At 34.4% G+C, this 72089-nt stretch overlaps 4 protein-coding genes across 8 annotated transcripts; 3 read left to right on the forward strand and 1 right to left on the reverse strand.

Moving 5' to 3' along the window:
• The first annotated feature begins 22490 nt into the window (after window positions 1-22490).
• LOC122293963 (protein SOSEKI 1) lies at window positions 22491-28217 on the forward strand. Of its 4 annotated transcripts, XM_043102426.1 has the most exons (8): window positions 22491-22663; window positions 23042-23229; window positions 23358-23427; window positions 23522-23634; window positions 23759-24386; window positions 24652-24762; window positions 25720-25904; window positions 28034-28217. In XM_043102426.1, exons 2-7 carry the CDS (start codon window positions 23100-23102, stop codon window positions 25898-25900), a joined length of 1233 nt encoding a protein of 410 aa, XP_042958360.1. In that variant the 5' UTR covers window positions 22491-22663; window positions 23042-23099; the 3' UTR covers window positions 25901-25904; window positions 28034-28217. The 4 variants fall into 4 exon arrangements, with proteins under 4 accessions (XP_042958360.1, XP_042958361.1, XP_042958358.1 ...); XM_043102427.1 differs by lacking the exons at window positions 25720-25904; window positions 28034-28217 and adding an exon at window positions 24859-25673; XM_043102424.1 differs by lacking the exon at window positions 28034-28217 and having other exon boundaries at window positions 22492-22663; window positions 25720-26023.
• Window positions 28218-37773: 9556 nt separating this feature from the next.
• Window positions 37774-39405, reverse strand: LOC122293705. Its single transcript, XM_043102208.1, has one exon. The coding sequence runs from the start codon at window positions 39403-39405 to the stop codon at window positions 37774-37776; it is 1632 nt and encodes a 543-aa protein (XP_042958142.1).
• Window positions 39406-58075: 18670 nt separating this feature from the next.
• LOC122295150 (histone deacetylase 8) lies at window positions 58076-62598 on the forward strand. 2 transcript variants are annotated; one of them, XM_043104217.1, is made up of 4 exons: window positions 58076-58394; window positions 59235-59815; window positions 61957-62269; window positions 62490-62598. In XM_043104217.1, exons 1-3 carry the CDS (start codon window positions 58157-58159, stop codon window positions 62263-62265), a joined length of 1128 nt encoding a protein of 375 aa, XP_042960151.1. In that variant the 5' UTR covers window positions 58076-58156; the 3' UTR covers window positions 62266-62269; window positions 62490-62598. The 2 variants fall into 2 exon arrangements, with proteins under 2 accessions (XP_042960151.1, XP_042960150.1); XM_043104216.1 differs by having other exon boundaries at window positions 61957-62512.
• Window positions 62599-69237: 6639 nt separating this feature from the next.
• Window positions 69238-71099, forward strand: LOC122293298 (pentatricopeptide repeat-containing protein At1g05750, chloroplastic). The gene has a single exon (XM_043101830.1). It carries the CDS (start codon window positions 69359-69361, stop codon window positions 70913-70915), a length of 1557 nt encoding a protein of 518 aa, XP_042957764.1. The 5' UTR covers window positions 69238-69358; the 3' UTR covers window positions 70916-71099.
• The last annotated feature ends 990 nt before the right edge of the window (window positions 71100-72089 follow it).

Below are 72089 nucleotides of genomic sequence, written 5' to 3' on the forward strand. Positions count from 1 at the left end.
TAACATTTAATAGACAACATTTCGTAATATGGCATAAATGTAGTAACAACATTTCATGACATGGCATATGTGTAACAAATGGCATAATGTAACATGACATATTGTAACATATAACAATGCATGACAGAATATATTATGTAATAGATAAATATTTCATGACAGAATAAATTGTGTGTAATAGATGCACATATAATGACGTGGCATGGCATGGCATGGCATATGTGATAACATACATACTGATTGAGCTATAATATTGTGATTATTTTGCACTTAAATTCGAGTCAATCACACATTTCTTACTAGTAATTGAATGGGTTTGGCTTCAATAAATAAATTCTAACTCAATTGATAACAACCTAATTTTATGATCTTAATCTCTAATTTATTAATGAAATTGAGGAAGTTAATCGTTGTGCACATGTGCAGGTGAGCCGTGCAGAAATTTCCACATGGATCAACCAAACTTTACATACCTTATGTAAATTTTGTTCTAAACTCAAAATCTATTCAAAAAAATTTAAAATAAAACAAAACTATGAAAACCTCATAGGGGCCGAAACATGCATAGGCTATTATGCTTGATTTTTGTTACAATTCTTCTAAATTTCAAAACTCATGACTAAACCAAAATTTTCTTCTACTATACTCATAACATATTCCCAAGAATAACCATATCTTGAATCATCAACAAAAGTCATCAAAATCACTAAAACAATACCTGGAGTTTTCGGCTTCCTATTAAGTTCAAAAACATAATTTTGTTTATTAACTAGTTTGGATCAACCACTTGATCCATAACTTAAAAAGATTATATCTTAAAACCAAAACTTCACAAGGTTTACAAAGGTGTCCTAAAACAGATCGAAGCTTTAAACTCAAAATCACATGGTTAGAAATCAACCAAAACATGGATCTAGCCAAAAACATTAATACTTTGGCATAACCAAATATCCTCTTGCATAAAAATTCATATATTTGAAACTAACATAAAATATCTTCAAAATAACATCCTATCATGTACTAAGAGGCTTAGGATTATCAAATAAAAATATAAAATCCATTGGAATAAGATTAAACTGCACAAGATCTAAACTTTCTTAAAACATAAACTATTTTTTCCTCTTCCAGTTTTAAGTTTCTAGATCTAAGAAAATATTTTATCAAAAGCTTTAATCATGCTACAATATTCAACCAATAATCATATATACATGTTAAAAATACTCCATAAAAATTTTCAGACTAAGATCTATCCATTAACTTGGTCAAAAACTCTAAAATATAACACACCTCTAGTTTATTACCTAGAATGAAATTTCTGAAGTTAAAACAACTTTTGGCCGACCAATGACTATCAAATGGAACAAATAAGATATACAAATAAACCATACTAAAAAAAAAAAAAACTTTCATGAAGGAAAATTTGTGAGAAAACGCTTACAAAAGCTTCGAAACAGGTGTATAAAAGAATTCAGAAAAGTTGTCCGAGAGAGTCTTTTGTTTTATTCCTAAGAAAAGTGGGAAAAAGAGATGAAATGAGTGTAAAATGGGTTGGAGGGCTTCTTGCACAAGTGAGGGAAGATGATAAGGTTGAGAGTGAGCTTGAGTGTTGGTCTTGCCAACCAAAACCAATAGATAAAAATAGCCCAAGATATTTCTCTCTAAGTGCCGTGTAAAAGGAGAAGAGTGAGGTGGCTTCTAGCCCTTCACTTCAAGTACACTCTAGGGCCTTCTTGATCAGATCTTGATCAGAATTAATGCCAATGTGGCCAAGTTCGTGAGCCTTAATAGGCCTTAACCGAATGGGCCTCAATTTGGGGTTTTAAAAGGGTTTGGGTTGCTATTAAGACCAAAACTAATTTTTCTTGTTCCAATCAAATATCCAAGGTTAAAAAGATTAGATAATGATTTCATAACATAAATTTAAAGGATTAATAGCATGTGGAAATGATTTAATCAAATGATAACACACAGTACTAGAAATAGATTCATTTAGGATTTGGAGGTCAATTTTAGGGTTTGGAGAAAACGGTTTAGGGTTTCATTTTCAACCATAATTTTGGGCTTTTAGTTGGATTCCAACCAAATAAGATTTCCACCCTGGTTTTACCAGGGTGGAAATCCTATTTGGTTTGGCACAATCTGGTTGGTCGGATGGAATAGGGTTTTCTTTAGGTGGCATAATCTCACATCTCGATTCCTTCCAAATCCATCAAATGGTTCCTCTTGGTGTCAAGTGTCTAATACTATTTACCATTGTGGCTAAGATCTTGCCAAGTGTCCAAATAAAACTTTTTTAACCTAATCTGGATATTCCACACTGTGATTTTGAAAACACTACACTTATTGAGCTTATCAAGGTTACCATTCAGTCCGAAAAGGTGAATAATAAACTTTATAATGTAAAATCTTAAATATTCATACAAATCCAACAGTGAAATTCATTTATCAAAATTTAACCCCAAAGTGGCCCTAAAAATAAAAACACAGTTTCGAACAGGCGTTTGATCCGAAAATATGAAAATGGACTTATTGCATCATAAAGTTATAAATAATCAACTGAGTCTAATGGCGTAAACCATAATGCATTCTGACACTTCTAACTATCTCAAATAATTAAAATCGCACTTCTGACACCATAGTAAGTAATAACATTGACTATGTTGACAACTAAAACCTATGCAATTGGTTAATTCGAAAAAACTTACGGGATTTTCACGAGGTTTTTAAATCCTATAGAAATTCCACCATTGAATTTTTAGTGGGCTATTGCAAATGCAATAAAATGAAAAATCGGAGATAGGGCAGAAAAACGAAGTTAGGACAAAAGAATGAAAAATGATGATAGGATGGAATAATATAATAGGATGGGGGATGAGTACTTACACCAGGATGTTCGCGTGGACTGTGAGCACTTTGTCTCCCATGGTGCTCGCTTGGGATACAAGCATTTTGCTCCCCATGATGCTCACCTAGAGTGCAAACACTTTGTCTTGTGGTGCTTGCCTAGGGTATAAGCTCTTTGCCTCCCATGGTACTCATATGGGATACGATTACTTTTCCTTTCTTGCTCAAGTGGTGAGTTTCATGCTTCTTGACAGTACTTACAATACCTGAAGGATTAATTTATGCAGATAAGCTACTGCCAAGGTTGTCAGACTGCAAGGAATATATCCTGCAACCGAAAAAAATCTTTTCTATCAAGGAACCAAAAAAAAAAAAAAAGGAAGTTGGGCGGTTGAAATACCACCCAACCTATAACAAGTTGACGGAATTATGAAGATAACGTTGGCCAAAATTTATAATTAAAAGCATTAACCAATGAGTTTTTGTCATGAGATTGATACCATATCTGATTATGGACAGTGCAATACATCCAATGGTGGTGTATTTAGTCATTGAGGGGAATGCATACCCCGTGGCAAGATTTTCCACCAAGTTCTATGAAATAGACCCATGTGATGAAGGCTAGGACCAAGCTTGAAATATTATTTAGGAGGGGTTAAGGTACATGCAAACTTTTTTATAAAAAGTTTGGCCTAGCTCCACACATAGATATATATATATATATATAATAAAAATAAATGTTTTCTAAGTATAAGTTTTAGAGGTTCTATTTGGCATGGGTTAATTAAAAGAGCACCGAGAACAATTGAACAAGGTAAAAACATAAATATATTTAAAATAAAATTATATAACTATTCATCGATAAATATAAACTAGAAGCATCAACTAAAAATTACTCACTCATTGTAAAAAGATTATGTAAATATGTAAATACAAACAAAAAATTACGTCAATTACCAAATCTATGAATTTAGGAATTTGTGCTCTTAATCTGCAACGTTATATATTTATATTCTTGCTTATTTTGTTTCTGATTGAATAAAATAGAAGTGAGTTTTACTCGGTAAAGAAGAGTGCGGTTACAAAAGAAGAACTAATATCGGTGCAAAGAAAAAAAAAATAAACCTTAAGGGTTCAGTAGTCCGCACTGCAGCACCAACATTTTTAGTAAGTAAAAGTTGGAGCCAATAGTCGTGAAGTTACAGGATACCATGAATAATGAACAATGATAAATATGAAAATTTAGGATAAGGGAAGATAAAGATAAAATAATGAGCATGTTGATAGTTGCTACAATATTCAAGATTTTTTTCGTGTGATTATGATCCATTATAACTCAATAAAAGAAGAAATTTGATAATTGCTATAGGTGTGGTATCCCTGATATTTGATGAAGGTTTGTTACGTATCAAATTTTTATCTGTTTTGTTGCATGTCCATTATTATCGAATGAATGTTATTTGTGTACTCATGTCTATTAATGATAGTCTGCTAATATATTTACATGATTAATGCTACATATAGTTATGAAGTGTGAAAGTGTCGTGCAATCATTTTTAAAAAAAATAGAGTTTACTATTAAAAAACTATTTATTATTATTATTATTATTATTATTATTATTATTTTATGTAGGATCCATTTTTACTCATTTTTTCTAAACCAATTGTGCGGCATTTAAGCACTTTACGATTACAAATATAATTTCCCTATTTACACTACCAGCATTGAGTTTTACTTAGCTGAGCAATGCATTAAGCATGAACTTGCTCCGAATCTTCAAGGATGACCAAGCGGCGAGAGGAGATTGAGCGGTATGTAAGACCCCTAAATACTTAGACGGGGCCGAGTGGCACGTAAGCCAAAACATGCCTAGATACTTTGAAGGAGGCCGCACAGTAAGAGATCATATGCGCCTCGTCGACCCTTGCACTCGGCAAGAGGGAACCAAGTGGCGCATAAGCTAGAGCTCACCCAGATACTTTAACGGAGGCTACGCGGTGAGATTATGCGTGTCTTATTGACCCTCGCATTTGGCAAGAGGGGAGTGACTGGTGAGTAAGCTAGAGCACGCCCAGATACTTTGAAAGAGGCTATGCAATGAGATCATGCGCGCCTCGTTCACTCTTGTGATTGGTGAGAAGGGGTCGAGTAACGCGTAAGCCAAAACTCACCTAAATAATTCAATGGAGGTCAAGAGGCGTGTAAGCCTAGCTCGCCTCGATGACCATCGCACTCGGCAAGAGGGGGCCGAGTGGCGCATAAGCTAGAGCTCACACTTATACTTTGAAGGAGGTCGCGCAATAAGAGATCATATGCACCTTGTTGACCCTCGCACTTGATGAGAGGAGGCTGAGTGGCGTGTAAGCCAGAACTCGCCCAAATACCTTGACGAAGGCCACACAGTTAGATCATACGGGAAATTTGACCACCCTCCCAACTAGGATCTGTTTGGAGGAAAGGAATGACATGATCTTAAAAATAGAAGTGTTCAAATTTAATCCTCAAACGCATGTATACCACATTAGTAGTGTTAAAACTTCAGAAATTTTAGATGCCTAGAAGCCCCTGTTTTGTGTGAGAATTTGAAAAGGTTGTAATGATAAGATGAGATTAGATGAAACCGTTTATGTATCCAACTAAATGGTTGAGTATTAAAAAAGACAATGGAGTTTTTTTTTTTTTTTTTTTTTTTTTATGGGAATATGCTTTATAGCATTCATTCATAAACGAAGTTACAACTGTAACTTATCAATACAGGAGAACTAGACTATAAGTCAACTAACGCAACTGTTCAGGAGCTTTTCAGTCAACAAATTTCTTTGTGACGGACATTGTCTAAACTTCTACACCTTCTCTCCTGACAGCAGTCAAAAGAGAAAGCGCTCTGTCAAAACAGAGCTAAACGACCTTTCTTCCAAAGAAGAGAGGTACACTCACGCTCCATCCTCCCAAGGAGGAGGAGTACTACCACACTCTCTCCTCCCAAGGAGGAAGAGCACAAACACCTACCTTCCTCCAAAAGAGGAGTAGGACTAACACCCACTTTCTTCCTCCAAAAGAGGAGTGGGACACAGATCTATTTCTTTTTTACTAATAAAAACTAAACTAAACTAACAAATACAAATGCAAAAAAAAAAAAAAAACAAATAAAAACTGGCTATGGGCTGTAAAATCAAATGGCCCAGCCTGAGATAAAAGCCCAGATTGAGTGCTTGTGGGGGCCCAAACCCGTTAGGGTTTCCAAAACATATTCTGCCGCCGCCACCCGTATCTCCTCTTTTCTTCCTCTGCATCTTCCCCCGCCGAGTCCCCTGCACCAGTGTACGAGAAAGGCCTCATCACAAGATCACTGAAGGTTAGCCCAGGCCCTCGCCCTTATGCCGCCGTCTCTTGCCCAGTCTTACCCCAGTCCGACGTACGTGCTTAGCATGCTTTGGAAATCATCCATAAAATAGTCTGGCGCAGCATGCTTCGGTTTGAGTTCTTCACGGTTCGGTCCACTTGCAAGCTACTTCGGATTGACTGGTAGCATGCTTTGGTCATGCTGTCTATCTCAACCATCCCGGACGTGAACAAACCTCTACTTTTCAAGATGAGAACAGAGCTCACGATCGCATGCCGATACCCAGCTTCGGAGGCCAAACAAACACCAAACACAGAAATACCACTGCGTGAGAGATACACCAAAACCGCCTTAAGCCACCAATAAAACAACCACCTCCAGCCTTATTATTAGAACTAAACCGACCTAACCCAAAGACAAGAGTAACCGGAGGGATGGGAGGGAGGGGGAGCCGAGGCTCCCTCCTCCCTCTTGGGAGGACTATCGGCTTTGTTCTCTAGAGAGAGAGAGAGCAACTTTCGAATTCTCCACGTATTCAAAAAAGACAATGGAGTTTGCCTTTCAGTTAGATTGATCCATATTGATATATAAGGTTTTCGATGCCAAGATCACCTCAATTCATTTCAAATCAGTCATTGATATGATCTACTACTTTTCCAAATTTTCATAAAAATTTACACCAATTTCAAATTACAGATATGATAATATGTCGCCCTAAGTGTATCGCTCCAAATGACTGCTCATCAATTTAAATTTTTTTACTTAATGATTAATCAAGTGAATTTTTGTATATTAGTGTATTTTTTATTTTTTAAAAATATTTAAATATGTAAAACAATTATGAAAAAAAATAAACAAGTACATTTGTGCTAGGCAGCACGCCCAGTGGTCAATGTTGGGCGACAGCTTAGCAATACTATTCTAATTATTTCATATACTCAAATACATATTTCAACCTATTTACATTCAAATACATCTTAATAAAATTTTTTAAAAAAATACTACTATTCGCAAATCAACTCAAATTATCTGATATTACCACAACACCCAAACGCAGACATTTGCCCCTTGTACATTCAACTTTAATAAATTTAGACACTTCATTAGCCAATTGTTAATAATTTTCTTAAAACTCAACGTTACAACCAATGTATTAGAGTACTAACATTGAATTATCCGAATGCCAGTAAAATCTCGTAAATGACTAATATCGCCTAGAATTGGCCTATAATGGATTAAACATCATGTGCTCATCAAAGTTTTGATTTACAGTAATTTAAAGTAGTTTATTTAGTGTGTCCTTTAGCAGAACTATCCTAACTTTTTAAGGTTTTTTTATCTAAGCCAAACTACTCCTCTTCTTTGGGTTTTTTTATTTTTATTTTTATTTTTTTTATCTTTCCACACATTTTTTCTTTCCTTTTTCTTCACGCAAGTCAATCTGGTTACTCTCGTTCAAGTAATATTATGTATAATTGTGGAGTACGTAAATGCTATGCAGTCAATTTAAAAAAGAGTGAGATCTACTATTAAATAATTAATTTTTTTATATAGATTCCTTATTTATTCACTTTGTTAAAAGTGATTGCATGACACTGTAAAGCCAAGATTTCAACTATCATTTCTCTTCTCATTTATGTCAAATTAATGAAGGCAAAATTAGTGGAACCATCACATTTTTCATCCGATCATCAATCATTCCTTGTCAAATCTTCTCAACAATCCAATAGACATATTCATCCTCTACTTTAATAATTAAAAAAAAAAAAGCGCGCATATATATAAAAACGACAAAATAATTAAAAAAATGATTTTTTTTTTCTTTTTTGAAAGAAAGACCATTCATTCATTAGATCAAATGTTGAATATAAAGAGGATAATCCTCAATGAAAATGTTTTCATCCAAGCACGATAGAGCATGCTTGGCCAAACAGTGAGCAATAACATTGCCATTCCTAGAAAAATGTCTGATAGACCAGCCGCTGGTCTTTGAGAGAAGTAGTTTGATATCCCTGATTATGAGGCCAACTGAGCTCCAGCTTTCCTCTAAGTGCTTTACTGCCTTGACTACAACTAAGGAGTCACCTTCAAGCATAACTTGGTTTAAGCCTAGCTCAACACAAAAAGATGTTGCTCGCAGGGCAACAACTGCTTCCCCAAGCCTGGGATCCGGGGTCATTAGTTTGCTTGACCATAGAGTAGCTATAATGTAGCCATCAGAGTCTCGAATTACCACTCCATTTGAATTTTCCTTGTCTATAACTGCATCCCAATTAGCTTTGAAAACCCTTGGGGTGGGTAGAGGCCCATTGGTTTCTAGCTTGCTCTCAATTCTGTTTCTTCTGCACTCTGATTTCTTGCCATGATCTAAGGAAAGATATCTCGGCCTTAATCTTGTTAGAGATTTGGGTTGGTGAAGTGAAGGAGTTTTCGAATACATAGGAGTTCCTTCTGTGCCACAAGAACTTAGTAGTGATAGCCACTTCTCAAATTTCCTCTGGAGAAAGGTGGCCCAGCATAAGTTCAAGAAGTTCTCTAAAAGGGCCTTCTATGATACTCAGTTTTTGCAGTCTCCTCAAGCTTAAGTACCACACATCTTGTGTTGCCTTGCATGACCAAAGGGCATGAGAAACTGTTTCAAGAGTATTGAGACAGAGAGGGCACATGGGAGAGTTCACCACTTTCTTTTTGTGCAGATTGAGATTTGTAGGGAGGGACTCCATAGCTGCTCTCCACAGAAAGGATTTTATCCCATTAGGAATCTTGAGACTCCACAGCTTGTCCTAGAATTTTGAGCCAGGGTTCTGCCTAGAGGACTATCCCAGCCTTTCCTCACTCATTGTACCCTGCAAATGGTAGGCACTACAAAAAGAGAAATTGCCATATTTTTCCCTAGGCACAATGGATATGGCACTCTGCTTTACCCAAAAAAATCTCAGTCACTATGTGGAAAGCTTTGCACGATGGTTTGCCGTTGGATGATCAAGTTCGTAGTGTGGGTGTTCCTATAGTGTTAAGATGTAACTGTTGTGATGCAAGTGCATATGAAGATAAAAATCATGTTTTGTCGATAGGTGAATTTGCGGAAAAAATCTAGGATATAAGTGCTCTGACTCTGGGTATGTGGAGGTTGGTGGGTCAATCATGGCAAGAGATAGTTGAATTTGCGGAAAAAATCTAGGATATATATGCTCTGACTCTGGGTATGCTAAGGTTTGAGACTTTGGGGGAGACATTGTAAGGCAAGAATGGAGGTTATTATGGATTCGGTGCAAGTCGTTTGGTGTTCTATTAAGCATTGGGTATCATGGACTGCTTTAAGATTAAAGGATGGAAAGGTATTGAGTAGTCGTGATGAACAGGGGATTCGATGCTTGAATTTGCCTTTAAAATTAGTTCAACAATAGCCGATTAAGATCATGAGGTGGAAGTGTCCAGAAGATGGATGGGTAAAATTAAATGTGGATGAGAGTTCTCTTGGAAATCCTGGTCCTTCAAATGCAGGAGGGGTGATTCAAAATTCCAGAGGGGATTTTTTTTACGCTTTTACAACATTTACAGGTCATGCACAAATAATTTTGCAGAAGTAATGGGTGTGTTCCATGGTCTTAGATATGCATGTATGATGGGCTTTAGTAATGTGGAGATAGAACTAGATTCTATGCTAGTGATAAAATGGTTACAACAGCAAAGATGTGGGCTTTGATATTGGGAGGAGATACAAAGAAGGTTAGTTGGGCTTCGGGTTTCTTTCTCTCATTCTTATAGAGAGACTAATGTAGTGGCAGTTGGTTTAACGCAAATAGGTTCGAATGGTTCAATTTCTAGCGGGCTGTTACAATCAAGAGTGACCTTTTTTCAATTTTATTAAAAAAACTCTCACTTGTGGCGGAGGAAAACCGTGGTAACAATCAAAATACAAAGGATTTACAAATAGGTAATAAAAACATCCCGAGCATCCACACCAATAAAAAACCAGCACCTATACTTAATGATTATTATTTCTTTCAAAGAATAAAGAACTTAGCCCCCATAACAAAAATCATTTACAATTTTTTTGAATATAAGGAAAACCCCACTTATCCAATCGAATAAGGTCTCTAATGAGAGGAGGAGGATCCGAAGCCAAAAACCATATGTCATCTAACCCACATAGTTAGTTTTATCACTCATTATGATGTCAGAAGTGTGTTTTTACTTATTTGAGATAGTTAGAAGTGTCAGAATGCGTTATGATTTGTGCCATTAGACTCGGTGGATTATTTAAGATTTTATGATACAATAACTCATTTTTATATTTTTGGACGAAACACCTGTTCAAAACTGTGAATTTATTTTTAGGGGAACTTTGGGGTTGAATTTTGATAAACGATTTTCATTGTAGGTTCATATGAATATTTAGGATTTTTTAATACCAAGTTTATCATGCACTTTTTCGGAGTGAATAGTAACATCGATAAGCGCACAAAGTATAATAGTTTCAAAATTCACAGTGTGAAATGTCCAAATTAAGTTAGAGAAGTTTTAATTGGACACATGGAAAGATCTTAGCCACACATGATGAATAGTATTAGACACCTGAATCAAGAGAAATTAGATTTAGACTTGATAGCAACCCAAACCCTCTTAAAACTCCAAATTGAGGCCCATTTGGTTTAGGCCCATTAAGGCCCATGAAATTGGGCACTTTAGCATTGATTTTGGCCAAGTAATTTCATCCCCCATATGGCTGATCAGATGTCTTCAAGAGGGCCTAGAAGGTTCTAGAAGGGAAAAGTCAAAGAGCCACCTCACTCTTCCAAGTCTACATTCTACCTTTAGAAAATATATTGAGCTGATTTTTGTGGATTTTATTGGGTAAGAAAGGCCAACACTCAACCCTCACTTTAGCCTCATCCTCTTACATATCTTGTACAAAAATATCTCCAGCCCACTCCCTACTAAATCATCTTCCTTTACACTTTTCATTGAAAGAACACCAAACACTCTCTAAGACAGCTTTTAGGTGTTCTTTTGCACGCCCATTTCGAAGCTTTTGTAAGTATTTTATCATAAATTTTTGTTCATAAAAGTTGTTCCTTTTTTACTATAGTTTATGTGTATGGGTTATTTGTTCCATTTTAAGATCATTTGGTCAGTCAAATATTGTTTAAACTCCAGAAATGTCATTTTGGGCGATAAACTAGAAAATATGTTATATTTTGGAGTTTTTGACCAAGCTAATGGAGAGATCTTGGCCGAAATTTTTATGCAGTATTGTTAACATGTGTATATGATTATTTTTTGATGATTTTTTACATAATTAAAGGTTTTGATGAAAGATTTTCTTAGATCTAGAAACTTAGAAACTAGAAGAGGAAAAACAGTTTCTGTTTTGAGAAAGTTTAAATATTTGGTGGTTTAAACCTATTCCAATGACTTTGATAATTTTATTTGAGGATCATAATCCTCTTATATACATGTTAGAATATTATTTTGAAGATATTTGATGTTAGTTTCAAAGATATAAAATTTTATACAAAGAGATATTCGGATAGGCCAAAGTGTGGATGTTCTTGGATAAATTTATGTTCTAGTTAATTTTTAACCATGTGATCCTGAATTAGAAGCTTATACATATTTTAGGACATCTTTTTAAATTATGTGATGGTTTGGTTTGAAGATGACATCTCTATAAGTCATATATCAAAAGGTTGATCCAAACAAGTTAGAAACAAAAATCAATGGAAATAGCATATGAGAATTTTGGCCCTATGAAGTTTTAATAGTTGTGATTAGTTTTAAATTTTTCTAAATTGATATTTGAGCTTAGGATAAAATTTATATCAGACGAAGTAAATTTTGGTGACTTTTGGAGTTAGCATGCAAAATCCTTAAGTTAGGGGTAAAATGGTCATTTTCCATTTTACTCTTAAGTTAATATTTTTTCATATTTCAAATTATTAGTCATTTACTTTTAATTTTTAGAATCACTAATTACAATTCCTCGTGACCGCGCTTGAGCTTTCATAAGAAACGTGGAGATCGAGGTAAGTTAGCTTTTAACTTATTAGCAGTTTACTGTGTATGTATGCTAAGTAAAGAAACTACAATGTATGTATGTGTGTTATCATATATGCCATGTCATGACAAGTTATCACATATTTTTCTGTTACACAAAATTTATTCTGTCCTGAATTTTCATCTATTACACAAGATATTTTGTCACTTATTACTATACATTGCAAGTACATCATGTTAAATATGTCTTCTATTACAAGTATGTCATGTCATGTTCACTATTACAAATTTGTCATGTTAAGTGTGTTTTCCGTTACATGTGATACCATGTTATGAAATATTGTGTGTTACATATTTATGTCACGTTACGAAATGTTCTATATCAAGTTAGTCATGTCTTTTGAGTTATGTTCACGTCACGTTATATTACGTCAGGGCTTATGTCCTTTTGTATTCCAGTCACGTCTCATCTTGAATATAGAGTTTGTATTTCGAGAACAGTCAAGTCAAGTTATTCATGTCAATCACCACCCTAAGTGCTAGGATCGGGTAATATCCTAGTGAAACTCCTTTGCTCACGCCGGAGTATTTAAATTGGTGTGAAATCCCCTGAGTTGACTAAATACTGTCAACGAGTAGTGGGTGGGGACCTAACTAGCTGGTCACTGAAGTGCACCATACACTAACACCGATGGAGCCACTTTCAGTTTCATGGGGTTCACAGCAACTCATGAAGTATGGGGTCACAGCAATTGTGACGCATACATACACTACATGAGACACAACAATTGTGACACGTTGAATGCATGAGGCCAAAACAACTGTGGAGTATGTATTAACACACTCACAACTGGTTCAGATACCTGTGTTGTGATGCGGTAATGGACAGGGACACATAGCTCTAGGTGATCCATGTAGCACCCAAGAAGTTAAGTTACATTTAGTTTCGTGGGGTCCACAACAACTGTGGTACACAAAGTATGGGGTCACAACAATTGTGACGTATACACTATGTGAGACACAGCCACTGTGACACACAGAATACATGGGCCACAACAACTGTGGAGTATGTATTTAAGCAGTTAAAGAATAAGTTTCAGATCACATTCATGTTAAGTCAAGTTTCAGAGCAAGTTCATGTTAAGTCAAGTTTCAAATTAAGTTCATGTCAATTCAAGTCTAGTTTACGTTTCAATTTAAGTTATGTCAGTTATGCTATGTTGTACGTCAAGTTATGCTATGATTGCTTATGAGTTTGATTATGCATTCATGCTTTTACTGTCATGCATGCATCATTAGCCTGTATGAAGGTTTTTTTGTTAACTTACTGAGATTTGTAATCAAATCTCACTGTAGTAGTCCCAACTACCATTCCCCTCGAATGGTAGATTTTGTTACAGGACCTGAAGGAAAATCGGGAGCTGATCAACTAGACAAAATCAACTGAGCGACAATGCGATGTCAATGTTAATATAGTCGTTAACTTAAATTACTACTTGTACTATGGAGTTGCATCTACAGTACTTTTTTGGATCATAGCCATTTTGGATTAGTGTTGTAATCTTAGTTGTTCAATGGGTCTTTATGTATGAATTATGTTTTAAGCATTTAGGATATTTTAGTTTGGTGCATAGTATTACTAAAGAAAAAATTTATCCGCTACGAATATTGCATAATGTTAGATGCATGTTAAGAATATTGCATCTTATATGTCATGAACGGGGGCAGGTAACCTTGTGTTGCATGTCTCGATGTTTCAAATGTCCATCCGATCCCAAACGGAATCTGGGGGCATCACAGGGTGGTAACAGAGCAATACTTCTCTAGGTTATAAATCTGCATGTCCTTAAGATATGCACCAAATATTAGGTTTGAAATTTTAGTTTTCATTAGGCTTGAATTTCATAAGGTATGAGAGGTAGTTTCTTGTTTTAATACATGTACTCAAATGTTTCAAGAAGGGACATATGACTCTTGGTAGAATACCTCGGAATTCTAAGAGAGATAACAATCAAGAGGATCAGAATCCCCCGATGGATGGAGGATTAGCTAAGGCGGTACGTTTGCTAACCAACGTGCTTAGACATCAACAACTACGGTAAGTGCACATACTCATTAGAGTGTATGTTGTCACTCAAAGAGACGTAGATGCTGGCACCCTAGGAACTGCAGGAGCTGGCATTGTCATTGGTATTTTACTAGGACCTATGTGTGGTTAAGCATAGCTAAGGTTGATTTGACTGCAATTGATGATATTATTGTTATTTTGGAGTATGTCAAGTCATTGGGGTTGGTAAATTGTACACTGTTTGATTCAAATGATTCCTTGTTTTTAAGGATTGTGGTAGCGCATAAGAACTCAATTTGGAATCCGAATTGTTACCCTGGTGGTAAGAGTAACAATTCTCATTAGAAATATTATTGTTCATACCAATGTAGATATGTAATACTTTAAAGTGATTGGAGGAAGGATATTTAGGGTTGATGAATAATATTCCACATATTTGGAGAATTGTTTTGATTCTGAGAATATAATGAAAATTGTGTTTGGAAGAGTAAATTGATTAGGAGAAGCTTTGGCAGCTTTGGCCTGAGTAGGATTCATTTATGATAATAGTTTTACCATGCTGCCAGTAAATGGTTTCTGGCGAAGCACTATCTTTATGGATATGTAGATCGATCTTCTTTTGGAGACTATTATATGGAGAGTAAAAACTTGGTCTTGAGGATTTATGTGAATAGTAGGAACAAATCCTTTTATTTAGAGTTAGAATAAGTGATAGCTCATGATGGATAGAAAAGTTATGACAATCATAAGAGAGAAAGTCTCAAATTTAAGTTATTAACTGGTCAGTTATCGAAGTACCACCTAGGAAGAGGAATGATTGTTGCGATTATGAAGAAGTAAGTTAGTTCTAGACGAATAGAACTCCTTGAGGAAATACCAAAAGTGAATTCAGTTGTGTATGGATTAAAATTTTTTTCAACTAACAAGAACACTTAAAATATATCACTTATATTTTTCTAAGGAAGAGTTTCGGAAGATTATTTACTTGAAATTTTAGGTTTGGAGAGTATGTCGATGCAACTTGGCCAACCTTGTGGAAAGAACTATAGTATAATTGTTGATTAAAGTGAGAGAGTTAAGGAATGACATAATCTCAAATGTAGATATATACTGGATAGACAGCAGGTTGGTAAGTAACACCTCTTCCTTAACTTACTATTTCTTACTTACCTCAATTTCGAAGACGAAATCGTTTTTTTAGGAGGGGAGATTGTAATAGCCAGCTAAAAATTCAATTGTAGAATTTCTATTGGTTTTAGGAACCTCATAAAGACCCTATAAGTTTTCAAGAATCTATTAATCGTATAAGTTTTAATCTAATTACATAGTTTGTGTTATCACTCACTATGGTGTCAAAAGTGTGTTTTTGATTATTTGAAATAGTTAGAAGTGTTAGAATGCGTTATGGTCTGTGCCATTAGACTCGATGGATTATTTAAGATTTTATGGTACAATAACTCATTTTTATATTTTCGGATGAAACGTCTGTTCGAAATTGTGAATTTATTTTTAAGGGCACTTTGGGGTTGAATTTTGATAAACGATTTTCACTGTAGGTTCATATGAATATTTTGGATTTTTTGATACCAAGTTTATCATGCAATTTTTTGGGAGTGAATAGTAACATCAATAAGCGCACTAAGTATAATAGTTTCAAAATTCACAGTGTGGAATGTCCAAATTAAGTTAGAGAAGTTTTAATTGGACATATAAAAAGATTTTAGCCACACATGATGAATAGTATTAGACACTTGGATCAAGAGAAATTAGATTTGGACTTGATAGCAACCCAAACCCTCTTAAAATCCCAAATTGAGACCTATTCGGTTTAGGCCCACAAAATTGGATACCTTAGCATTGATTTTGGCCAAGTAATTTCATCCCCTACATGGCTGATCAGATGTCTTCAAAAGGGCCTAGAAGGTTCTAGAAGGGAAAAGTCAAAGAGTTACCTCACTCTTCCAAGTCTACACTCTACCTTTAGAAAATATCTTGAGCTGATTTTTATGGATTTTATTGGGTAAGAAAGGCCAACACTCAACCCTCACTTTAGCCTCATCCTCTTACATTTCTTATGCAAAAATATCTCTAGTCCACTCCCCATAAAATCATCTTTCTTTATACTTTTCTTTGAAAGAATACCAAACACTCTCTCAGACAGCTTTTAGGTGTTCTTTTGCACACCCATTTCGAAGCTTTTGTAAGTATTTTATCATTAAGTTTTCTTCATAAAATTTGTTCCTTTTTTAGTCGAGTTTATGTGGATAGGTTATGTTTTCCATTTTAAGATTATTTGGTCAGTAAATATTATTTAAATTTTAGAAAGGTCATTCTAGGTGATAAGCTGGAGAATATGTTATATTTTAGAGTTTTTGACCAAGCTAATGGATAGATCTTAGTCCAAAAATTTTATGGAGTATTTTTAACATGTGTATATGATTATTGGTTGAGGACTTGTTGCATGATTAAAGGTTTTGATTAAAGATTTTCTTAGATCTAGAAACTTAGAAATTGGAAGAGGAAAAACAGTTTCTATTTTTAGAAAGTTTAAATATGTGGTGATTTACACCTATTCCAATGACTTTGATAATTTTATTTGAGGATCTTAATCCTCTTATATACATGTTAGAATATTATTTTGAAGATATTTGATGTTAATTTCAAAGATATGAAATTTTATACAAAGAGATATTAGGATAAACCAAAGTGTGGATGTTATTGGCTAAATTTATATTTTGGTTAATTTTTAACCATGTGATCCTGAATTAGAAGCTTATATATGTTTTAGGACATCTTTTTAAATCATGTGATGGTTTGGTTTGAAGATCATATCTTTATAAGTCATAAATTAAAAGGTTGATCAAAACAAGTTAGAAACAAAAATCAATGGAAATAGCATATAGGAATTTCGGCCCTATGGAGTTTTAATAGTTGTGATTAGTTTTAAATTTTTCTAAATTGATATTTGAGTTTAGAATAAAATTTACATGAGACATGTAAATTTTACTGACTTTTGGAGTTAGGATGCAAAATCCTTAAGTTAGGGGTAAAAGATATTTTCTCACATGTAGAGAGTAAAATGAAAATTTTATTCTATGTTAGTATTTTTTCATATTTTAAATTATTAGTGATTTAGTTCTAACTTTTAGAACACTAATTACAATTCCTCGTGATCGTGCCTGAGCTTTCATAAGAAATGCGGAGATCGAGATAAGTTAGTTTTTAACTTACTAGCAGTTTACTGTGTATGTGTGCTAAGTAAAAGAACTACAGTGTATATATGTGTGTTATCATATATGTCATGCCAAGTTATCACATATTTGTCTGTTACACAGAATTTATTTTGTCATGAATTTTCATCTGTTACACAAGATATTCTGTCACTTATTACTATACATTGCAAGTACATCATGTTAAATATGCCTCTTATTATATGTATGTCATGTCATGTTCACTGTTACAAGTATGTCATGTTAAGTGCATTTTCCGTTACATGTGATACCATGTTATGAAATATTGTGTGTTACATGTTTATGTCATGTTACGAAATGTTCTATATCAAGTTAGTCATGTCTTTCGAGTTATGTTCAAGCCATGTTATGTTACGTCATGGCTTATGTCATTTCGTATTCCAGTCATGTCTCGTCCTGAGTACAGTTTTTTTATTTCGAGAATAGTCAAGTCAAGTTATTCATGTCAATCATGACCCTAAGTGCTAGGATGGGGTAATATCCTAGTGAAATTTCTTTGTTCACACTAGAGTGTTTAAATAGGTATGAAATCCTCTGAGTTGATGAAATACTGTCAACGCGTAGCAGGCGGGGACCTAACTAGCTGGTCACCGGAGCGCACCAGGCACTAATGCCAATGGAGCCACTTTCAGTTTCATGGGGTCCACAGCAACTGTGACACACTAAATATAGGGTCACAGCAATTGTGATGCATACATACACTGTGTGAGACACAGCAATTGTGACATGTAGAATATATGAGGCCAAGTTAGGTTCGTTATGCTATGTTGTACGTCAAGTTATGCTTTGATTGTTTATGAATTTAATTATGCATTCATGCTTTTACTGTCATACATGCATCATTAGCCTGTGTGGTGGTTTTTTTGTTAACTTACTGAGATTTGTAATCAAATTTTACTGTGCTAGTCCCAACTACCATTCCCCCTGAATGGTAGATCTTGTTACAGGACCTGAAGGAAAATCGGTAGCTAACCAACTAGACACAGTCGACTGAGCGACGGTGTGACGTCAATGTTAATATAGTAGTTAACTTAGATTACTACTTGTACTATGGAGTTGCATCTCCAGTACTTTTTTGGATCATAGCCATTTTAGACTAGTGTTGTGATCTTAGTTGTTCAATAGATTTTTATGTATCAAGTATGTTTGAAGCATTTAGGATATTTCAGTTTGGTCCATAGTATTGCTAAAGAAAAAAATTTATCCGCTATAAATATTGCATAATGTTAGATGCATGTTAAGAATATTCTATCTTATTTGTTATCAATGGGGGCAAGTAACCTTATGTTGCATGTCTCGACGTTTCAAATATCCATTCGATCCCAAACGAAATGTGGGGGCGTCACATTGAACATTTGACCTCTTTCTCTTAGAAAAAAATATTAAAAGAAATGGCAATATAGTGGCTCATGTTTTAGCTTAATATGCTCTTTTTTATTCAGATGTAATAGTTTTCTTTTCTTTTTTTATTGGCACCAGATATTCAAGAACAGCGTCTCGACTAATCTCAAGGCTATACAGGTTCTCGAAAACGAGTTTTCCGCAAGTGCATTTCAGATAATTCAAGAAAAAAATTTCTCAATCGAATAGTTTCTAAAGATTGTTTGTATCCAAAAGGATCTAAACCTTAGACTTGGAGAGAGTATCCCCCCAAACCCAAGACCTTTATCACTTAAACCAATCCCTAGATTCCAATGTAATGGCTGATATGAAGGCTCCTCCTCTTTGCATTATTCCTTTGCTATAGACCCTGTTATAGACCCTGAGATAATGGATTTATTTCCTGGTAAAAAAGTACACCGAGGGACGTTATATTAGGAGATCTAAATCTAGACCGAACAACTAATTATTATTATGAATTTACAGAATGGGGCGGGTTCGGATATCAAGGCTATTACCCTTTTTCAATAGGAAAATATTTTGTTCACAAAAAATATTTGGTTCACAAAAATATTTCACAAAATTAAATTTGTAATTTAACATGACTATTGGTGAGATATATAATTAAAAAAAATTTAAAATCAAATTTATTATATATAAAAATTTTATATACAGTTAGTTTTATGTATTCTTTATATATTTTATTAATGTAATTAATTACGTCATTTTTTTAATATAAAATAATTATTTTAATTAATTATATTAATAAAATATATAATAAATACATAAAAGCGATTAGATATAATAATATATCTAATTATATCGTTTTAACTTTATTTAAATTTTATTTCCATAAAATCTCTTTTGAATCTAACACTGCATTCCTAACCCATCCCGTCACTTATTGAGTATCTAACTACAGACAGCTAACAGAATAGTCAGCAATGGGAATCCATCCATTTCTTCGTTCAACCAGTAGTAAGCAGGCAAATATTTGAGCTTCATCTGCAAAGTCACGTTTATATACGAGATAAAGAATATTGCCTATAAAATATATGTCACCCATCAAACACTACCTCACGCCCAAGTCATCTCTAACAATAAAACAACACCATTGTCCTCTCTCTCTCTCTCTCTCTCTCTATATATATATATATGATTATAAGAGAAGAAAGTACGTACCAAATTGTCTCTGAAGATCAAAAGTAAGACTTCCCAATTTTGTGGGTAACATTTAATCCTGAGAAAGGTATCTTGTACTTCTTTTCTTCATTATTAATTGTTATTAATAAGATATTCAGATATATAGGAATATATATATATATATGTGTATATATATATATATGCTAATTAGGATATTGTAACTAGCCATTAGGGTTGTATAAGAGCATTACTAGCGAGCTGAAAATCATTTTGTTACTCAAATTTTGGCCAGCTTAAAATAAGAGATTATATTTGCAATTTCAGTTTTATGGTATGTAAGTTCTACCTACTTTTTTTTTAAAAATGAGTAATTTAAAACTCATATTAAAAAATTATTTTTTTAATCCCATATCTCACTTTTATTTTCAAATATAATATGCGGAATTTGCATATCTAAAATTGCATATAATATTACTCTTAAAATAAACATCTCTTATTTCTATGTTTTCATCAAAAAAAAAAACATCTCTTATGGTAAACTCGCCTTCGCTATAAGAATCTTGACCGAGACGACTCTTGCACGTAAAATTAAGTTGACTAACATGAGATCATACGTACAGGCATATTTATTATATACCATTTAAGAAAAAAAAAATAAAGAAATTGATCCCATTTCTTATTCTAAAGCAAGGGAGGACCCCATCATCATGAATAGCTTAGATCGATACAGAACATACGACTTTATTTCTTTATTAAATGAATGAAAAAAAATAGGTGCATGTTTCCATCATCAATGTCTTGTCTGAACCATTATATATATTTGCTCTTTAATTTCCTCGTGACGTTCTTAGATTAAGCGATTTCACCAACCAATTATAGGTATAAATTAAATTAAATTATAGAAACCATCCTACCAAAATAGCATATATATGATAATGCATGGCATAATATATATAAATATATATATATATATATGAACAAATAGGGGCAAAAATTTTGAGGTTGTACCAACCCTTATTTCATTTGTTTGCATGTGAAATTAATAAATGGGTTAGGTAATTAAAGGCGTTCACCTATATCCAAATTTGTCTCCATTTTTTATATAATAATCAATGTCTAGGCAGGTTTAAATCTGCTTACCAATCATACACACTTATCTTGATCATCACCTCTTAATGTTACATAAATATTGCCGTTATAAACATTCAAGTAGATGAAAATTACGACAGGCCTTATAAAATATTTAACAGTAAGTCGTCAATATATACACTGTTAAACACATGTTTCACATAACCAGCAGCACGAATAATCTACAATGAAATGAGAAGACAGCATGGAATGCCCTATAAAATTCCAATGCTTAAGTTAGAAAAAAATGGTCTCAATATAAATACATGAATGAATATAATAAGTATGTTACTTTCAGGTATTATTTATATTAAAAGCGTGATGAGGGTGATAATGACTAATCTCTAAAATTTATTTTGATAGCTCTCCATGTAAATAGGAGTGATCACCTCCTTGATTAGTCGACGGTATTATATATTCTCATTATCTATAACACATATCAATAACATCAATCATTGGGTTTGTAATTCAATCCTGGCGTTTCAAACTTGGACCCTTTAATACATGGGATTACTCATTCAAGTCTTTAAATATCCCTTCCATATATATAAGACATTCTTAAGAATTAATTGTACAGACTAAAATGGCATCCTACGAAAATAAATTGAGACTCGGAATATCTTTATACAAGCTGCCAATGTTGATCGCGGAATATGGTAGATTATTATAGATTAATTAATTAATGTTGCTCACTCAATCCATTTTTTGGGATTTTGGATTACCTTATTGACCAATGATCCCTAGTTATTCTCGAAAGGATTTATACAATGAAAAATTATATTTATAATTTTAAAATATATAAGACTATAAGTCCTGTATATTATTCTCAAAAAAAGCAGATAAATCCGCTATCTATATGAAAAACTCATTTTTTAATGATATGTCCAACTGTTTTTCAAATTGAATATATATATGTGCAAAATTTATATACTTTATGACTGTATTTAACGTTACTCTTATACAAATAATCCTAATAAACGGGGTAAGAGGTTGCACTGATTATAATGCTAAGTCGCGAACTTATGTGGTTAAATGTGATAATAAGTTAGATTTTCTTGCCATAAAAATAAATTTACAATCTAATATACCACTTCACATAGCCGATGGACTCCGTTTGTGAACTTTATTTATTGAATCTATTTCTTTGTAGACCAAACATTTCTTTAAAATTAGGTCATAATTAATTTATTATATTATATATTAATATATTGACATGGTAAAAGATAAAAACCGCCGTGATTATCTTAAAAAAAATCTCTGGAAGTTCCTGCTTTCAATGTTATTAGTTTGTTAAATAGCGGGAAATGAGATAAAGCTTGCGGGTGGCAAAACTGGCAATCTTCTCTCTCCCTATATAGCTGCATGCTGCTCTTAAATCTGGTCAATCTTCCAAATATTGTGGTCCTAAAATCCATCACACTGCCTCTCACATACACACACAAAGACTGCATAGTGAAGACAGGGAGGAAAAGTTAAGTGTGAGTACAAAGGAAAGCAATCAACTGGTAACTATCTCGAGTTTACCGATGATTCATTCATTCTTTTGTTTCTGCGAGAAAGTACTGGTCTTGTTATTGGATTATTTTATACAATCCTTGCACATATAAATATATATAGATATAGTTGTGTAGGTAGGCCTACACTGCACTGCATGAATCAATAATATTGATCATCATATTATTATAATCGAGCATGAGGAATATGTTTTGTTCCCGGCTTTTTGTGCAGTAGGCCGGCAGAGAGACAAAGACTTCTCTTGGATTTCCTGCACTCTCCCTCTCTTACACACATCTTTAATATTATATTTTGAACTTTTGTTGGTTAATTATCTGAGAGACTTTGCCTGAGAATAAAAGGATTTTCCTTCTTGTTGTTGTTCCTAGCTGGTGCTGGCGTGCGGGTCTTTAGTGCAGCAGCAATAGAAGAAGAAGAAGAAGTGGAATGGAAGCCCAAGGAGGAGAAGTGAGGCGCATACACATCGTTTACTTTCTGAGTCACATGGGTCATGTTGAGCATCCCCATCTTATTCGGGTTCAGCATTTCAACCGCAACAATGGCGTCTATCTACGAGGTGAATATATAGTCTGTCTCGAATTTTCTGTGTCAAATATGGTGGTTTTTCATTAATGGGTATTGATCTGTTTCTTTACATCTGTCAAACAATAAAAAAAAAAAAAAAAAAAAAAAAAAAAAACAAAGATGTTAAAAGGTGGCTTGCGGATTTGAGAGGAAAAGGCATGCCCGAAGCCTTCGCTTGGTCCTACAAAAGGTATAGATATGAATGTTTCACACACATATATATTGTTCCTCTTCAGGACTGATTTATGGATATATTTAGTTGCCATTTGAATTTAAAATGGCAGGAGGTACAAGACAGGTTATGTTTGGCAAGATTTGGTGGATGATGACCTTGTTACTCCTATCTCAGACATTGAATATGTTCTCAAAGGTTCCGAGATTGTCTCTACCTCTTTTGGTAAGTCTCAAAGATTCCTTCTGATTTTGTTTGAACTTTAGTCCAATTTGACCACTCCCATCCTTTCGTTTTACAGTTCTTCCGTTTTCGTTCAAATTCAAATTGATTGCTGCATAAATTACAGATCATCATTCACACAGCGAAAACAAAGCTTCCGTATTGAAAAAGAAGCAGCAGCGGCCTGTCGAAGTCCATGCGGAAGACCAACCCCGGCAGCGACATTCATCGAAAGTAGCATCATTTGAAGCGCACCCTGAAAGCAATACCTCAACAGATTTCTCTTCTGAAATCAATCAAGAATCCCCTTTATTTGGCTCAGATAGGTCAACATTAACCAACGAGTCAATAAAGCTCGAAGCAGAGATGCATCAACAAGGTGAAAACCTCGGAAATTCTTCCTTTAGTTCCACACCACCGAGCAAGAAGAATAAAATGAAGAGCAACAAGAACGAAAAAGCGGATAAGGCATCGCCTTCTTCATCGTCATTTACAAAGAGTAATTCGAGTGGAGCTTCGAGCATGCTTCGCAATTTGATTAGTTGTGGTGCTGCGGATACCAATGATGCTGCGTTGATCATGATGAATAGGGCTGACAAAAACAAATCTTCCTTTAAGCCCAATATTGAGGCTGAGATTCGTAAAGGAGAGAGATTGGGAGGGTCTGAAAGGGTTTTTGGGACTACTTGGAATCAACAACAGCAGCAAGAAAACCATCAACAAAAACAACAGCAGCAGCAGCAGCACAACACTCGGTACGTTAAGGTCACAACATCCTTATTCGAGAACTGCTAGTTTTATTACAAAGATGTTACAAAAATAGGTCTCACAAATTGATTTGTTATGTTGAATCTATATTACAATAAAAGAGCTTTGTAACTTGCTGTGAGCTTTACTTTTGTAAGATCTCTTTGTTTATCTATCTGATATCACAAGTTCTGTACATTTGCATGCATTATATCGCCTTCATTTACGAAGAGCAAATACTCTGTTTGATTTTGCAAGAACTTGGTGGTGCAGGAAAAGCTCTTATGATGGAGGAGAGGATTCACAGAAGAAGCAGCAGAGTGAATTTCCTAAACAAAAAGCCATTTCAAGTACTTACAAACCAATGGCTTGGCCAAATTGCTCGTAAGTGACTCTAAATCTCTCTTGCTATTAATAGATTTCATTTAATACCAATGGTATAATGGTGGATTGAATCGAATGTCCATTTGTTATAAATAGGGTTAATGGGTAAGAACAAAACCTTCGGGATTTTCACCATGGTTGACTTCCCAAGCCTGAATTGGGAGCTTGAAAAGAAGCCCAGAAATTCAGGCTGACTCCATCCTTATTGTAGATCAGAATCATCAAATGAGATAAGGGGGGAAGCAGAGTCATTGCAAAGTTAAGACAAATGGCAAGTGTTCAATGAGTGGGAATCAAGTTGATGTCAAAATCAAACAGACTTCAATCAAACTGCAAAGAAAAATGTTTCAAGTTTATAATAGGTGGATTATGACGTCCACTATTACACGGGTCAAATCATGTTGGGTTAACTATATTGTTTCTATCTATATTCATAATCTATCCATTGTGTTGAAATAAACTATCTTTCCTGTTATACTTTGCTGGGTTTTATCTGCTTGGCCATGTTTGGGAACAAGGGATTTTGAAGATTTTCATGCTCTCAGTCCATACAGATTCCCACAAAATCGAATTTGACTAACAAAGCAGAAACACTTTTCAAAGAACTCCATAAGACCCATACTGAAAAGTTTTCTAATATCTTTATATATTCTTACAGAAATCTTACATCTAAACATCCCTTAAAGTACAATCAGGATTAAAACATTCCACTTTGCAATCAGCTACTCGATAGCAAGATGAACCAATGCACATCATCATGAGTTGGTTTTTTAAATCAAAGTAAATAACCATGTAGAATGCATGTTTTGATTACATAGGGGAATATTTAGTTATAAGCTGGGTCCCTTTCATAGGAATTTCAAGGAAGAGGATTGGGCTGAATTTTGTAATTCATGGCTTGTGAATGAATGCATAAACACCACAAACTGAGACAAAATGCTTCTTGCTTAAATGCAGACAATGTGGAAAGTCGTTCAAGCCTGAAAAATTGCATTCGCACATGAAGTCTTGTAAAGGAATGAAGGCTTTGGTAAAACCTGCAACAGTCTCTACTGAGAAGACACCATCCCAAGCAAAAGGATCAATGGTATCTTCCAATAAGGAATCACCTTATGGCTATTTTTTGATGAATGAGTAGTACTGTAAGTGTTTTCAGCTAATTCTGTTTACTTTTGAATATTACGAGGGGGCAAAAAGCCTTCAATCCAAAATCTTAAAGTTATTTCTTGTAAACTAATGCATATTGGAAATCAGCATTTAAGGACTGGTGAAAGTAGAAATAAATTTCAATATTCAAATAAGCCTGCAATTATTTTCTTAGCTGACTCCTTAATAACAAAATTGAAAATCAATAACATGAGGGGGGAAAAAAAACAGAACAGAACATGTAATTGGAAGATATCATACGTGATAAAGTCAAAACGATATCTGTTCCAACATTACAAAGAATTAGGATATATCAACCCAAAGGTAAAACAAGGGGTTGTTATCATTTCATAAAGCAAAAGAGTTTCTATAGTCATTTGTTTATCTTAAATGAACTTTCTAGCATTTGACTCCACACCATTGAATAAAAGTTGCTTTAAGATATATGTTGGCAGGGTGCATATCTGAATATAAAAGCAATAAGATTTCAAGTAACAGGGCTATTGAAAAATTGCCCAAAAAAGTAGGTCTGATTTGATAAAAATATTAGAGAATTCAGAAAAGTGGCATAATGTTGGATTATAAATTTCAATCAAAGGTTCAAAAGATAAGAAACTATGTGATCATTGACTTGAGTTGTGGCTTGGCATCGGTGCCATATATCCTCAAGCAAGAATATTGACATGGAGACAGAAACATTGAAAGTGCCAACAATCTTTATCCTCATAAGCTTTCTAGACTCGCTCCGTTAGCAGCTTTCTTGACTTGATCTCTAGCTATGAGCAAGAATGTTGACATCATGTGGGGAAGTAACTTGGTATTCATCTCCAAGTACCTTTGTATTTTATATCCTTATTAGTATTATCATATCTCTACAAACTTCGACCACATCCAGCTTTATGCTCCCTTCTGTATTTTTCAAAATCACTTTTAGATCAGACAATGATCCTCTCCATTTTAAGTGAAATATATGGGATCTATTTAGTATAAAATATGATATATTTTACTCATTTCACTTGTTAAAATATTGTGGAATGACCAAAATATTCCATATTTTGCACTAAATGGATCCTATTTAATCTTTCCAAAATGAGACATACTTTGAGATCTTTATTTCTTTTCTAAATCTTCATGTTAAAATGCTTGAGCCCCGGGCCCCCAAAAGCTATGAAGCTTCCAAACCAGTTGGTTATATTTCATATGCCTATCGAGTCCTCAAGATAATTTATATATTTTAAATAACTATCTATAGCATTTGACTGCGATCCATTGAAATACAAATGTCATATACTGTTAAGATATAAAATAAATAATAAAATCTACTTCTTTCCATTAGCTCAAGCTTTTGAGACATAGATTTTATTATTTATTTTATATCTTAACACTCCCCCTTACGTGTGAGCTAGACTCCCCCTTAATGGGTGGCCCAAATACATTGAATATTTAATTAAATGTGATAGAGTGTAGAGTCAAGGGTTTGAACTCAAGACCCTGCTCTGACACTATGTAAAATCACCACTTATCTCAAAAGCTTAAACTAATGGGATGAGGTAGATTTTATCATTTATTTTATATCTTAACACTATCTATAACATTTGACTGTGATCCATTGAAATATAAATATCCTCACCAAAAGCTTGTGGCTTAGATGGCATGAGACCCAGCCTCCATAATAAAGATCTTGAGTTCGATCCCTCTTTCCTAATCCCCCAATATCAACATATGGTACGTGTAGGAAACAGCCAATCCTCCATAAGCTGTTTCCTGCACGTACCATAAATGTCCTGCATATACAAGAAAACAAGAAAGAAAAAAAAAAACTGTATTTTTATGTAAAGAAACAACATATGGTACGTGCTGGAAACAGCTTAATTGGTTAAATATTGCAAAGTGACTGCAGACAACTTGATTAAACTCCATCTCCCTATTTTTTTTCAAAATACTGTTTCTGATCTTTTTGGTCAAGTAGCTAGAGACGTAACCAAACACAAGGAAACACATGTTGATTGCAACAGATTTACAAACGCTTCCAAACACAATATGTGTAGAATAGATATACAGTGCATCCAAACACTGAACACATGCAATAGATGTCCAATAAATATACATCGTATTCACAATGCAGGTAGACAACATGTAACTTTCCAACCACCCTCGTCCAAAGGGAATTTGTCTTACGTGGGGATAAGGGGAATCTGCGTGGGCCTAGTGGACGGGTACGATGACAAGTGGCAAGGTAGTGGAATACAATAGCAGAGGGTGTTTTTGGCTAGGAGTCATTTAGTGCATTGGCCTTGGTTTATGTAATAATGTAAGACTTTGGTTTATTTAATATTTTAGTTTGTATTCTATATGTAATACTCTCCACATTGTAATCTTAATTACCTTCCTTTCCTCTATAGCATTAATATATGCGAAAAACTTTAACCACAAAAAAATTATATAAAAGTAATTTCATAAACTGACATTGCATGATATAGTTTATCTGATTGTAAAATTATTTTTATTATAAAGTAGATTAACGGATCGTATTAAATTACGTCAGTTTGTAAAATTTTTTTTATGTAATCTTTTTATACTTGTAGCGTTTTTTTAAAATATTATTTCTTTCTTTACTTCTTTATTTATTCATCTCTTCTTTAGAGAGAGAAAGAAGAGGGCAATCAAAGGAAGAGCGAGGAAAATATTAATCTATTATTTAGTTGTATTACAATGTCCGTTTTATTTGATGGGAACTTCAGCTGAAAGCTGTTTTAGCTAACTTTCACATAAGTCAATGCTAGTAAAGTCTGATCCATATTTTTTAAACTTCAGCTATCTAAATATTTTACAAAAGTCAATGCCAATAAGCTAGGTGCTTTAGTTAGGTGTTTTAGTGCATGTTTGGGGTTGTGGTGACAAATATTATTTTTAACTTAAGGTGTATAACTTAGAGCTTAACGCAATAAGCTCTATTATTAAAAAGTTATTTATTGTTTGGAATCCGTATGTTTAAAGCACTTTTAAACATATTAAATTTGTTTGGAAACAAATTTATAAAGTACTTTTTTGACATAGAAATGACATAAAAGGGCATATACTTGATAAAAATAAAATATTATAAAATAATAAGAAAAATAGTCTAATAGATTTTTCAATAATTATAATGAAAAAGAAAATCTCTTCAACGATGCATAAGTGATAGGAGAATATTAAAAAATATTGATGGGCAAGTCTTGAGTAAATTATACGGAAATAATAAAAAAATATAGATTGGCAAAGTTGTCATTGTGCTAAAATGATAAGGGTCATTTTGTAATGTACATAACACGGTAAAATAAGGACTACTTTTTTTAAAGTGCTTGTGACAAAAAACATCGCTTTGATATTTTGGTTAAAACATAATTTTTTACTTTTTCTTAATTTAAAAGTACTTTAATATAAAACTATTAAATAAATAAATTTTATCATTTAAACACTTTAAACTATTTTATCACACTTTTTAAACCTCCGTAACCTTAAACAGACATTTAGTCAATAAGAATGACTAAGCAATAAGCTATGTACGAAAAGAATCTCGTGCCGTTGTGCGCAAGGACATGACTTAAACGTGGCTCAATGTTATCCAAAGATAAGTGATATGCTTAGGCATTAGTGGTGGGGCAGGACGACAAGTGGCGCGGTTGTGGAATACAAGGATAGAGGGTGTTCTTGGCTAGAGTAGGGGTATAAAAATAAATTAAAATATTGAAAAACAGGTCCAAACCGGTTTTAGGCCTAGAATCAGTTTCTTCATTTTAGAAATAGGTAAAATCTGATCCGAAGTCAGTTTTAAGTTTTCCAACATCGGATCAAACCGGTTTACATATTATATATATTTTATTAATTTTTAATATTATATATAATATATATAATTATGTATAAAATAATAGATTATAATTTATAACATAACATTTTAATCTTAAACATGAATATTTATTTGATCATATTTTTAAATATAAAATATATTATATATATATTAAATACATTTTATTACTTAATAAATTCTCGATATATTTCTTTTGATAAATATATTAGTAATACTAATATACTTAATATATTACAACTGGGAAAATCGGACCAAACCGAATCAAAATCGATCAAACTATACATACCGGTTTAGGGGGTAACCAGTGCGTAATCTGTTTTTGAAAATGTAAAACCATTACATATCAATTCGGTCCTAAATTTTGTCCAAAACCAAACCAAACTGGACCGGTTACACCCTGGCTAGGAGTCTTTGTATTAGCCGCTCTTTACTCGATTAAATAGACTGACGAAGAAGCAACACAAGAGGATTTTGTGCGCAAGGATTATGCTTGTGATGTCATAGGATTCATTGGGATTTGATGAATTTGAAGCGTTAAGACATATAACACAAGTTCACATATCTCGTTCATGACAATTAGAGCTACAATGCACCTGTCATTCATCTAACAGTGTACAATATTCGCAACGCGTAATTTTTTTTGATAATACACAAGTATTATAACAATATATTCCAAAACATGGTCATAACTCCATCATATTCATATAAACCAATAATCACAAAATTCGTTCAGAAGACTAAGCTAGATCATTCGTAAACTATAGTAAGGTCCCTAAAACATGGGCTCACTTGAACTTAAAAGGATAAATACCTAGTACAAGTTATGAGATCCTAATCCTTATCCTATACTTCTCAAAATTTCCGTAATCTTATTCAATAGCTTTGAATTGACTTCCATAAAAGGCTTAGCTAATACAAAGGATTCTCAAAGGTGAGAAACTCTTCACAATCTGGTATCCATTGAGGCTCAGGATTACCCCTCAAAATTCCTTCAATACCACTCACAAAACATATGATAATATCCATATTAAAGTCTGTTAGCTAGAAATCCCCATCCACTGTGAACTATGTGCCACTAAGTTCTGGCCACCCCAATCTTATCCTCATCTAGATTTGTTCCATCAATCATTGTCACATCTTTTACCATTCTAGAGAGAATGTAGTTGGGACTACCAAATGAGATTTATAAAATCTCACCAAATAAAACTCCTAAGCAACTAACAGTATGAATAGGCATGCATGATAGTAAATGACATATTTGCTTCATGACATGAACTCAATCATGCGTGACATGTGCAAATGCTCCACTAATCCCTAAGGGTTGTGTGTTCTTGTCAGTTTCGCATCATATTATAGGCACATATGCCAACTGTGAGTACGTCATGATACTTGAACTGAAAAAATTGTTAAACATTTAGCTAGCACCACTGGCGTTGGTGCCTGACTTCGCTTCAGTAACCAATTACTTAGGTCCCATTCGAAATCTTTTGACTTTACCTTGTCAACCAAGGAATTCCACAAACTAGTTTAAACACTCTAGTGTGGATAAAGGAGATTCACTAAGATAACACTCCATCCTAGCAATTGACGTCATGATAAAAATAAAAGACTCCAAATGACTTGACAATATTTCATGAACATACCCAATGCATGTAACAAATAAATATGTAATAGATGACATTGCATTACATGGCATGTAACCATTTAAACATGTATAGTAATAAGTGATATGGCATGGCATATTATTACATGTGGAGGACTTTATGATTTGGGGTGGATAGGTGATAAGTACATGTGGAGAAATAAGCATGCAGATGAAACTTTCACCAAAGAAAGGCTTGATATGGCAGTTGTGAAATCAAGGTGGAAGAGCTTATTTCAGGAAGGTTGGGTGGAGGTTATGGCAGCTAGATGCTCTGACCATAGGCCATTGTTTTTGTGTATGAGTCAGTTTTTTGAAAGGGAGGGGAGAATGAGAGTTTTCAAATATAAGGCTAGTTGGGCTCTAGAGAAGGAACATGCTGAGGTTCTAAAAATGGTATGGAATAAGGGAGATGTAAGGGTTGGGGGGTCTCCAACTGGAAAAATAGCCTTGAAGATAGCAAGAAGATATTAATCAAATGGTGCAAGCATAATAGAGTAGGGAATTGAAAGGAATTGGAAGAAAAACTAAACTATTGAAGAGCTTACAGAAAGATGAAAGCGGAAACAATGTGGAAGAGATAAAAATTATTCAAATGGAGGTGGGGAGTATCTTAGAAAAGGAAGACTTAAGGTGGAGGCAAAGGGCCAAGCAGAATTGGTACCAGCTGGGGATAAGAACACTAAATTTTTCCAATGTTGTGCCAACCAAAGAAGAGCCAAAAATAAGATACGTGAGGTAAGGGATGAACAAGGCAGATGCTGGTAAAAAAAAAAGAGGATGTGGAAGGAGCTTTTAATGAATATTTTGAAAAGTTATTTACCTCTACCAAGCCTGGCTAGGCAGAAGTTGATCATGTTTGCTGAAAATGGAGCCTCATGTTACAATGGAGATGAATGAAGGGCTTTCCAAGCCTTTCAACAGAGTGGAGATTGAAGATGCCATCAACCAGATGGCTCCATTAAACTCCCATGGGCTAGATGGGTTTGGCGCATGATTTTACCAAAAGCATTGGAATATATTTGGTGATGAAGTATGCAAAGTTGTGCTCTCTTGGTTAAATGGTAATTCCTTTGATCCCTCTATTAATCATACTTTCATTGTTCTCATTCCTAAAGTGAAAAGTCCTTCTAGGGTCAGTGAATATAGGCCCATTAGTTTATGTAATGTGGCCTACAAGATTATGTCTAAAGTGCTGGCCAATAGAACGAAAAAAAAAATATATTAGATGTTATCATATCTCCCAACCAGAGTGCTTTCATTCATGGAAGTTTGATAATTGATAATATTATGGTTCCTTTTGAGTTGTTACACTCAATGAAGGCAAGAACAAGGGGGAGAGTAGGTAGTATGGCTATTAAACTAGATATGTCAAAAGCTTATGATAGGATAGAATGGTTTTTCCTTGAATCTATCATGAAAAAGTTGGGCTTTGTTCTCGATGAGTTGAGTTAATTTTGAGGTGTGTAAGCTCAATAACCTACTCAGTTCTTGTCAATGGTCAACCTGGCCTATCTTTTTTCCTTCAAGAGGTTTAAGACAAGAAGACTCACTGTCTCCTTATCATTTTATTCTTCGTGTAGAAGGTCTCTTTACTCTTCTCAATTTTTCTGACATGCTAGGGGATACAATAGGGGTGAACGTGGCTAGGGGAGGTTGTCAAGTCAATCATTTGTTGTTTGTAGATGATTGTGTGCTATTTGGGAGGGCCAAAGTGGAGGAATGGAAGAAGATTCAATCAATGTTGCAGGTTTATGAGGTTACTTCTGGGCAAGTCCTGAATAAAGAAAAATCTACTATTTTCTATAGTTCAAATACTAGCTTAATTGATAAGAATAAGATAAGGGATGCTAGTGGGGTAGTGATGGTGGGGTCTTATGACAAGTATTTGGGGTTGCCCCCTATGGTGGGAAGATCCAAGTATCAAACAATCAGAGGGTTAAAGGAAAGAGTGTGGAGGATGGTCATCAATTGGAAGAATTCCTTTCTATCAGGAGCAGGGATGGAGGTGTTGATTAAGGCAATGTTGCAAGCAGCTCCAATCTATACAACGAGTGTTTTTATGCCCCCAAAAAAAGTTTGTAAGGATCTGAACTACATACTAGCTAAGTTTTGTTGGGGTAACCAGAGTACCAACAAGGGGTTCACTAGTGCATTTGGGAGATGAATCACTCAAAAATGAGTAGGATAAAGGCTATTCCAAGTGTAGGAGGATGTAGTGTAATAATTAGGAATAAAATTCCTAGATCGTCTCCTCGGTAAAGTTGTTTAAATTTAAACTCGTATAAAATGGTGAAAAGTTTCATAAACAAAAGTGGTGGTATGTACAATGAATGAAAGAGTGCAACGAAAATAAAAAGGGCACTAGTTATAGACTAGATTCATATTTTTGGATTTTTTTTTTAGTGTTGAAATGGAACGTAAAGACTAACAAATTGAAATTAACAATTAAGGATTCAACTATGCTAAACAATTTTAGTTAATCTAAAAATTAAATAATTAACTGAAATTAATCTAAAATGTAATTGTAATGCATATTTAATGGAAGCTTAGAGAAATAAGAAAATTAACTAATATTAAATAAAATAAACAACAGATAAAATACCCATACTTTTAAGTCAAAAATATCAAGAATACATCATAAATTTCAAATTAAAATTAAATAGGAAGTAGGGAATAAAAAGATCAAGTCAAATGAACAGAGATGGAGATTGAAAGCAGTGGAGAAAACTGGACTGTAGCAACAATTGGACCCCTCAAGGAGCTCTTCAACGACGTTGGAGTCTATATTTCTCTACTATGTTAAAGCCCCAAACGAAAGAATGAATTTTTTTATCCCAGGTACCGTGCAGCATTGAAGGAATGCTCAAAAGAAATTATATGCGGCTCCAAGAGAAGAATAATTGTGTGCGGCTTGAATTAATTCTCCATCACATAAAAGTCTTGCCGTGCATGAATAAACTGGATGAAAAAACCTTCAATTCCATTTGTGCAATGTGCTTTTCACTAAAAATGATAATATGTCTACCGTCCTTCGGTCAAAGTTCATCCCAAAATGAATTCCTTTCCCGTACAGCATGCAATTCCATTTTAAAACCAAAAGAGGTCCCGTGTCGTGCAAAGACTTAATATGAAAATGAATTCCCTTTGTGTCCCAGCATACTTTTCATTTCTTAGCCTATATAAAAAAAATAAAAATTAGAAATAAAATAAAATAAAAATAAAGAATAGAATATTGAAAATATATTGTGCATGTAAATAAACATTGTCCAATTAAATCACAAGTTATAATATTAAGCAAAGACCATGCTATTAACCAATTTAAATTATAACTCGGATTTATACATCTTAATCATTTTTTCCACCTAAAACCAATAATAATGTAATGAAAGAATTAAAATATATTGGTTTAAATGTATAAAATATACAATATTTCAGCTCAATTAGGACAGACTGGGGCAACAGAAGCAGAAATGAGATCTTGGTTTTAGGAATGTGGAGTGTTTTAATCTGGCCTTGCTTGCCAAGCAAGGGTGGAGGTTATTGCTTAATCCTGATAGCTTAGTAGCTCGAATATTTAAACAGAAGTATTTTAGAAATTCTTCCTTTTTGCGTGCTAAGCTGGGTGGCAGACCCTTTTTGATTTGGAAGAATGTGTGGAAGGCTTCGGAATTATTAAAAGAAGGGATGAGATTGAAGTATAAAAACATGGGGGGACAAATGGCTTAGAACCCCATCTTCCTTTTGTGTACGGGCTCCTGTTTCAAGACTACATGAGGATGCAAGGGTGGAGGAATTAATTGTGCAAGAAAGCAAGGAGACTTTGATAAAGGAGAAATTTGGGTTGGAGGAGGTGGAACAAATCTTGAGTTTTCCTTTGATTAAACTTAACTCTGGTGATAAAATGGTGTGGGGACCTTCTAAGAATGGTCTATTCTCGGTGAGAAGTGCATACTACCTGTAGATGGAGAGAAAGAAAAGAATAAGAGGGGAAACATTGAAGGACTATGATGATGGTCAAAGGTGAGTTAGGATTTGGGAGTTGCACATGCCAAAGAAAGCAAAATTGCTTTTATGGAAAGTTTGGAACAATTACCTTGCCACTAGTAATTTGATGTCTAAGAAGCTAGTGGATAGTAACTTATGCCCCATTTGCAAACACAAGGTGGAATCTAACATGCATGTATTGTGGCAGTGTTCTACTACCAATGATGTGTGGATAGAGTCTTTGGATAGAATTCAAAAATGGAGTATTACAAAAGATAACTTGTTGGTTTTGATTGAAAAAAATGATGCAGAAGTTGTCTAAAATGGAAATGGACGAGGTGGCTATGAATATGAGGGGATTATGGCTAAAAATAAATCAGCTTGTTTTTTAAAACAACTTCAAAAACCTTGGACAAGTGATTAGTGCAGCAAGGGATGAAATAATGGATTTTCAGTTAGTCTAGAACATGGATCTCAAAAAGCCATCAAGCAACCCTGTAGATAAGCAACGAAGGTGGAAGACACCAAGTGAGGGCTATGTAAAGGCTAACTGGGATGCAGCTATCAGCCTAAAACAAAGAAAAATGGGGATATGAGTAGTTATAAGGGATGAATGTGGAGAAGTTCTAACAGCTTGTTGTGATCAGAAGAAGTATGTGCAGCAACCAACTATAGCAGAATGCATGACCCTCTAGAAAGCTATGGAACTGGGTAGAGATCTTGACTTCAATAGAGTAGTCTTGGAAGGTGATGCATATACCATTGTGAAGGCTGTCGATAAGGATAGTAAGGACTATCCTGCTTATGGAAGCATAGTACAAAATGCAGTACAAAAATTGGATTGTGCAATTTCTCAACAAAAGCTCAAATGAAGTGGCTCACATTTTAGCAAAGATGGCTCTTAGTTTAGAGTCTGAGATAGTTTGGATGGAAGATATACCAAGTTGTATTTCAGAAAGTATAGAAAAGGATAAGGAATGTATGAACAATGTTGATTACAAATAAATACAAATTGATTTTGATTCAAAAAACAAAAAAAAATACACCAATAATAAGTTAGAAGCTAACTTATAGTTATGTCGTATAATGTAAAACAAAGCGTAACTGAGTACAAACTAAATTGAGATATTTTTCTAAGGTTAGAATATCTCACTATATTCTTATAAAACCAACACTTACTAACTTAAAACTAAAATTGCAAAGTTAACCCTCTACTTGTGGAAAATTATAATTTTTCTCATAAAATAAAAATTTTGCATATGAACCAAAGTTTTGAATACCGTACCGAATGTCGTACCGGTCAAGTCACTAGAACGAAATATTTCGGTACCGGTACCGTTTCCGGTACCGTTTCGCGTACCGTTTCGGAATAATATTTCGGTACCGATACGGTACCGGTACCGTTTCGTGTACCGTTTCGGAATAGTTTATACTTGAATAAATTATATATATATATATAAGCATTAACTGTATTTCAAAATAATAACAAAATAAGTCATAAACTCAATACTTCTCAATACAAGTTTTAAGTTTTAAGTTACAAACTAAATAAGTTCTTAATCCAACTATTAAAATAAAATCACTCATCCTCATCAAAAAGACAATAAGGAGCAAGATTCGACATGTTAATCAAAATATTTTCATCAATGTCACCACCATCATCAACATCAACACCAACATTATCAACGTCTTCCTCATTTAGTGAGATTAATGGCTCCTCAATACTTGCCCAATCCAAATCTTCTCCATCAAGAAGCTCAGATTCTTCACTCACCCATTCTTCCATCAAGTCAATATTTTCAAGATTGATTGGATTTAAAGCATCTCTTCCCTTTTTTATGCTCCTGTCAAAATAAAATCAAACATAATTGAAAATATTATATATATTTTCAAAAGTGAAAGACATTAATATTAAAAAAATTTACCTCTCTCGCAGCTTCAAGTTATAACGAACAAATACTAAGTCATTCAAACGTTTATGTACTAATCTATTTCTCTTCTTCGAATGAATAAAATCAAATGTACTCCAGTTTCTCTCACATCCAGTTGCACTACAACATTGACTTAGTACTCGAACAGCAAACCTTTGAAGTGTTGGAACCTCGCAACCAAATTGGGTCCACCATGCAACTATAACAATAATGCAATTATAAATTATTAATTAAATGCAAGTAAAATAAAATAAGATAAAATTTAAAGTACAAAGTCACAGTATTTAACAAATGATATTAATAAATGATAATACCTGGATTAAGCTTATCACGCTGGCGGATTGCTAAAGCATGTCCAAACTCACCTACTGCATTATTATACGAGTCAAGTTCTTCAATGATCTTGTCTTGATCATCAGGATCAAGTGCCATCTTCATAACACAACTGTTGAAGCCTTTTATAACATCATTTTTTTTTTAAAGCTGGGGCTATAGAAAATTCCAGGGTTAAGAAGACAACTCGCCGCATGTAATGGACTGTGAAGCTGCTTATCCCATCTAGAATCAATGATCCTGGTGAATGGACTGAATATACTAACTTTGTTATTACATCTTGCTTTTATATTCTCTTTGGCTCTTTCCATTGCATCATACAAGTATCCCATTGCAGGCTTCTCATCCCCGTCAACAAGTCGTAGAACACGAACCAAAGGCTCACTAATTTTAACAATAAATTGACATTGAGCCCAAAACTCTTTATCTTCTAAAACAATCCCAGCTATCTCTTTCCCTATGATACTTTTAAAATGGCTTGATGCAATCCATTTATCACAAGTAAACATTTGTCTCAGTTCTTTCTTAAACAAGAGCAAGCATTGGATACTTAAAAAATTTGTCGCAAACCTTGTAATTGCAGGACGACACAAATCATGACCTTTGGTGAACTCTTGTCTCATCAATGCCAAAACCCAACCATGGTTATAGATGAACTTTGTTATCTTTTTTGCCTTTTTTATAGTATCATCAATAAGGGGAAAATATCTTGGATCAGAAAAATTCTCCAACATCAAGTCTATGCAATGAGCTGCACAAGGGGACCAGTAGAAAGAGCCATACTTCTGCTGTAACTTTTTTCCTGCAGCTTTATAACTTGCATCATTGTCCGTTATGAACTGCACAAGATTCTCAGCTCCAATTTCTTGAACAACCTCATCAAACATATTAAACAATGTTTCAGCATCTTTTCTAAGGTCAGATGTATCAACAGACTTCAAGAACATTGTACCTTTTGGACAATAAACTAAAAAGTTGATTATTGATTGTTGCTTCTGATTTGTCCAACCATCTGCCATTAGTGTACAACCGGTGTCATTCCAAACCTTCTTAATTTGTTGCAAATAATCTTGAACCTCATTCACTGTCATCTTTAACAAATTTCCTCTCAACTCATATAAAGAAGGGCCCTTAAATCCTGGCCCGATAGCAGTCATGGCATCGATAGCTGGTTGATAAAACTTGGATTGAGCCGCATTGAAAGGCAGATTAGAATCATACCACCAGCGTGCTACAGCCATCTTTGCTTGTACAAGCATCTCATTCGAACACATAGAACTCTTAATTGAAGGTTGGGCCCCAGGAGTTGTTCTTGGAGCAAAAAATCTACTTAATCCCCCCACTGACTTTCCAGTTCCAGATTCTCCTGACTTCCCCTTACCTTTTGAAAGCTGAGATTGTCCTTCCATACTATTACTATCATCAATATCATCAGATGTTAAATCTATATCACCTCCAATCTCTGAGCTTATTTTTCTTTTCTTCTCTTTGCTTCTTTTAATTTCATCAAGCAAGTCCTTCATTTGCCATTTTACATCTTCAGAGACCTTTTTACATGCCTCTACATTGCCTGGAATCCCAGCTAGATGATACTTCAATCGAGTGATCCCGCCACCTTTAATTACTTTATTACAGTATAAACATTCAGTATTATTTCTTGCCCCTGGCACTGCACGTGCATGGGCCCATGCTGGATCTTCTGATCTTACAGGAGCAAGTGTTGTAGATGTAGCACCGGTTGATTGACAACTAGACATTTTTATACTCCTATAAAACAACCTCATAATTCAACACTTATTCAAATTTAAGTGTTCAACACTTAATAGATTGAAACTTAACATAATTTATCAAATGGATTAAAAAATATTGTTGTCATTTGTAAATTAATTAGCCTCAATAAATTCAAGTTTCTATACATGCATGCATGCGTATATATATATATATAGAGAGAGAGAGAGAGAGAGAGAGAGAGAGAGAGAGAGAGATCCAACCTTTTCAAAGTCTAAGCTCCCTTCACAAACTATGTTGACAGAAGAAACGCTAGGATCATGACTGTGATCATGAGAGTGGTGATGATCATGATTTCTGCATATGAATACCAATATAATTGTTATAACTTATAGATTTATATAGTTGTAAAACCTAAAAGAGTAACAATAATTTTTTTTTGTTATTTGATATTTAAATAACAAAATTAAACCTACTCTTTTTGTTTGTCTGCTGTAGTTTAGTCAACTATAATATATGCTTTCTTTTTTTAACACGTACAGAGCTTTTCCTAAACATTCTTTTATATATTGGCATTGCATGCAAATATAAAATAGGCTAGTTTGATCCATCATAGAGATATTAACGATTGATTTTAGAAATAAATTTAATATTTAAATTATATTTTATAAGAATAATGTTAGACTTAGATATAAATTATAATTCTAATACATGTAAATTTTGCACTCTTTTTTTTTTAAAAAAGATTTGTCATTAAAAAATAATTTGTTTTTAAATATCAAATTTATATACTTATTGCTAATTCTTATTGCTAAATCATGAAATATTATAGGCCCATATATCTTCTCAATTACTTTTTATCAATGTGCAATTCCTTCAACTCAAGTTTCTAGCCTCCACATGAACATATAACCCATGTTAGACATTTTAAGAGACATCTTACGACCAATCATTCGCTGCAGTGAACTATATAAAATCATTTTTTTTATAGGTGAAGTATATAAAATCATCTTAGAGGGATGCTACTTATCATCCCACACCACACACTATACAAAATTTTTTTATTTTTTTATTTTTTTAAACTAATTGAGTTGTTCTACTTATCATCCATACACCACATACTTGTTATGGGAAAAAGGAAAAAAAATTAAAAGAAGTGTGGTGTGTGGTGTGTGAGGATGATAAGTAGATTTATTCAATAATCTAAACTGTCATTCCCTAATCCTCATATTCTGCAACCTTTACCTTCACACATTTGCATTTTACTTCCTTTTTTTTATCCTTCCCTGTAATGCCCACAATCCCATCCTACAGCCCAACACCAAAACATGCTATTTCTTGACTGCCCATTTTACTATAGAGCATTTACTAAACTCAAAATTCAATCTGACCCATTTATCCAATTACTCGAGTAAACACTTGAAAACTTTGAATAACAGAGCCAAAACCAAAGCTTTGGTATATGTCCAGTGGACTTGAGCTATGTCTATTTATATCAATAAAATCCTTATTTTACCGATAACAAAAAAAAAAAAAGACAAAACCAAAAGCATGAACTTTTTATCAATTGCAGAAATAAAGATTAGAATAAAAAACCAAGAAGAGAAGGAAAAAAAAAAAAATTACAGTGCCGGCAACAAACAGATCATCAGAGAAGAAAAAATAAATAAATAAGAGAAATAGGCCAAAATATAAAAAACAACTAATTAATTTAATGAGTAGTAATTATTAATTTATTATCTTTTTATCTATGCTATTGCTACCTGTAATGGAGAATTGGAGATGATGCAAATGGACTCCAGGAGACGGGCTGCAGCTGCACGGCGCAAAGAGAAGGCAATTCACGGGAAAGATGAGATGAATCAGTAAAGACAAAGTAAAAGCAACTAAAGTCTAAAAGTAAACCTAAATGCCTAAATGACATAAATAACCTTGGCCTTTCACATAAATTACAAAATTGCCATAATAACAAAACCGGCTGAAAGCCTGAAACTTTCTTCAGGAATTTAAAATTGTGTACCGGCCGAAACATCTATTCCGGCCGAAATCCGGAATACCGGCCGGTACAATCACATACCGGCCGGTACACCCGGTATTTTGACCGGTACGAAATACATATTTTTCTGTACCGGTCTAGATACCGGTACGATATGTACCGGCCGTACCGGCCGGTACGGTACGGTATCAAAAACACTGATATGAACTGCAAAATTTGCCATAATTTACATTTCTCTTGTAAATTTTATCCTAAATCTGAATATCAACTCATAAAAATTTAAAACAAAACACAACTATGAGAAATAAGCATAAGCCAGAACACTCTTAGGCCAAAAACCAAACTTTTGTTGCTACTTAACTTTCCAACATACTAACATTTTTAAACCAATTTTATCAACTCTCAAAAATCACATCCTTGGTTCTAAAATCATGATAATAAATCAATTTACACATTGCATGAAAAAATTAATTCACTATACCATAGAAAATGCCAAAACATCAAAATAAGGTCACACAAAACCAACTAAAACCAACTCTTAATGTTCTTGGTCTAATACTTCCAAATCAACTCCAAGGATTTCAAAGTTCATAAATAATCTCCTAACATTCTAATCATTCAAAAAAAAAAGTGATATCATGCTTGCCTAAATAACCAAAAATCACAAAATACAACTCAACACAAACGATTTGCACGACGACCATGAAACCAAGTATGGTATGCTTTAGACATGAAACAAAGTGACTAGATCCTTGATTTTTGCAATAAAACTTGAGGTAATACAACCATATACTCACATTCAAGTCTTAACTATATCTAACCATTAAATCTAGTATGTCATGGCAAATATTTCATCAAAACAAATCATCATACTTGAGAGCCTCTAGATTGACCTTAAACCAAACTCTCAATCAGTAGATCAAAGACTTAAGAACATCATATATGAAAATCAAAGCCATGGGATTACGTTTTTAGAGCTAAAATTACAAACTACTCCAAAATAGAAACTATTCTGAGCAAAGCATTCTCTATTACTTTGTAATCATGCAAAACTCTTTCATAAATACTAAAATGATTTGAATCCAATCCTAAGTTTCATGTAAGTGTGTTAACACTTCAGCATAGTAAGATCTACCCATCACCCATCATTTCACAAGAAACTTCACAAGACTTTCAAAATTTCACACAAACATCAAAACTGTCAACACCTAGATTTTACATCATCAAACCAAACTTTTACCCATAAAAAAGGAGTTGGAATGCAAGAATCAAACTGCCTAAAAGAAATGCCTCACAACTCTCTCTCAGTTTGCTCTAGAAATAAAAGTGAAAAGTGGCTTAATGTGGAATGATATTGTGAGGGGCATGAGGTGTATAGGAGGGTTGACTTAGCGGTTAAATTATGACACTTTGACAGGAGAGGTTGCTTGTGAAAGTGGAGGAGAAAAGAACTAAAGTGCTGTTGGTTTTTCTGCTATAGATTGGACTAGTGATGGGGGTGGTTTTAGCTTGCCATCACTAGTTGGGGCCAATCATGTGGTGGCAAGATAGCCTAGGCTTGGTCTGGTAAGAGGGAAAAGACATGCTCAAGAAGGTTAAAGGTTTTCGGTTGTGCCAAAGATTGCTTAACTGAATGGGCTCAATTTGGGGATTACTTAGGATTTTAGCTAGGGTTAAACCCAATGCAAAGTTTTTTGGTTAAATGTATTTACCAATATGTAAAAGTGTAGATTTGAGTGGTTGATTGCATGAGGAAGTGATTTAATGAAATGATTAACCACTTAATCAAAATCGAGTGGTTTAGGATTTGGAAAACAAATTTAGGGTGTCAGTTTTCTCTAAGGATTTAAGGTTTTGGTTGGCTTCCAATAATTTGGAGTTTTATTAGAGTTGAGACCCTCTTTTGGTTAATCAAATAGTATTTTGGTTGGATATAATAGTATTTCATGTAAAGGACATGATCACATGGCTTGAAACAATCTCCATTTCATGACATTTGTCCTCCACTTGAACTTTTTATTGCACTATAACATCCTAAATATTCCTACGAGTATAATAGTACAATTCGTTTTGTGGAATTCAACTCTTAAGTGCCTTAATTAAACAGAAAGGCACTCTCATCTACTATTCATCTAGCAAACTTAAAACTTTTTATTACACCGTAAAATTCTAAATATTCATCTAAGTCTAATAGGGTAATTCATTTCGTATACTTATACTCCCGAGTACCTTAATTAAATAGAAAGGCAACTCTATTGCCATAGTTGATCAAGATTTGACTACAATAATAGACTAAAACCTAATCGATTGCTCGATCTTGAAATCCTTTCGGGATCTCACGACATTTCTAAAGTCTAAAGAAATTCACCTCTCCTAAAAAGAAGATTTCAACCTCAATGTTTGAATGCGCATATATAAAAATATAACTAACTACTATAAACAAATAGTGAAGAAACTCACATGGCTAATATCCAAACTAAACACGTTTTAGGCTAACCATCTATGACATTGAATCATTTCCTATGCGAGGTCACTACTTTCCTTACTGCTCAATGAGTCATGCATCACATCTATTTTCACCAATATGAACCTACCATTTCTTAACAAACACACACTCTCTCTCACTTTCTCTCTCTCTCCAATCAATGACTTGCCTTGGAGTCCTTCCATAAGGTAGATTGGGTTATACTAGCATACTCTTTGAATCTAAAACTTCCAGTGGCTAATTTTTCAAAACTCTTCCTTAGGAAAAATACGTGTGATACACATCACTAGTTCTTAGAATTCAATTGAAAAAAATTTTCCATCTATAATTGAATACACTTTCTCTACTACCTCTCAGAATCCTATCTATCTTGAACTAGTTTACTTCTTTATAGGTGGTATCTTGATAGTCATTCAGTTACTAATATAAACTCAAGGCTTTCTCTCATATAGTTGGCATAGTTCTTCTATCCAACGTGAGTTGTTCTTTGTCCTAACCGTAATCAAAATGATATATTCCTACCATTCACGTAGAACCTCAAGATCAAGACTTTACTCTCCCCATATTTGTCTCCAATATAGTAACGACTTATGTTTCCACAAATATAGTGCTTCGGTCACTTAATGTCAATCAGGAAAGTGCTATTATAAGTAATCCTACTAAGGCCAAAAGTTTCTCCCAATTACTCTACATTTTCAGTCAAAACTTAATTGCATCTTCTATGTTGGATAATTCGTTCTGTCTGTACATCCTTAGAATCAAAACAAATTCCATTATGTGGAATACTATTTAATTGACCTTCAATATCTTCCTTCTTATTTCTAAAGGGTATTATATGTCTACACAAGTAATAGTAGTCCTAATGAGAATTGTTACTCTTGCCTCTTGGGTAACAATTCGACTTGTGAACTGAACACTCATGCAATGTCGTAGTCACTAACAATTAGTGATGGACTTGAATCAAACAACATACAAGTTACAAACCTTGATAGGTTGGCATTGCCTAACATTAATCATTAAGCAAATACTACTATTTACTGTAGTCTAACAAACCTTAGCTAAGCTCAAAGATATAGGGGTCTAGAGTGTTTATCTCTCTAGGGTGATAGCATACACACAAGCTTGGGTAGGTAGCCTCTGATTAGACTGATTGTTAGGAGCGTTCCATCCACCTAGTGCATTCTAAGGGCACTCCCTAATCATTTGTCTTGGCTGACGACATCAGAAACATATTCCTAAACCCACTCAACATTCTTCACAGTGATTCTTTCTGCACTTCTGATGTAACGCTCGTCCTTGTGGTTGGTCCTTTTCAAAATGATTTTGATAAAAATCGACGGGAATTACGGTTCCTTTTAAAATTTCTTTTTCTTTCATGTCAAGATACAAAAAACTCCATGTTATAAATAAAATTCATTTCTTAATTAAAAGATTACAGCAAAAAACATTAAATTTTATAATTAAAGTTTCACATACAAAATATCTTGACTAGACCTTAGTGCTCTTTCCCTTGGGCTGTGCTCGTCCTGACCTGTCATGCTCATCTTGTCCCTGGGAGGGCACACATAAAAATTAAAATGAGTTGATGACTCGTAAGCATTACTTCATACAGTTAAAATATAACAACATAGGTTTTCAGTCATGCAGTTATCATTCCATACATACATATCATACATAACATGCATAGACATTCTTTTTGTTTTAAAGCATTGCGATGTGGGGTTTTTCTTTAAAAATATGCTTTCTTCTTTAAAACTGTCCCCCACACATCGCTGCCTTCATTTCTTAAAGAGTCTTTTCATGCATTCGCTCTTTTACATACATTCATGCCTACATACATTCATGCGTTCATCTTTTCTTATGTACATTCATGCATTCAGTTCATTCATACATACATGCATTCATTCTTAACATGCATACGTTCATTTTTATCACTTTCATTGGCCATAGCACACTGTTACGCCCCGTGTACTGGGGTTAGCGGTCTTTTATACCTGATTCCACCCATGGCCATAAGTTGGGAATCCATTCCGTCAGGGTGCAGCATTGGGTGCACTACCAGTATTACTTACCGGCATTGCAATCTACCCAGTCCAGTCCATTCATTGGTACCATTTCCTTTACAGTCCATGTGGTCGTTACGTATTTTCATACATCATGCATTCAATCTGTTCATTCCTTTTCTATCCTTTCCTTTCCTTTACAATCCATTCTTTTATTTCAGTCCTTATAGTTCTTACGGTTCTTCAGTTCATAAAGTCATTTAAAAGAAATAGCTTTCTTTCTTTTTGTACAAGTCGTTTTAAAAGAAGTTTCTTTAAAAGAAAATATTTTTCTTTCTTTTCATAAAAGTTGTTTTAGAAAGAGTCATTTTTTTTATGAGAGAAAGTAATTTAAAAAAAAAAAAAAAGGTTTTCTTTCCTTTCTTAAAAGTTGTTTTAGAAACAGTCCATTACAATTTTAGTCCTTACAATTCTTAATAGTTCTTACGTGTCTTTTAAAGCTTCATTTTGTTTCCTTTCATGAACATACATACAATATGTACTACTTATAGCATCTATTCACATGCATAAACATACATACTTTGGGTGCGTGAAAAGGGGCTGCCAATGAGGGCTGCTACATACTTATACTTAACAACTTATGTTTCGTTTTCTTTTTCTTTCGTAAACCGTGTCTTCGTGGAGAAAAGTTTCGTTTTCCTTTTAGAGAAAAGCTTTCATTTTCTTCATCGTTTTTATAAAGAAAACTATAGAAGAGTATGAACGCAATACTTGCCTGGACTTCATGTCATACTCATTCCATGCAGTCCATTCGTGTACGTGTCAAATGGCAACCTACATGCATATACATAACCTTACGTTATCATCTGTCTAATGCATAAACAACTATACTAAAATAGAACTATGCCTCACTTAGAACACTCTTCATCCATCCCTGGGCTCTTACGTGTCATTTACTATGTTAAAACCTTCGCGTTCTTATTCCTTAAAGTGAATCCTTGTGATTCACCTTAGGGTTAAGACACTAAGACCTCTGTCTCGTTCTTCTATTTCCACAATCTAATGACGTATGATTCCAACCGACATAGTCATGCATCCAACCTTAGAGTACTTACCCATTACTACATTCACGTATCCTAGCCCATACTAAATCCTTATTCACATCCAGACAAGTTACATGAATTCAAGCCAACTTTGGGGCTAAAACACCATGTAACCATGCTCAAGATAGATTACCCATTACATATAGTAAACCTGTCTGGTACACGTGTCTCACCAGAGACACCTGTATCTTATCCCCTTTTATCACCTAAAAGCAACTTATAATTCCAATAAACGTCAGCTTGTATAAACAAACTCCATACTCCAATATCAACTTACTCAGACCCGGTCGATAGGACTTTTCCTACTTCCCGGCCCTGTACAAGTTCATCCCAACACTTGATAGGAGAGCACTGCATCCACAATGCACCTCTATCATGTCACGTAGCTTAAGACTAATCCCGAGTTACATCACGGAACCCATCAATCTTCCGCTACACTCTCTGATACCTTTCCACCACTTCTATGAACTTTCAGCAATAAGTCAACCACAAGGTGACACCCGTCACCTCGAATTGCAGGCCATATCACCACTGCTTCGGGACACTGTTACACAGTTCCTGCCACTTAACAAGAGGACTGCATCCACAAATGTGCCTCTGTCACATTATGCAGCTCAAGACAAATTCTTGAGTTACAACACGATGCCCATCATGCTTCCTTTGCACTCTCTGATACCTTTTCACCACTTCACACATACTCTTAGTCAAAAGTCAACCACAAGGTGACACCTGTCATCTCGGACTACAGGCCACATCACCACTACTTTGGGACACTGTTACACAGTTCCCGACACTATACCATACACTCCACGCTTCTCTGCTATGCCATCCAACCCTTCATGACATGCCTTCCAGTGTATCACGACATAGCACAGAGTACACTCACGTGAACTCTCTTCCATCCACACTACAATACACATCACTACAATGCATGCCTCACGGTGCATCGCTACACAACATGGAGTACGCACCATGCATACTCCCTTTGTTACATCACTTATTATCACGACGCACATCACACGGTGCGTCGCTACATGATGCAGAGCACACGCCACATGTACTCTCATTCTATGCCACACATCACTACAGCACACGTCACACGGTGTGTCGCTGCACTACACAGAGTATGCTCCACCCGTACTCCCTTTGCACTTCACGCTGCATCACAACTACGGTGTCCATCTCATGCCCATACTCACAGCACAGTCTACAGTACTACACAGTCAAGCCCAACACTTCACAACTACGTAGTGAACTCCACAAATACTAACTACACAGTCTATAGTCCAACTAATCAACCACTATAACCATAAATAACTAGAGATAGAGGATTATACCATCAACAGGATAACATGTGCGTTGCTCGCTGCCCGTCATGATCAAGACGTCAGAAGAGTTGTAGGTGGCGGTTCCACAGCGTACAGTGGCTGTCCACCACGTAGAGTGGCAGTTTGGGCTTAAGAATCGCTAGGCGTGGTCTTGGAAAGGTTCAAGGTGGCCTCGTGGTGGTCAAAGGTGGTGAAGCACGGTGGCATCATGCCATGAACAATGAATCCAATAAGGAGAGAGGGTTCTTGAGGTGGAGGAAGGCTATGGAACTTCATGGGAAGCTAGGGAGAGGTAGAGGAAGATGTGGTGGAGCTGTGGTGGCGAGATGGTGGCCGAGCGGTGGCTCACAGCAGCAGATCGGCCAAAAGAAGTGCAATTCGTGCCTTGGAGAGTGAGGGAGAGTGAGAGCTATACAAAGCTCTGTTGGGCATGAAATTTATTGGGGAAAGTCATGGTGATGAGAGAAACAAGATGGTGGTGGTGAAATGTTGTGGGTAGCCGTGTACGGTGGTGCACAATGGTGCAACCGAACCTATGGTTGTGGAGACGCATCGAAGAAAGAGAGAGAGGTAGAGGAAAATGAGGATATGTGGAGGAAGCCCATGATGTGGTGAAGCCATTGGTGGTGCTTGGTGGACTTTTTGGCCGTGTATGGCGGCGCTAGGTGGAGGAAATGGGTGTAAAACCCATTTTAAGGGTGATGCCATGGAGGGGGGAGGAGGGCACGTGGGGCCTCGTCGGTTGGAGGGAGTGTTGGCCAGAGGGTGGTGGTCAGTTGGTGACCAGTGGTGAAGCCAAAGCTGCCGTATACGACAGCGTGGAGGTGGAAGATGGGTTTTTACCCATTTCGGTCAAGGAGGCCGTGAGAGAGAGAGAGAGAGAGAGAGAGAGAGAGAGAGAGAGAGCATGGGAGCTAGCTGACAGGAGGGAGTGGTGGCTAGCATGAGAGCAGTGGTCGGTGGCTGGAGGTGAGGCCAACAGTGGCCGGTGGCGACTGGGCCGTGGAGATGAAGCTCATGCACGGTGATGAAGAGGGAGCATGTCGGGCATGGATAGAGAGAGAGGAGAGAGAAGAAGAAATGAAAAAGTGAAGAGAAAAGGGTAAGGGCTTGGGTATTTAATCCAAATCTTTCATTTTAGGATCCTCAAAATGATTTAACGATGAGTTTAATCACTGATTTGAAAACGTGTAAGTGTTTTATTTAAACTATAGTTTAAAATAAAACACTGAGAGGAATTAAGATAGAAATATAAACAATATTTCTCCATGATTATTTAAAAGGATGAAGTATCGTTAATTACTCAAAGAGAATAAATCATTTAAATTAATTTTAGAGTTTTCAACGTAAAGTTAAATGTCTTAATATTTTAAAATAACTAAAATATTTAATTTAAGTAATTATCCACAATTATAATATTTTTAGAGCTCATTAAAATATTATAATTGTGTTACTATAAGCTTATCTAATAATACTAGAAATATCTCATATATAAATATTTCTAGAATATTTAAAATATTCGTAAAATTTAAAATATCTATCTTACTTTGAGATCTGCTGGGTAACTTTTGGAACACGCCATCAAGGTACAACATGTAGGATAAGGCTCCACACGTAGATCAAAGCTCGGTACGTAGATCGAGGCTCAGTACGTAGACCAAACCTCAGCACGTAGGATGAGGCTCATACTTAAAGAAGAAGAAAGAAGGAGCGGATATCACATCTTACAAGTAGTAAGTGGGGCTGACATAATACTTTTGCCCTTGTTGGTTCCTTGTATAATTCTCCTTTTGGCATTATTCCCTCCTGCAGAGAAAGAAGAAGCTATTTTTTGCTCTAGGTTAATCTGGGCTGCCACACTTCGTTGTTCTGCTTCTATTATTATGGTCATGTTAACTAACTCTGTTCATACGAAACCTAGCTATGTAACTGCAAATTTGGGGTTGCGGTCCTTCTTGGAATTTCTATGCCTACATCTTTTTGGTGGCAATTAGATGGGGAGCAAACCTTCCCAACTACATGAATTTTGCAGCATATTGTTCGATTGTGAGATTGCCTTGTACCAAAGTGGCAAACTCTTGAGCCTTCTTGGTCTTCATTGATTTAGGAAAGAATCAATCGAATTCCTCTTCGAACCTATCCAAAGTCAAAGTAGCAATATTGCCTAATTCCCTTATCAGAAGTTACCTTTTGGTATCGTACCAAATATTGACTTTTCCCTTTAATAAATTCCCTACATACTGTACTTTCTGCTCTTCCATACAGTTGCTGATCTTGAAAGTCATGTTACGATCTAGTAGCCACTTGTTAGCTTTCATGGGTCCTTTGATTCCCATGAAACTGTGGTATCTGTATATTAGAAATTTCTCATACGAGCAACCTCGGCTATCTTGCCTTTCAACCTACAGGAGTGGCTACTATTGGTTTTGCCTTAGGATTATCTTATGTTGCTACTTCATGTTTTCCATCATGGTTTGCAAAATCACGTCCTCCATCCAAATAGTGTTCCTGATCCTGACGAGCATTGGACCCTTTAGGGTTTCTTTCCCTTCTTTCACGTGCCATTATGCTTCAATCTTCAATTCCTACGAGGCACGTGTATCAAATCCAATTCCTGCCACAAGATTCAAGCCTATCCAATTTAAAGGTTAAAACCTATACTCTGGCACATCATTCCTAAGGACATGTGGGTCTACGTAGAAATATAATTGCTCTAATTCCACCCTATGACACCCCTAATCTCTGCTTGAAATGGAACAAAGAGTTAAAGCGCCGGGGCATGTAACACAAGGTGACATACCCCAGTTCATGACAGTTAATATGCAACGCATCCTAAAATGCATCTTTTAGTATGCAATAATCACAATGGAATAAGGGTAACTAAATAAAACTTATGCCAAAATAAACTAAAACATCCAAATGTCATTCATAACCATCATAACTTCAAATCATAGGGTAACATAATCTTAGTATATATATTCTTGGAAATAAGTCTCCATGGCTAAATTAACTACTTCATGCGTTCTAATGCACGAAGGGTTAGGGCTATAAACATCAAGATGAGGTCTAATATTTTGTCAAGATCTGGCTTCCCTTCAATCAATTGGATCCACTAGTCCATTTGGTCCTTCCTCATCGGTTCTTGAAACAACTTCTATCATTCTGAGTGGGTCTAGAAAGGGTGAGATTTACTTAAAATCTTAGTAAGTGAGATAACCAACGTGATGATGAATAATAAATATGAAATGTGTGCGATGCAGAGAAATCAATATGTCTCCCATCCAAATTCCTCAACATTTTCAGAAAAATTCAGACACACATTTTCTTATAAAGAACACTTTTTCACTTTAACTGCAAAAAACATAACATTTCATCATTTATAGCAAGTCACAATTAATCATATCATTAACATCATAACATGGCAACCTTTTCTAACTTAACCAAAAATCATTTCAACACTTAAAAGCAAAACATAACATGAAACCTAAGATCTAGGACAAGAAAACTTACAATTTTCATATCCCTCGAAAGCTCCCAACACAAGAACACTTAATAACTCCCAAGAACACTCAAGAACACACTTTTCAGATTCACTCTACACTTTCTAAATGAAGGAGGCTCTCAATGCTTAATAGGAGGCTTGGAGAAGTAGTGTGAAGCAAATGTGGCGGTGAGGGAGGTATTTCTAGTAGGCTATGGGGGAATGGACGTTGACCTTGATCCATGGTGATTGGGTGAATTGGGCAGTGGAGAATGATGTTTGAATTCAAGCGTGGTTGCGTCACCTTTTGCTGATGAATTGTGAACCAAACAAAATGATTTTCTTCACTTTCAGGTGTTGCCATGCAAGTAGAGGGTGTAGGTGCTGCCATGGCACATCATTAGAAGAAAAAAAATGAAAATAGCTTATGACATCAAACATAGTAGCCATCGGGTTCAAGGCTAAAATTCTAGACAATTTTGATCATTTCTTGACTCACCCTCTTGTCCTCTCTTCATGGCTGACTTATACAGGTCATGATTCACTATTGGAAAGTTTTTCTAGGTGGTGGAAGGTGGGGAATTGGCGATTATGAAATGATAGCTCAAAGGGAAGAGGAATGGAAAGGTGTTGCCGAGTGGTGGTGGTTTGATGCCATCAGTTTTGTGTTATTTTTCATGCAAAGAAAATTTTGGTCAATTTTCCATAGTGAATCTAAGGGTATCTTGGGGATTGGATGGTGATGGAGGTGGCATGAGGGTGTGGGTCATTTGAGAACAGAAAGACAAACCAAGTTGTAAGGCAATCGGTTTCCATCTAACTAGTGTTTAGGTGTAGTTGGTTCTTGGAACCAATTTTGTCCACCACTAAGTCTACATTGAAATGGGTAATTTGAGATGCTAAAATAGAATAATGACCTTGAGAAAAAGGTACAAAAATCTTGGGCTAGGGCCTGTTCAGTCCAATGCACATAAGAGTACACATGTGTGTCAATTAGTGTGGGTTTAGGATTTTGACATGTCATTACCCGTAATGACATGTATAGAGATTATTCTAATGTTCTAATATGATCTAAAAATGATACAAATAAACAAGTAAATTTCATATCAAAATGGCTAAAAATATTAAGAAGAAAATTAAATTCAAAACATGGTTTAAAAATCACTAATCATGAGTAAGTTTATTAATGTCCTTAACTCAAGTTAGAAACTTAATTATGGACAATTGGGAGTCCTAAGGGGCATAGGGTACTATTTGGGCATGAGGAAAATCATTGGTATTGTGTATGTTGGCTTCATATAGAATTGTGAAAATGCAAGACAAGGCTTTGGGCCTTGTTGGGCTTAAAAAGGCCATGAGTGGGAGTTGCATAGCTTTTGGGCTTTGGGTGTGGGCTGATTGGAGGCCTTAGTTTCAGGTTTTAAGAGGTCATTAGAGGTCTCAAAATCCACAAAAATAGGGCTTGAAAGACTTACCTTATCATAAATGGGTTATAAGTCAAAGCTAACACCAAGTTAGGCCCAAAATGCCTCATGCCTTCTTCACATTTGGGCCAAATTTTTCTAAGGCTATCCCACAAAGGCTTAAACTCTTTTAAGACATGGTTCAAGATTTATAAATCTTAGCCCATAACATTCTAAGGGTTTAAGGGCCGTAAATGTAGCATTAATAGGCTTGCTTACTAAACCACACATACATGACCCTTAAACATAACCACTAATGACGCTAAGTACCATAGTTTAATGGGTAAAACAAATCTAACTAACTCCCTTAATAAATAATAATAATAATAATAAATCTTATGCTAAAAAAATATCAAGGCTAAAATTATAATATAGTATTATAAGCTCATTTCAAGGGAGATTAAGGGTTAATCCTAATAGGTGATTGGGCAGGGTGTTACATAAACCAACTCTTAAATTGGATGGACATATTTTCCGAATTCCTTAGCCTTTCTTCTTGATTTTCTGAGTGAGTTTGAGTTCCTTTAAATTTTTCAGCAAATTGTCCTTACTCAATGGTCTCAAGTGAGGTCCTTCTTAGGCTCAAATAAAAGTCCAGAGCGATCTAATTTTTTCTTTTCTCTGTTCTATGGTCTAAGTGGGGTTTTTCATGATCCACTAAAATGATTGCAAAACACCACAAAAAAATGCAAAGTTTCACATGAATCACTAATGCAAGAGATGTATAGAGCCAAAAGTTGGATGTAACAAGTTGAAGATTTGTGACCTTAAGGGTCCTTGTTTGCGACCTTGAAGTTAAGGATTAGTAGTAAATGAAGTTGTAACGCCCTAATCTTCAATTTTCTAATTTAGGAAAGTTAGCTTTACACTATATTTAGGGTTTCTAGTTTTAGAAGGTAAATTTGGACTTAGCCCAACAAATGGACCCAAGCCTATTAAGACCAAGGGAGGGCGAGCTAGCCCAAGCCCATTAAAGCGCCCACAAGAGTAAGCCTTCTAAGTTAGTACTAAAACCTACTTCAATTATAATTCCTAATCTAAGCACAACTCTTAGTTTAACCACAACTACTAATCTAAACGTAACTCCTAGTTTAATTACAACTCCTAATCTAATCAAAACTCCTAAAGAAATCACATCTCCTAGCCCTAGCTGAAAACCCTAGGATTGACCTAGTCTAAGCCAAAACCAGAAATATCCTAGCCCTAGCTAAAAATGCTATGATTGACCTATTCCAAGTAAAAAACCCAAGCACTAGCTAAAAATGCTATGATTGACCTATTCCAAGTAAAAATCCCAAGCACTAGCTAAAAACCCTAGGATCGTCAACCCTAACACACGGGAGTTAACAGAGTTTAACGACCATCATAATAAGGTTAAGGTAACAAATTATTAATGATGTACGAGGCTAAGGAAGTTAAATGCTTATTCTTGAGGATGAAGTAAACGAATGTTTCTTAGTTCTTTATGCTTAATGTTTTATTTATGCTTGAAGTTAAGTTTTCTAAAGAATGATGATTTTAAATAAAAACCTTATGTTCATATTATGTTTATTGCATAATGTGGTTTTTAATGAGTATTCAACTCATTTAAGTTTTTTAAATATTTTCTCACCCTGGGTGAGGAAGAGTTAGAGGAAGCAGTGGTCGAAGGTGCTATTTAGAAGGTTGACATTAAGAATGAGACTTGAGGCTTAGAGAGAGAATTTATATTTTATTATTAGTGTTAAATAATTTACGTTTCTGCAACGCATAGCAGAAGTTAGACTATTATATTTTAAATAAGTGCTAGTTAACAAGATATTTGTTTAGAGAGGTTTCTTTATGAGATCTTTTATACCTAGTGCAAAGAATGTATGTTTTTAAGGTTAGTAGTATCCAATACCTCTAGCTTTACAAGACTTAAAAGGTCAGGGTGTTACATAAGCAAGGAGGCTTGCCGAGGAAAATGGTGATGTTATGGACTATTAGTGTAGGTTAAGTTTCTTGGTTCATCACTGAGATTGATGTGTATATCAAGTGCTATGTTCCAAGGTAAAGGTGTTATAATGGGATGTTTAGGAGCACATATAGAGATGTATATGAAGTCTTGGGTGTCCATTACAATGTAAATGATGGAGGCCATAAGCCATGAAGTTAAGGTTATGATCTTCTAAATGTATTGAGGGTTAATAAGGTATTGAGGAATCAAATGGAAAATTCATAGATGATTATGACTGCTTTGAAGAGAAGGTCTTGGCATGTCAATGGAAGCTTCATTAAGAAAGTTTTTTAAGTTTATAGTAATTATACAATTAAATAGGAATAGATGTCAATATGTGTTACATGTAGGTGCTAACTCACATAAAAGTGAATTGATTGCATGAGGTGAGTAATTGCATGGAATTCCAGGTAAATATCTATGTTCATACCTTTTATTTTTTTATATAAATGAAAATGTTACTTTAGAAGATAAAAGATGAAAATGCCATTTTAGAAAGTTATGATATGCATATGGAATGATATATGCGATAAATGAATATGATGGATTGTATACTTCTTGATTATTATTACATGTTTATATGGTATTGCTGTGTAATTAATGAAATGAATAGTGGGGAACATGAAATGAATGATGAAGAAATCAAAGGCTCAAAGATATGTTTGAGGAAAAGAAGAATAAGAAAGGAATGGACTGAAATGAACAAATGAATATATGATACTTTTAAGGGTATGTTAGGAAAGTGAGATGATCTCATCTCATCTTAAAACTTCTTATAATTTCATTCTTAAATATCACTCAAAACATAAACACTTTTTAATTTCAAATCTTCAAAATTTTAATCTAATTATTACTTAATCATTGCAAATTTTCTAAACTTTTAAACAAAATATAAAAAACAATACAACTTTTTTAAATTTCAAAATAAAAATTATATTAAAAATTATATTTTAACAATATTTTAACTTTCTAATATTTTTATTTAATTTTTTTTCTCAATTCTTAAAACTCAATAAAATTTAAATTATTTTACTATTATTTATAAAATTTTCAATCTTATCTCATTATTCAAAGACATTAACTATCTTATGAGCAGCCATGGCCAAAAAGAACGGTACTAAATGATAGAGGGTAGAAAAACTGAGTTTACTATTTTCTACATTAATGTTATGTACCAACCAATCAGAATCTAACCAGTGGTACACAAATGTCATGGCGGTTTATTAAATAGTAAATAAATATTTTAAAAATCCTATGGTGCATGCAAAAAATTCAGAAAAATATCTCAAGAAAATAAATACTATTAACTGAAATTATTTCAAAACATTCCTTGACTAATACAGGAAGAAATTTAATTAATCTATTTAAAAGAGAAAAGATTAAAATAATTCAAGAACAATTATTAATAATTCAACAAAATCATTTACATTTTTTCTTTTAAAAAGAGTTACAAATATTAATTTAAAAAAACTGAAACTTAAATTTTGCAATCAACCTTTGTTTTTTATAATTTTTAGGATTTTTAAATATTTAATTAGACCTTATTTGGAATTAGTAAACAAAAGAATTAGAAGTTTTTCAGTCTATTAGTAGTTATATTTTAAAATTTAAAATGATTTTTGAGTTTTTAAAAATATTTTTTATTGATTAATTGTAATGCTACTTATTATCTTCAAAGTTCACATTGTTGGAGACGTGTCTCACTTTCAATCTTCCACTATTCTATCGTTCTTTGTTGATGAGACTCGATGGGGGTTCATTCTTTAAACACTCCGATGCCAAAGTCAGTTAAGGAGGTTATCATTTTTAAATCTCAAAGATTACCTATATATATATATGCTCGTTTGTTATACATATTTCTTCCAAAATTTATCGGAACAGATCAAAACTTACCATTTAAAATAATCTTATCACATCTTTTTGTTTTTATCCTTCCATTAAAGGTAACGTCATGTATGTCTCCTTTTGAATTCCTCTCGACTATTCTTTCATGACTTTTGGGCTCATATACTGGGCTTCTTGATTTTTAATATATTATTGGCCTTTTTTACATACTCTAAGGTACTCTAGTTGGAATGGTCCCTCCACACACCATACACTAATATATTAATTTTGTCTTTTTAATTAAAAAATTCTATTTACAATTCTTAATTAGAGATCCCCATTAGTAATTTTGACCGAAACTTGCGTATTGTGATTTGCTTAAATTATTTTCTCGAAATTAATTATATAAATTGTATTTAAAGGAAGTGACTGTTAGAATAAGAAATTTAGACAGCTGTTGCAGTCTGCAAACATCTATTTAAATATGGAAAATAGAAAACCTATTTAACACAGTTTTTTAACGCACCTAACACATCACTGATATTAATGTTTTTTACATCAGTTACTATAAAAAAAATATATATATATATTATTAATATTTTATTTTTTGAAAAAGTTAGAATGGATCACATTATAGGTGATGTGTTAACCCACCTACTTATATATAACAAAACTGTATAAAAAAATCCTACAGATATAATTTTTACATAATTTTATTTTATATAAGCAACAATTTATGAGAATAACGCTTTTTGTAGAAATATTTTTAATTTAAATATAACTATATAGAATATTATAGAAATAAATAAATTACGTGTATCATTAGATATGACCAATAATACCTATATAATATGAGAAATATTATTTTTACCCAAAAATTGTTTCGAATGTATGTCTCGATTATTTCATTTTTTTTTTAAAACAAAAATTAGTGATTAAAGAAAACTTTTTAGATAATGTTGTATTTTTTTTTTAAATATTTATGATGATTACAAAATGTATAAAAAAAGAAAAAATAAATAAAATAAAATAAAGTGCACGGTTCGGAATGTATTTTCGAGAGATGACTCATATAATATTCTCTGATAATTTAGTTCGCTCTTCTGGTACTCTAGTTCAATGGATCGCATAGATGTCTTCTGGCACCAGGGGATGCTCAATCATGACCCCGGCAGTGGCGTATTCGACAGCGGATTGGACCCGGGATTTCTTGACGTTTTGGAGAAGCATCCAGAGAACCCTGACAGGATCAAGAACATGCTCTCCATCCTCAAGCGAGGCCCCATCTGTCCACACATCTCATGGCATACTGGCAGACCTGCTCTCATACCCGAATTGATTACCTTTCACACTCAAGGTATCTGCGTACTCGTTTTGCTTAAGCTCATTTCAGTCAGTTTTGGAGAATGTGATGAGGTGAATTTTTTGTGAATAGTATTAAAATAATTTGTGAATAATAATGAGATAATTTAAATTAAGTATTTTTTAAGATTTAGAAAATGAGAGAACAAAATGTAGAATAAAAAATATTATAAAATTAAAATATTATTAGAATATAGTTTTGTATTATTATTTTTATTTAGAGATTTGAAAATATTAAATTATTTTTTATTTTTGTTTCAAAGTTAGAGAAAATTGTAACGATTAATTTGAAAATTTTGTATTTAGGAGATGGGAAGAGATAAAAATTTTGAGATAAAATCTATTTCCAAACAAACCCTAAGTTGGTAAATTATTTCTTGTTTGATTGGTATTAAGATAGTGTCACTGAAAGTGCAGCTGGGTTGGTTTTAGCAATTGCTTGTGAATTAATGATGCAGCTGAAAGTAAAAGCTAGGTGATGAGTTAAATTATTAATTGATTATTCAAACTTCAAGGGTAGGTTTCGGATTTTGAATCTCTGTTCTGTTTTTGCTTAGGTGGTTTTGAATTCCCAATTGACTAGAAAGAAAAAGTTTGACAATAGTGGCAAAGATTTCCAATAGGTTCTGATTTATTGGAGTTCTTGCAGATGTGTGACAACCTCCAATTCGCCTTGCATTTCCTATTATTTATAGGCAATCCAATAATTTTTGCTAGAAATCTTGGGACGGGGAATATTTTGATTGTAACAATCTGTGTACTTTAATCCATTATAAAGAATATGGGGTCTCAATAATCGGAGTATGACATGATTTGAAATTCGTTCATTTGCCAGAATACATAAATGAACTCATTGAGGCAGATAGAAATGGAGGGAAGATGCTTTGTGCTGGGACTTTCTTGAAGCCCGGATCCTGGGATGCTGCGGTTCTAGCTGCTGGTACTACAATATCGGCCATGAAGCACATACTTGATGGGCATGGCAACATTGCTTATGCATTGGTTAGGCCTCCAGGTCACCATGCTCAGCCTACTCAAGCTGATGGGTACTGCTTCCTTAACAATGCCGGACTTGCTGTTCAATTGGCATTAGGTTCTGGGTGTCAAAAGGTTGTGGTCATTGACATAGATGTTCATTATGGAAATGGAACAGCAGAGGGGTTTTACAAGTCAAACGATGTTCTCACCATCTCTCTCCACATGAATCATGGCTCCTGGGGTCCGTCTCATCCCCAAAGTGGATCTGTAGATGAGCTTGGTGAAGAAGAAGGATTTGGATTTAATATGAATATACCTTTACCTAATGGCGCTGGTGATAGGGGATATGTGCATGCCATGACAGAGCTGGTCGTTCCAGCTGTTCAAAAGTTTGGGGCTGATATGATAGTTTTGGTTATTGGCCAAGATTCAAGTGCTGTAAGTTTTTCTCTCTTTCTCCCTCTTAATTTCTAATCAAAGTATTTATCTAAGCAAATTATGTGAGAAGGATATCAAGAGTTGAGTGTTATTTGTTCTTTCTACTTGAGATTTGGCATAAGACAACAAATGAATGGCTATTTAGGAGAGGAATTGACCTGAACAATCATCTAGATAGACTTTTTTTTTTAATGAACATGTTGGTTGACTGTTGAAAAGGAAGATCTGAAGTTCTAAAGTGACTAGCATACAGGAGACTGAATATGTATGATGCTTTACAAAAAATTATTGAAGGAGAAGTGAAACCTAAATGAAGAAACCTTTTTCCCTTTCTTTTTTTTTCCTTCACAGTTTTTTTGTAAAAGTTGAACGTAATACAGTGTTAAGGATGATATCCTAACTTCAAAGATCAGTAAGTGGATTACCTTAAAAAAAAAGAAAAGAAGAAGATAAGTAAATGGATTAATTTCTTGTTTCTTTGATCTACATGGTACCACAATTTGCTGGGTTTTTGTAGTAGAGTATTTCTAGAGTCAAGGGTCTGTACCTGGTGGCTCCAAAGTGGAATACTATTGAACTGTATTGTAACTTCCATTTTATTAGCACGTTTTTATGGTATTGCAATGGAAAATATTGAAGGAGAACGAGCTCAGTTTAATAATATAACAAGATTTACCAGTCAGGTCATTAACATATAAGCTATGGATACTAAAGTTTGATAGGTACTTCGGATCAAGGATAAGTTCATTCCTGATCTCTGCTCTGTGACTGGGAAAAGAATTTTGAAAAAAAAAAAAATTAAGTTTTGAGTTATTAACAATTTTTTGATACCATAATGAAAACAGAACAATCTTGCTATTCAGTTGCAGCGAACTCGAGGAAAATAGTGAGATGAATAAGAACTTTCCTTGATTCAATGGGGTTTATTTGGTCCTTATTTTCTTGTGAGTACTGCTACCCCGAGAACCCACCGAATAAGGCAAAAAGACTTTTTTTTTTTTATTCATTTTTTTATATTCTTAAATATTTTTTTAAAAAAAAAAAATTCACAACATCACTAAAAAAACACTTAATCACTAAGTAAAAAAAAGTACATTTGGGACACAAATTCGGGACCCAAATTCAGGTCCCAAAGCATTTCTTTTTTTTTGTTTATCTCTGTTCTTTCATTCAATGAACTAGTGAAGCTGTTATGCAAGAATTTCGACAAATATGACAAAGATGTTGGAATTGGTCACAGAATCAACAAATAGTCTCTGTTCATTTTAATAGAAGTTTCTGTGCTGCCTTGATCTTAAATACTGTAAACAAAAACTGGATGCACAATAAGCAACCATAAACTAGAAGGAGAAGAATAGACTATAAATTGAAGTTAAATAGTATTATCTATTCATTTTTTTTTTTTCTATGTATTTTGTTCAACCCCTTAAAAAAATAGAAAATACATATGGTAAGGGCTCATTACTCCTGAAGAAAAACATTTGGTAAGTGGGTTGTAAATGGTGTAGAACCAAACTAGATATCTTGTTTTTACCAAATGCATGTAATGGGTTGTTTTCCTTGTGAGGAGATATGGACATATTAGTCATTCTGGCATGCTTCTTGATCAACTCAAGGTTATCCCTCGTTTCTTTTGGTAATGCCTTGTGACACCCATGTGCTGTTTCCTTACTTTACCTTGCTATTCCGAGGATGTTATGTGAATTAATTTAATCAAACACTTATAATTTCTACTTATAGTCAGAATTGATTGGAGATGTGTTTTTGTAACTAATTTGGAAAATGAACAAGTTGCATTTGGAAAGATATGTTTACATCCTTCACTTAGAAACAAGAACTTTTGCATAGAAGTCATTTATAGTTGCAAGCAGAATAATATGGTTTAGCCCCTTTTGTATTACCAAACACCATCACTATCATCAACTCAAGAAATTATGTCTTTACGAAGCATTTTGTATTATTTTTATTTATTTTTTTTCACAGTGAAAAAAGCTCAGCTTTAATGTTGGCGTCAAGAGGCGATGTACATCAACTGGCTTCTGGAAACAAAATTTGGAAAATAGAAATGTAATTAACTCAATAATTACACTTTCTCCTTTATGTTTAGAGTTTCTCAACCCTTTGCATTGCTTGTGATATAGTTTGATCCAAATGGAAGGCAATGCTTGACAATGGAGGGTTATCGAGAGATCGGACGAATAGTTCATAACTTGGCAGCTAGGCAAAGTGGTGGCCGCGTTCTTATTGTCCAAGAAGGTGGATATCATGTTACATATTCAGCTTATTGCCTTCATGCAACGCTTGAAGGGGTGCTCAATCTACCAGTTCCTCTGCTGTCAGATCCCATAGCTTATTACCCAGAGGATGAGTCCTTTGCTGTAAAAGTAATCGAATCCAATAAACAGCACCATAAAGATAATTTGCCATTCTTGAAAGGGAGCTTAATCTAGAGATATTTGCTTTGAGATTAACTTCAAACAGGTAATGGTGTAAACCCCCTCTTTACACCGTCTAATAAGCAACTGCCACATTGTGGTTCATAAACAAAAAAGATACAAGCCATTTGCTTGTATGTTGGATCGTATATTTGTTTCCATGGAATCATGACATGGGAATTGCTTATGGGATGTAGTAAACACCCTCTTTACACCGTAACCGACCTCTAGCGTCTCTAATTTGCTTTACATTCTATGCTTAGAACTCGTCTTCCTGTTGTAAATCTGTATACAACCCGTGTCCAAAGAACAACTACAAAGATAATTATTCATGTTACTTGTTTTGAATCTTGATTTAACAATAATTATGTATTGATTATGTATTCATGCTGATTTTTTGAGTATACCAAAAAAGAAAATTTAAAACATCTGGGTAGGCCGTAGCAAAAATCCGGCCCAAAATTTGGTAGCTCTACTAGAATATTTCGCTTTTTGGGAAGTGCTACATTGAAACTTTAGATCTTTATTTTGTAATAAAAGTAACTTTATAACTTCACATACCATATCAAATCATGTCAGTTAATAAATTTATTTTTGTGAAATTCTGTGTAAAACACTTCTCCTTTTCAAATTGATACAATATATACGATATATTCTTTTATGATTAGGACGAATATAGACACAACACGAGGATTCTAATATTTTCCGTAATTATCTAACGCATATTTTGTTGGATATAAAATGAATTGGGTTCAGCCATTGGGAGTCTATCACCAAGAGGGGACATGGCGAATTGGCTCACACACCTAAAAATAAAAAACAACAATAAGTAAGTATGATTCGATTATGCCAAATAAGGAAAGAGATCTCCATAAAGGTAGAGAATCTCTTTAGAATGAATTGGGTTCAGCCCATTGGGAGTCTATCACCAAGAGGGGACAGGGCAAATTGACTCACACACATAATAGGAAAAGACAATATAAAGTAAATGTGACTCGATTATGCCAAATAAGAAAAGAGGCCTCTATAAAGGCTGAGAATCTCTTTAGAATTTAGACATAAACTTCACTATGCTTCTTTTTTTCATTGTATTGAGATATAAGTGAAACCATGAAAGGTTGTACAAATCATCAAATATAGTGGATTTCACTCTCAAACAACTCGTAAATGTAGGCCATTATACCGAATAACGTAAATCTTTGTATTTCTCTTTATTTACATTTTATATGCTTTATTTATTGTTTATTTCAACTATGAGCATTAGAACACCATATCGATACCCACACCATCTTGGACTTTTCGACTATATTGTTGGGCTCTGGCCATGCTGAAAAAATGCATCGAACATGTTTTTTAAAACTATGAGAGAAATAGATAAAATGTAGACCCAACACTAATTTCTGAAAATGTTTATGATAGGGATCCTCTTCCCTAATACTATGAGAAGAAAATGAAATTTCTTAAATAGAGTAATGCTACTTGTAACATTACTAGCATATACAAGCGATCCAATCCTAACTATTGATTAGGTTCTTACTTCCCTAACCCAAGAGTGCAAAGGAAGAGGATGTGGAAATTACCAATCAAACTGGAAGAACCATATTGCAGGGCCCTTTTTCTTGGATACAGCTTCAATCTGCATCCAAGTAGACAACTTCATGTGGACTATAATGAGGAGAGCCGAGAGAGATATATACATAACAACATGTGTACTCCAAAACTCTCAATAATTATCTATAAAAAACATTTCCTAAAATTATAAAAATCATGTGAACCCACATTGATTTCAGAGAAGTGTTTGTAATAGATAATTGTTAGGATCTTGTTATCTTATAGCATGAGAAGATCGAGTTCGACTTTTCTTAAAATGAGATTTCTCGAATAGGGTAATATTCCTTGTTTGACAATGTTTTCACTGTCCCAGCATGAAGTATAGAGGAAGTGGATAGATTCCTACCAACCAACCATACTAGAAGAGCAGATTGCGGTGCCCTTTCTCAAATGCAACTTCTAAATGTATATGTATAGAACTATATGGACGAGCCCATAGCCAATTTATTAGATCAATTGCCTTTTTTATTTTTCATGTTTGCATTGCGTATATAATATATTATTATAAGAATAATGCTAGATACAGTTTTAATATATGCAACTCTCACGTACTCTTTTTGAAAAAGAGTAGAGTCTGATGCAGCCAATCACGTTAGTAGAGTGCACAAGAGAGTACACAAAAGTGACCGCATATAAAGTTTTTTATTATTAAAAATATTTTTTTTATGTGGATCCTAGATTTTTTAAAGGGAATTTGCGTACTCTAAAACTACAAATATAATTTCTTATATTAGAAATAGGTTTTTGTTGGAATTTCTCACTCTCTCTTTTTGTATTCTTAATTTTATTTTAATGTAACTTGATTACATTTTGTGAGTCCATAATTATAAAAAATTAAAAATCTTGCATAACATATGGACTATTAAGAAAATAGCAGGTAGACACTACACTAATTTTAGAAAACTTCTTGAGATAGATAATCCTAGGGATCCTAAACTTTGAAAAGATCATGAGAAAGACTTTTAAGTTTTCTTAAAACGAAACTTAAATTAATGCTACTTGTTACACTAGCAACATAACATTCTTATCCACACTGGCATGTAGTGGGAGTTATGGTTTAATCTTTGAATTTCATTCTTTTTTTACAAATACATATCAGCCACGTCATCGTTGTTATGTGGATGTATGCTAGGGATAAGAGATTTAAATATACTAGAGTTTTTATCGACCTAGCATGAGAGAGAGATGGACAAGGAAAGTGAAGCTCACAAAATTTATGACTATCCAAATAAATTTATCATATAGTATCAAAATACTGAAAATTTTGAACCATTTAGAATTTTTGAGTTTTGCCACAACCTAAAACATCAAGATTTTGATTGATTTAAAAGGGCTTGAGAATCAAATGAATGGGTGGCACACCCACCACTATTGTTGAGTGAGAACCTTGCAATGTTGCAACAATTTTGGCAAAACAAACATGATTGATTCAAGGATTCATAATGTTAAGGATAATTTTGAGTATTGCAATGGGAAATGACGCGTTTGTATGTAAGGAGCTGTGTGTATGAAGAAGATGCAGTGCAGGAGTGTGTAGAGGCATAGACGACAAATTTCAAGACAGGTTAGTAGTTAATGTGTCATGCGGCTTGCCGTTTAGATTGTAATAGGGATTTAAGTTGTGTGACATCGTTGTGGGTTTGAGGGTTACTTGTAACAAAAGACTTAAGTAGTGCGACGTTGTTATGGCTTCAAGTGATGTAATGAGTAACAATACAGTGTGGTTGTAATGTTTTTCAACTATAAAAACAAACTGGAATGAATGAAGGGGCATGCGAAAGTTTACACTCAGTTTTAATTCTCTCTGGTTCTCTTCGTCTTCCTTCCTTTTCTATCTTTGTTTCCTTCCTCATTCTTGGAGAGTTAACATTCTCAAGCAGTAACAGTAGGGGCCCATTATAGTTGGTATCCAGAGCCATGGCTAAAGGGACGAGATCCTATGCACAAGTGGTGGATTTTTTAAATCATCTTCGGCAGCAACAAGATCGACAGTAGAAGCAGCTTAAAGACACAATTGTTGTTCTGGTTAAGTAGCAAGAAATAACAAGAATTGAAAGAGAGACCCAGGAGAAAAGATTTGCAGAAGTTATTCAGTAGATTTCAAGAATTTTAGTGAATAGGTCAATGGTTCATAAAGATGTTGGCAGAAATCATAACGGTAATGTTAAGTTGCATGAAGGCAATGATGAAACATAATATCGAGACTCAATTGACAGTGGGGTCTTTAAGAACATAAAGATTGAATTTCCAAGATTTTCTAGTGGGAATCCTATAAGTTGGGTGCATAAAGCTAAGCAATACTTTTTGTATCATCAAGTGCCACTAGGACAAAGAATTTTTTTTGCTTCTTTTTACATGGAAGAATAAACCTTGGTTTGGTTTCATAATTCAAGTGAGGTAGGTTTTTTTTGTTCTTGGGAAGATTTTGTCCAAGCTTTACAAGTAAGGTTTGAATTGTCAGTTTATGATAATCCAATGGAGGCTTTTAAAAGATTAAAACAGTTGGGCACGGTAGCAGCTTATAAGTCAGAGTTTGATTTGATTTCCAACAGATTCAAAGGAATTTCTGAAAAACATAGGTTAAGCTGCTTTATAAGTGGCTTGAAGGATGAAGTCAGGTTTACAATAAAGTGTTTAATCCCAATGATGCGTTTCGGTTGGCCAAGATTCAAGAACAGAATATTTGAAGTACAAGAAAAGCTTGGAAGACTAGTTCTCATGATCAAGAATCCAGTGTGCAAAAATCAGTGCAAGCTCCTTCCATTTTAGGAACTCCTCCTAGCGGGCAGGCTATTTTTAAGGCACCTTATAAAAATATTTCAGAGGCTCAGATGCAAGAGAGAATGAAAAATGATCTTTGTTATTTTTGTGAGGAAAAGTATTACTAGGGCATAAGTGTGCCAAGCCGAGGTTATATGTTTGTATAGCTCATTATTGTATCTATTAGATGAAAAAAAAATGGGATGGACTCATAATGAAGATAGAAAGGACCAAACTCCAAATAGAGACCGAGATAAGATAACATTTTAAAAAATTTTACTTATCATCCCCTACACTATATACTAACATGTGATTTATCATTTTTATACTTTTATTTAAACACACATATATTTATGTGTAAATCTATGTGTTTAAATAAAAAGATAAAAATAACAAATTACATATTAATATGTGATATGAGAATGATAAGTAACATTTTTCTAAAATTTTATATTGAGGTGTAAGACACACATTAGCTATTGAAAATTTGGAGTGGAAGAAGTCATTAAAATAGCGTGTGATGCACTTGAAGACATGAAAATAGGGTGGCATGCGAGACTTTCACATGCTTGTTTGAAAATCGTTGTACTCCTCTTATTGCCTAGATCGGCAACCTAGGAAATCAAGAATCCGTTAGGGTGGTGCTACCAACACTTGGTGTCACGTGACGTTCCACGTTATAGAATAAAATAAACGATATAACTGGCGCAGCATAGATTAATCATATAGAAGTGACTATATAATAAATATTTTAATAAATTATTACGATAATAAATATTATGCATTTAAATAGGATGAGATAAGTTGAGTCAGTGTCAGTGGATGTTTGGAAGTAAGCATCTCATCTTATCTCATTTTATTTGTTTTTAAATATTATTAAAATATAAATATTTTTAAACTAATTATTAAATTTTTTCTAATTAATTATTATAATTTTTTCAAACTTTCAAGTAAAAAATAAAAAAATAATTTAATTTTTTTAAATTTAAAAAAAAAATTATATCTAATAATATTTTAATTTTATAATATTTTTATTTAATTTTTTCTCTTTATTTTTTAAAACTTCATAAAATATTATAATTTAAATTATTTTACTACTATTTAAAAATAATTTTATTAATTATTCTGATTCTCCAAGCATTTTCTTAGAACTCGTTTGAGAAATAAGAAATTATAAAAATTTTATAAATATTAATAAAATAGTTTATGAATAATAATTGAATATTTTTCAGATTTTGAAAAGCAGTTCTTCTATAGTCAACTGGAGGAAGGAACCTTTGGGAAATCGACTGATGTGATATTATGCCACGACAGTTGATATATTTAAAAAAAAAAAATACAACGAAACGGAGACATTAGATGAGGGAGAAGACATTCCAAGCATTTCAAAACCAAACTAGAGAGGGAGTGGCCGTCGTTGTGGGTGGGTGACCGAATCTTCGTCTGCATGTGTGGCCGTCGTTGTGGGTAGGGGACTGAATCCTAATAGCGTCATCCATTTTTTCGACTCGACAGTACCCAACAACACCCCATAAGGATGCTTATCCATAACCATCGACTCCTCCTCCTTCATCCTCTAAAGTATGTTGTTTGCTTCCTCTATCTTATCTTGCTTGCAATAACCCTTAATTAACAAGGTGTAAGTCACCGCAGTCCTCGAAATCCTCCTTTCAGACATCAACCTCAACACCCCTTCTACTCCTTCCACATCTCCCAAACTAACACAACCATCAATCAAGCAATTATAAGTCACAACATTCATTTTGAAAACAGGAGAAAATTCACTATTATTAATGCTCAAAAGCAGCAGCAAGTGTTACACTTTGAAAAGATCATCCCCTCATATCTCAAGTTTGTCTCCAGTTTTCGACTAAAGGAGAAATACATGCATAAAGAGGAGTTTACATAATTTATTGGATATTTAATACCCTCTCCCTTGAGCTCTCAAGTTGGAACTAGAAATTGAAAGGATTTTTTTTTATTCTATATTTTCTAATGCCAAGCCATTGAAGCTGCTAACTCGAGGATTTAATGGTGGTTATATGCTGCTAAATATTCTTTATTTCCAAGCACGCATATAGAGACTTAATTATAAGAGAACATCAATTACCATGCAATAAAAAAAATCTTGCTTTTATGGCAATTCTGGTCGGTGATGAAGTCAAAATCAAAGATGACATAACGGCACTCATCGGCAGAGGATCGTAGGGGGAGGCGGAGCTTTCGACTTTGAAAGGAGATGCACAGAATTGAAGGGGGAAGCAGAGGATCGAAAGGAGAGGCAGAGATTTCAACTTCAAGATTTGTGGAGAAAAGTGAGTTTCGTTGGGTTGCTGGAAAAGTTGTAGGGGGGAGTGGCTTCATGCAAAAGACGAAGAGGGAGTGGCAGTCGCCATCTGTGGCTTTGTGGAGATGAAGACTTCTGCCTTCGTGGGGATGGGGGCTTCGTGGGGGAGGGGCCTCCGCCTTGAGGGTGGAGAGGGTTTCGTGGGTGGAGTTTAGAGAAGACTACGGAATGCCATGTTTTGAGAGGCTGTGAAAAAATGACATCGGTTTTTATTTACCACGTAGGACATGATTCCCCACAGTTCTTCAACGGCGGTTGCAAATAGTTTTTTTATTTAAAAAATGAGAGAAAAAAGTTAAATAAAATGATATTTATTTCCAAACAAGCGCTTAATTCACCTGTAGTGGGATAAGTAGAGTGCTCCCTGTCTCTCTTACCGGTGTTTTGAAAATGAGCCTTCAGGCGTACGCATCTAAGCCGAGTCCAACCCAACTCTCTCAACCTCCCAAAGGACCCAAACCAGCGCCACTACCAGACCCAACGCAGCCTTCATTCTCTAACACTAATCACCGTGTCTCTCTCAAACAGAGCAACAAACCCATAGACCCTACCGTCTCGTGGACCTCTTCCATAGCCCGGCGCTGCCGGAATGGCCAACTAGCCGAGGCAGCGGCAGAGTTTTCACGCATGAGACTAGCTGGGTTCGAACCCAACCACATTACATTTCTAACGCTTCTTTCTGGTTGTGTTGATTTCCCTGCGGGAAGTGTGAGCTTCGGTGCTTCAATTCATGGCTATGTTCGGAAACTCGGATTGGATACGAACCATGTGATGGTTGGTACTGCGCTTGTTAATATGTACGCAAAATGTGGGCGCGTGGATCTTGCTAGAATTGCTTTTGATGAGATGGTCGTGAAGAACTCCATTTCCTGGAATACAATGGTCAATGGGTATATGAGGAATGGGCAAATTGAGGACGCGATCCAGTTGTTTGATCAAATGCCTAAAAGGGATGCGGTTTCTTGGACCGCTTTGATCGGTGGGTTTGTCAAGGAAGAGCGTTTTGAGGAAGCATTGGTATGGTTTCGAGAAATGTTGCTCTCTGGTGTAGAACCGGATTACGTCACCATTATTGCAGTTCTTTCAGCGTGCGCAAATTTAGGAACGCTAACTTTGGGGTTTTGGATGAACCGATTTGTTATGAAGCAGGAATTTAGGTATAATATTAGGATAAATAACTCATTCATAGACATGTATTCAAGATGTGGTTGTATAGAATTTGCTCGTCAAGTCTTTGAGAAAATGCAGTGGCGAACCGTGGTATCGTGGAATTCAATCATTGTAGGTTTTGCTGTTAATGGCCATGCAGAAGAAGCTCTGGAGTATTTCAGTTTGATGCAGAAAGAAGGGTTTAAGCCAGATGGAGTCACCTTCACGGGAGCTCTTACTGCATGTAGCCATGCCGGATTAGTTGGTGAGGGACTCCAATTCTTTGCAGACATGAAGATAGTGCATGGAATTACCCCCCGGATTGAGCACTACGGTTGCATAGTGGATCTTTATAGCCGTGCAGGGAGGTTGGAAGATGCATTGAATGTGATAGAAAACATGCCCATGAAGCCAAATGAAGTTGTGTTGGGGTCATTGTTGGCTGCCTGTAGTACTCAGGGGAATGTCGATTTGGCTGAAAGGTTATCTGATTATCTTTTGGAGTTTGACCCTGGTGGTGATTCCAATTATGTGCTGCTTGCAAACATATATGCAGCAGTTGGTAAGTGGAGTGGTGCAGGCATAATTAGGAGGAAAATGAAGGCGCGTGGGATACAAAAGAAACCGGGATTTAGTTCAGTCGAGATTGGTTGTAGCATTCACGAGTTTGTGGCTGGTGACAAATCCCACGCTGAAACCGATTGTCTTTACTCAATGTTAGAGCTTCTGTCTCTTGAGCTGAAACTATGTGGTTATGTTCCTGAAACCATTGAAAAGGAATCTTGTGAAGATGATTGAAGTATCAAAAAGAAAACTTTTGTTGGGGGAATTGAGAATGCAACATGTCTTGGAACTACTGATAAAGCTAAAGAAAGCGATTTTGAACATAACATTTCTGCTTCATGGGGACATTTTGATACCTTGTGTAACTTAAAAATCAATACTAAGAGATTTATTCATGAAATTAGTCATTATACGAGCAGTGAACATTGGCATCATGGTTCTAGAACTGCTTGACAAGTTCTCAACTCCGTATGTGGGGGGGGGGGGGGGGGGGGGGGGGGGGGGGGGGGGCGACAGTAATTGAGTCAAATAAAATTAGAGTTAAAAGTAGAATAAAATATTATTAGAGTCTAATTTTTTAATATTATTTTTATTTTGTGATTTGAAAATATTGAATTGTTTACTGTATTTAATGTGGGAGTTTAAAAAAATTATAATAATTAGGTAAGATGAGATGAGATTGTTTGTGAAAACAAACAAGGTAAAGCGAGCTTTACTATTCATCATCGGGGAACAGTAATTGAGTGGTCGCATTTGTTTACACAAATAAAATTAGAGTTAAAAGTAGAATAAAATATTATTAGAGTCTAATTTTTTAATATTATTTTTATTTTGTGATTTGAAAATATTGAATTGTTTACTGTATTTAATGTGGGAGTTTAAAAAAATTATAATAATTAGGTAAGATGAGATGAGATTGTTTGTGAAAACAAACAAGGTAAAGTGAGCTTTACTATTCATCATCTCTACACACCATACTTGTTTTTATTTTTTATTTTTTATTTCTTGTTTTATTCTTATTAAACTAATTAAATCATTTTACTCATCATTCATACATTATGCATTTGATAAGAGAAAGAAAATGATGTGTGGTGTATAGTATGAAGATAATGAGTATAATTTTTCAAAAAATAAAACCTCCCTTCTGCTGGCACACTATGCAAGAGAAACGAATGAACAAATCTTTAACTTCAATATTTTGCTTAACATAATTTGACAGTCATGTTAACTATGAAGCCTTTCAAAATTATTTTGGAACACAGAAAATCTTATATGATTATTTTGCCCCTAAAGTTCACTTTACTAGGCACTATAACATAAATTGCTTCGAAAAATCTCGTCTCAAAAAGATAAAAAAAAATGCAAATTTTGCCTCAAAAACTTTTTTAGACAAAAACATATCATACCA

The sequence above is a fragment of the Carya illinoinensis genome, chromosome 14 (genome assembly GCF_018687715.1).
Source record: "Carya illinoinensis cultivar Pawnee chromosome 14, C.illinoinensisPawnee_v1, whole genome shotgun sequence".
NCBI classification, from domain to species: domain Eukaryota; kingdom Viridiplantae; phylum Streptophyta; class Magnoliopsida; order Fagales; family Juglandaceae; genus Carya; species Carya illinoinensis.

What these genes read in the sequence shown, in the direction of transcription:
- LOC122293963 (XM_043102426.1), top strand. Translation starts at nt 23,100, where the DNA reads ATGGAAGCCCAAGGAGGAGAAGTGAGGCGCATACACATCGTTTACTTT. An exon ending in TTCGCTTGGTCCTACAAAAG is followed by an intron (nt 23,428 to 23,521) that starts GTATAGATATGA and finishes TTAAAATGGCAG; the next exon opens with GAGGTACAAGACAGGTTATG. An exon ending in ATGGCTTGGCCAAATTGCTC is followed by an intron (nt 24,763 to 25,719) that starts GTAAGTGACTCT and finishes GCTTAAATGCAG; the next exon opens with ACAATGTGGAAAGTCGTTCA.
- LOC122293705 (XM_043102208.1), bottom strand. Translation starts at nt 39,405, where the DNA reads ATGTCTAGTTGTCAATCAACCGGTGCTACATCTACAACACTTGCTCCT.
- LOC122295150 (XM_043104217.1), top strand. Translation starts at nt 58,157, where the DNA reads ATGGATCGCATAGATGTCTTCTGGCACCAGGGGATGCTCAATCATGAC. An exon ending in GATTACCTTTCACACTCAAG is followed by an intron (nt 58,395 to 59,234) that starts GTATCTGCGTAC and finishes TTCATTTGCCAG; the next exon opens with AATACATAAATGAACTCATT. An exon ending in TTGGCCAAGATTCAAGTGCT is followed by an intron (nt 59,816 to 61,956) that starts GTAAGTTTTTCT and finishes CTTGTGATATAG; the next exon opens with TTTGATCCAAATGGAAGGCA.
- LOC122293298 (XM_043101830.1), top strand. Translation starts at nt 69,359, where the DNA reads ATGAGCCTTCAGGCGTACGCATCTAAGCCGAGTCCAACCCAACTCTCT.